At 38.9% G+C, this 72,089-nt stretch overlaps 2 protein-coding genes, 1 long non-coding RNA gene and 1 pseudogene across 3 annotated transcripts; 2 read left to right on the top strand and 2 right to left on the bottom strand.

The window, feature by feature from the left end:
* Positions 1–13,961: 13,961 nt before the first annotated feature.
* LOC150019749 (uncharacterized) lies at positions 13,962–40,318 on the top strand. Its single transcript, XR_016509077.1, has 3 exons — positions 13,962–14,033; positions 39,383–39,441; positions 39,897–40,318. It is a non-coding gene; the product is annotated as an uncharacterized LOC150019749 (long non-coding RNA).
* On the top strand, positions 20,257–20,951 carry LOC150019751 (fatty acid-binding protein, heart). Its single transcript, XM_090268054.1, has one exon. The coding sequence runs from the start codon at positions 20,323–20,325 to the stop codon at positions 20,722–20,724; it is 402 nt and encodes a 133-aa protein (XP_090124180.1). The 5' UTR covers positions 20,257–20,322; the 3' UTR covers positions 20,725–20,951.
* LOC150019750 (small ribosomal subunit protein eS17) lies at positions 21,753–22,245 on the bottom strand. The gene has a single exon (XM_090268053.1). It carries the CDS (start codon positions 22,211–22,213, stop codon positions 21,806–21,808), a length of 408 nt encoding a protein of 135 aa, XP_090124179.1. The 5' UTR covers positions 22,214–22,245; the 3' UTR covers positions 21,753–21,805.
* A 2,674-nt stretch (positions 40,319–42,992) lies between the features above and the next one.
* On the bottom strand, positions 42,993–43,703 carry LOC150019748 (large ribosomal subunit protein uL15 pseudogene; annotated as a pseudogene).
* Positions 43,704–72,089: the final 28,386 nt, after the last annotated feature.

Raw genomic sequence — 72,089 nt, 5'->3', positions numbered from 1 at the left:
AAATGTTACCAAAAAAATAACACAATTTAAGCACTGTCCTACAAGCAGCTTTTAAAAGTACTGTATTTTTTGCACTGTAAGACATACCTGACCATAAGACACACCTAAGTTTAGAGGAGAAAAACAAGAAAGAAAAAAAAAATTCTGGACCAAATGGTGTACTAAAATATTTAATAAGATATAAGAGAATAATATTTCAACCATGTAAAGTGAACAGCAGTCAACAGCAGTATTAAGAACCATCATCACTGTCATTAACAAATGAGAGACTTTAAGGTTCAAGTACTCTCCTAATTTTCTGGGAACCCCAAGAACTCATCATCGCTAATGTTAGAATTTATGAAGCTCAGTTGCTCACAATCACTGATATCACTTTCTTCGCCATCTTCACACTAACCAGACGCCCTCAGATTCAACAGTAAAGTGGGATATTTAAGCGTCCCCAGGGGTTTCGCGTGGGCCCACCGCTTCCTCTTCTAACAGCTGTCGCCACTGCTGACAGGTCAGGTAATAAACGTCTGTGATGCAGCATTCACTCCATAAGACGCACAGACATTTTCCTGGGGGGGGGGGGGAGTGTGTCTTATGTAGCGAAAAATATGGTAATTGTTTAAAATTAACAATCTCTAAACAGACCTCTGCTAAAAAAATTAAAGTTAATGAGCACAACAAAAAAGTTAAGAGTCATTCCAATAAAAGAAATTACTCCACCAAACAATTCTGTAAATTGTACACTTAACAAGACAATATAGGCCATTATAGGGCACTTAAAAGTGTTTTTTCTTAATACATGATCCTTGTTTTCTAAGACTAAAAAGATATAAAAGGCATATATTTAGGTCTACCAAAGTAATGGATAATATAGTGATTAATATGATAAACTATTCTGGCCATAAAGTAATAGAAAAAATAGAACAGAAAGGATACAGAAAATAATTGGCTAACTAGAAAGCAGCAGAGAATACAATCAGGTATAAACTGGTAAAGGAAACTCAAAACCAAGATGTAAATCTAAAACAAAAATGAGAGAACAGCCAATGAAGTATTTGAAGAAATAAGTATATTACAATAAAAATAACATATCCAGGAGGTATTTTAGGAAGATTTGTGTCATGAAGTCTTTCTTAGTCAGAAGTGGGTGAATATAGATTTTTCTTGGATTATTGCAAGAATGGACAAAAAGTTCCAACTTAAAAAGGAAAAACTATGACCTTGGAATTGGCAATGGATTTTTTGTTTTTGTTTTTAACTGTATTTTTTTCATTACCATTTATCCCTCCTATACCCTCTTTCACATCCACCCATCTCCCCCCAACCCAGCCACAATCACCACACTGTAGTTTTCTTTTTTCGCTCAAGCCCTTCACCCACTAAACCCCACCTCCAAAGCTGTCAGCCTTCTATCTATGAGTCTGTCTCTATTTTGTTCATTAGATTCCACAGGAGTGAAATACGTATTTGTCTTTCTCTCACTGGCTTATTTCACTTAGCATAATATTCCCCAAGTATATCAAGCTGTCACAAAGGGTAAAATACTATTCTTTTTTACAGCTGAATAGTATTCCACTGGGTAAATATAGTTTTATCCACTCATCTACTGATGGACGCTTGGGCTGCTTCCAGATCTTGGCCATTGTAAATAAGGCTGCAATGAATATAGGGATATTTATGTTCTTTTGAATTAGTGTGTTGGATTTCTTCAGATAAATTCCAAGAAGTGGAATCGCTGGGTAATAAGGCAGTTATGTTTTTTTATTTTTTGTGGTATCTCCATATTGATTTCCACAGTGACTGCACCAATCTACATTCCTATCAACAGTGCAAAAGGGTTCCCCTTTCTCCACATCCTAGTCAGTACTTGTTGTCTGTTGATTTATTGATGATGGCCATTCTAACCAGTGTGAGGTGATAACTCATTGTGGTTTTAATTTGTCATTACATATTTTGAGCATATTTTCATATAACTATTGGCCATATGTATGTTCTCTTTGGAGAAGCATCTATCCAGGTCCTTTGCCCATGCTTTAATTGGATTGGTTGTTTGTTTGGGTGTTGAGTTTTATAAGTTTTTTATAAATTTTGGATATTAACCCCGTATCAGTGAATATATTCTCCCATTCAGTGGGTTATCCTTTTAGTTTGTTGATGGTTTCCATTGCTGTGCAAAAACTTTTTAGTTTGATGTAGTCTCATTTTTTTCTTTTGTTTCCCTCACCTGAAGAGATATATCAAAAAAAATAATGCTACAGGCAATTTCTGAGATTTTACTGCCCATGTTTTCTTCTAGAATTTTTATGGTGTCAGGTATAATATTTAAGTCTTTAATCCGTTTTGAATTTATTCTTGTGTGTGGCGTAAGGTAATCTAGTTTCATTTTCTGCACATATCTGCCCCATTTTCCCAACATCATTTATTGAATAACTATCTTTAGTCCACTGTATGTACCTGCTTTCTGTCAAACAGTAATCGACTATACAGGCATGGGTTTATTTATCAGCTCTCTAGTCTGTCATTGATCTATCTGTCTGTTTTTATGGATTAGTATGGCCTTATAGCATAGTTTGATATTAGGTAGCATAATTCTTCCAACTTTGTTCCTCTTTCTCAAAATCACTTTTGCCTTTTGTGGTTTTATATAAGTTTTTGAAATAATTGATCTAGTCCTGTTAAATGCATCATTGGTAATCTGGATAGGCATTGCACTGAATCTATAGACTGCTTCGGGTAGTATGATATTTTAATGATGCTAATTCTTCCTACCCATGAACATGGTATGTGCTTCCACTATTTGTATATTCTTCAAGTTCTTTAGTGTCATATAATTTTCCAAATACAAGTCTTTCACATCCATGGTTAAATTTATTCCTTGGTATTTTACATTTTTTTGAAGCAACTGTGAATGGAACTGATTTCTTAATGTCCCTTTCTGATAGTTCATTATTGGCATATTAATGCAAATGATTCTGCATATTAATTTTATATCCTGATACTTTACTGGATTCATTTATCAGTTCTAGTAGTTTCTTGGTGGAATCTTTATGGTACTCTATGTACAGTATGAGGCCAACTGCAAATAATGACAGTTTTACTTCTTCCTTTCCAATTTGAATGCCTTTTCTTTTTTCTTGTCTCACTGCTATGGCTAGAACTTTCATTACTATGTTGAACAAGAGAGGTGAAAGCAGACTTGCCTGTCTTGTTTCCAATCTTAAGGTGAACACTTTTAATTTTTGCCTGCTGAGTATGATGCTGAAAGTGGGTTTTCATATATGGTTTTTATTATATTTAGGTATGTCCCCTCTACTCTCACTTTGCTGAGAGTTTATCATAGATGGGTGCTGGATTTTATCAAATGATTTTTCTGCATCTATTGATATGATCATGTAGTTTTTATCCTTCATTTTGTTTATATGGTGAATCACATTTACTGATTTGTGAATGTTGTACCAATCTTGCATCCCTGGAATAAATCCCACTGGATCATGGTACACTGTATGTTCTTTTTGATGTACTGCTGCTATTCAGTTTACTAATATTTTGTTGACCATTTTAGCATCTATGTTCATCAGGGACAGTGACCTATAATTTTCTTTCTTTGTAGTTTCTTTACCTGTCTTGGGAATTAGGATAATGCTGGCCTCACAAAATTAGCTTGGGAGTCTCCCCTCCTCTTGAATTATTTGGAATAGTCTTGCACCTCCACACTTCCTACCAGTCTTGATGTGGTTTATTTTGTTAAGTCCTTGATTATAAGACTTCTCTCCAGCTAGTGTTCAGCTGATTATTCAAGTTGATTTTTCTATAATTTAGTTGTAATTCCAGTTTGGTCCTGAGAGGAGGGTAGTGTAGCTTCTACCTAACCTGCCGCCATCTTTCCTCCGAAGAGGCAATAAATTTTTAGATATACCAACCAATGAAAGATAATACAGTAGTCCCTCACTATATTGCAGTTCACTTATCAAGGCCTCGCTGTATCGTGGGATTTAAAAAATATATTTTATTTAATCATTTATCATGGATTTTTCACTATATCGCGGGATTTTGCGGTACTGTATACGTATGTTGTTAAAGTTACGCAGGTTTAAGAGTGTAGAGTAAATGTAAGGTTCCTACTTCGCAGTGGGGGGGGGATGCGGAATGTAATACCCACGATAAGTGAGAGAATACTGTATTTAGTAGAAATTTATCAAAATTTAAAACTTCTGCTCTGTGAAAGACACTGCTAAGAGAATGAAAGCAGAAACCATAGAAAGAGAAAATATTTGCACAAGACATCTGATAAAGGACTTGTACCCAAAATATACAAAGAACTCTTAAAATTTAACAAAATGAAGTGATATTTTTACATGGAAAAAGGATCTGAGAAGACACATCATAAAAGAAAACATGGGAAATAACCACATGCAAAACTTGCAGTGAAAATTTATAGATAAGCAAGGGGAGAAGGCTAGAGTGATCCACACAGTAATGGATTAGACTTGGAGACATCAAGATGAACTCAATGAATTCATTTTTAGTTCACCACAGGAACAGGAGATTACATTTTGAAAATTACAGATAAGTGTCTATATACTGCTTAGTATATGCGTTTCCTTACTGTCAGCAAGAGCCACACCTAGCACCCAGATTTGGTTTCTAATACCATTCTCCAAATAAAGAAACCAAGGCTCTTTGGTGAAATGGCTGAATCTAGAACTGGGGTAAGAAATATACAACATGAGCCTAAAGCATATTGTAGTGCCATATTGACCCTCCCACGTCCTTCATCAGTATTTGAATTACAGTACTTGATTTAAATGCTTATTATTAGACAACTTTCTTTTTTCTTTTTAATCCTTACCCAAGGATATATTTATTGATTTTAGGAAGAGAGGAAGGGAGAGCGAGGGGTGAAAGAGAAAGGGAGAAATATCAATGTGACAGAAAAACACCTATTGGCCATCTCCTGCACTGGGGATCGAACCCAAAACCTTTTGGTGTATGGGATGATGCTCCCACCAACTGAGCCACCAGGGCTTGACAATTGTCTTAACTTTATCTCAAATTAAAAGTGATAGCATGCATATTTGATATCAGATTAACATATTTTAATTATGTTATCCTACATTTAAACAATTTAAATAAATTCACCTTTTTTTGTTGTTATTTACTTCTAAACACCACATTCATGGAGAATTTCACAGTGCCTGTATTTCTCACCAAAACACGAATTACAATTATTTCAGAAGTACTAGGGTTCTCCATTATCAGTGGTTGTTAAACCTTCAAAATCACTGTAAAAATAATCTCTTAGGGATGAATACCTATTGCAGTAAAAAAAATATTGCAAACTCAGTACTTTAGTAAAGAGCCCTGATCAAGCTCCCTTTCAGACCAAAATAACAGTAAACACTAAACTGGGTTTAACCCCTTTGAGAGCCACTTGCATAGACTAAGAGTTTTAATATGATGATGTAGGACACAAAGAAGATAGCTTATGAGGTATAAAAAATAACCCTCAAAATCCATAAAATGTCTAAAGAACAGAAAGAATTTTTTTGTTGAGCAAAAAGGTTAACTTTCTTTTCCTTCAGATTCTATTTCATTAAAAACTACCATCTAATAGCTTCACAAGAATCTTTAAAACCACCCTTTTATGATCATCCTGCTTCTAGTTTTCAGCTTTCTCTTTACTTCCTTCTGAATGCACTCCAATCAATATTCTTCCTTCTATATCTCAACACTTGTTCCCATATTTCAATTTCTTAGTAAGAACCTTCTAAAATAATCAGTTTAAAAAACAGCAAGAGATTAACTTTTTTTTACAGTTCCTATAATTTTGATCTTGCCTCTGTGGCAACTCTGTAGTAACACCTTTATTTTCCTCTGGATAAGCACCCATGCCCAGTTTCAGTCCATGATGTTATACGAGGTGTTACATATTAATAAGAAAATCATAACCTTGGTCTTTATAAAGTTTAACAAGATTTCTAAACCTCTAATAATTTACTCTAGAAGAAAAACTTCACTCATGTCACAATTGCACAACTCTACTGGTTACCCAGGCATAACCGCCCCCAAACCCATTCAGATATTCCTCTGGAACTACACACAATGAAATGCCTAATTACATTCAACCACTTTCAAATGTTTACAAAATCCCATGCTTTAAAAAGAGCTAGAACCCACAAAACAAGGGCAAATACATCTACAAATGTGGTGATTATTAAGGTCTGGCCCTTGCAAAGTACTAGTGGGACATCAGAAACTTAATTTAAAAACATATATTCTTTATAATGCTTATATTATGCTAATCTTCTTCAAATTAACATTGAAATAAGAAGCATCACTGTAGGCAAAGGACTTGAATACACATTTTTCCAAGGAGGATATATAAATGGCCTATAAGTACATGAAAAGATACTCAACATGACAAGAATGAGGGAAATGCACAACAAAACTACATGAGAAACCACTTCATATCCAATAGGATGGCTACTCTAAAACAACAACAATAACAAACACACCAAATAACAAGTGTTGGTGAGAACAGAAAAAAACTGGAATTCTTATGCATTGCTGATGGGAATGTCAAACAGTGAAACCATTGGGGAAAACAGCACAGAATTTTTTCAAAACATTAAAAAAAAAAATGACCATGTGACCCAGCAATTCTGCTAGATATACATCTAAAAGAACTGAAAGCAGGGACTTGAACAGCCATGTTTACAGCAGCAATATTCACAGTAGCCAAAAGGGTTGAAACAAATCTAAGATCCACAGGAGGGTGAATAGCTAAAAAAAGGGGGGCGGGGGTATACACATATAATAAAATATTCTTGGCATATATATAATAATAAAGAGTCATTGGAGAATTATTTACACCTGTCTACAAAAAATTCACAGAAGTCACTAAAATCCTCATACAGTTTTTACTGTCTTCCTTCAATGCAAATACAGGGTGGAGCAAAAGTAGGTTTACAGTTGTTAATATGTGAAACACAGTTTATCCTAGTATTATTGATTAATTATTGTATTATTTTCCATATGAACAACTGTAAACCTACTTTTGCCCCATCCTATATTAAAAAGCAAATAAACACAAATAATGAACTACACTACCAATCACTCAGAGCTTTCTTTACTCTACTGAAGAAAAAGAAAACACTCCATGATTCTTAATTTTTATGCAAGTTTATTTTACAAAACATTAAAAACCCAATAATACAAATTAAAATCAAAACAAAGTATCACCACAAGCCAACTATAACAGATAAAGGTCTTTTTTAAAGATAATACAAAGTGCTAACAAGGATATCAACATGAAGAATACTCAAATATGTTAATGGAAATGCTAAGTAAATGGTACAGCCTGCTCAGCAGTTTCTTATAAACATATATTTTTTCCTTAGACTATCTACTGGGCCATGAAACAAATCTCAATACATTTTAACCTACAAAGTGTTTTCTCTGACAATTAAATTATACATTAATAAGAAGATAGCTTAAAACTCCCAAATATGTTGTTAGAATCTAAACAACACTTTTCTAAATAACTCAGTGGTCAAAGCAAAAATTAAACAGGAAATTTGAACTGAATGGAAATGAAAACATGAAATCTCAAGATTTGCTGGATGCAGTTAAATAGTGCTTAAATTTATAGCACTAAATGTCCATATTAGAAAAGAAAAAGGGTCTCAAACCAATGACATAAGCATCCACTCTAAGAAACTAAATAGACCAAAATAAACCCAAAGCAAGCAGCAGAAGGGACATGATAAAGATCAGAGAGAAGTCAATAAAAGAGAAAACAGTAAAACAATAGAGGAAATAAATGAAACCAGAAGCTGGTTCTTTGAGAAGGTAATACTGATAATCCTGTAGCCATACTGATAAAGAACAAATAAGGAAAAACACAAATTACCAATATTAGGAATAAGACAAAGGACAAAACTACAAATTAAGACATCAAAAGAAAGATAACATAATATTATGAGTTTTATGGAAATAAATTCAAAACTTAGATGAACTGGACAAATTTCTTAAAAGACATTACCAAAGCTTGCTTAAGAAACAGATACTCCAAATAAACCTGTACCTATTAAAAATATTGAATCTGTCTTTTAAAATCTTCCCAGAAAGAGAACTCCTGGCCCAGGTGGCTTCACTGGAGATTTTACCAGAAGTGTAAGGAAGATAATATATAGTCTATACAAACCTCTCAAAGAAAACTGAAAGACAGGAAAATCCCAATTAATTCTATGAGATCAGTGTTATCATAATGCCAAAAGCAAAAACATTATAAGAAAAACTACACCTCAATATCCCTCATGAACACATATCTCCTAAAAACAACTCATATCCAGAATATATAAAGAACTGTACGAGTCAATAACAACCCAATAAAAATGGACAAAAGATATAAACATTCAAAGAAGATAAACAGATAATCCCATAAAAAGCCCGAAATATTTAGTCATTAGGAAAGTGCAAATTAAAACCACACACAAAAAAACCTACATATCTACTAGAATGGCTACAATTTAAAAGACTGACAATACTACCGTTTTTGAGAATGTAGAGAAACTAGAACTCTCACTGCTGGTGGTAATGTAAAATAGTAAAAGCACTTCGGATAAAGGTTCTTGAATGTTTAAATATGGATCTGCTATATGATATAGGGATTCTACTCCTAGATATTTCCCCAAAAGAAATGAAAGCACATGACAACACAAAGACTTGTAGGTGAATGTTCAGAGCAGCTTTATTTGTAATAGCCCCAAATTGGGAACAACGCAAATGTCCATCAGAGGATATTGCAGAATATCCACACATGGGTCTATCACTCACTAATATAAAGAAACAAACTACTGATACACACAAAAAACTGGATGAATCTCAAAATAATTTTGCTGAGTGAAAAAAATCCAGACAAGATAGAGTGCACACTATAAAGATTCTATCTGCATAAAATTCTAGAAAATACAATCCATAGTGACGGAAAGCAGATCAAAAGTCACTAGGGAACAGGACAATGAATTACAAAGAAGCTAAAGAAAAATTTTCTTTTTAGGGAGAAGCGATAAATATGTTCATTATCTTAATAATGGTGATAATGATATGTACTTCACAGGTATATACGTATGTGAAAACTTATCAGATTGCACACTTAAGTATTATACATCAATTATACATCAATAAAGCTGTTAAACAAAACCCTAATAATGCAAATTAAAATTCCCAGATATCACAACCCCCTACTAGAATGGAGTGAAACATATATATTTGTATTAGGTAAGGATAACACCAAGTGGAACTCTCATTACTGGTGGGACTGGAGAATGACACAGCCACTTTGGAAAACATTTTGGCAACATTTCTTATAAAGTATAACATATTTATTATATGATCTAGCAAATTCTCTTCCAGGTATTTAGCCAAGAGAAAAAAAATAGTACATTCATGACTCCTTTATTCATAGGAGTAAGAAATTGAAAATTACCCAAAGGCCTATCATATGGTGAATGCCTAAACAAATTGTGATACATCCATCTGTAAAACAGGAAACAATACAAACCTCAAAAGATCCTTCTGAGAATATAAAGAGAAAATCTGAAAGAAAGTAAATTATGAAGCTTGATAGAGAGCACACTAACCACTGCTTATTCAAGGAAGCAAAGCTGTGACAGAGAAGTATTCACAAATCATAGTGTGTAGCTTTTTATGTCTGGTTTGTTTCACTCAGAATAATGCTTTTGAGACTTATCCATGTTGGTGTATGTAGTATCTGTATTCTTTATTGCTGAGTGTTAGTGTATTTTAGGGTATACATTATACCTCAATAAAATTGAATTTTTAAATAAACCACTAATATATAGCAAAAAACAGGTAATTTTCTGCAAACTTTGAAGATATCCCTCTAAATTCTCCTGTAGTAAAAGGAAAGAGCACAAACTTAGTGTCAGAGATCTGAAATTTATATCTAGAATTTGCCATTTATCAGCTCTCAGACCCTGAGCACCTCAACTTAATTGAAAAACCAAGGAAAGATGACAAACCTCAAAAAATCCTGTGAGAGTGAGAAGAGAAAAAGTACTTTATAAACTACACAGACTGATACAGAGTATCCACACTCATCACTGCTTACTCACAGAAGCAAAAGTTGTCAGAGTAGAAAAATACTCACAAGTTAACTAACTGATCGCTTATAAAATCACTCCCTCCTCAAATATCCCCATTTCTGCCTCTTGCTAGCTTTGTGACCTATGTCACTGAAACTCTCTGAGCTTCAGTTTTTTTTCCATTTGTGGAACAAAGCTTATTAATAAGACATTCCGCATACTGGGAGAATTAGAGTAGATATGTGTAAAGCACGTAGTATGCCTGGCACATGAAAAGTGCTTTATAAGTTTTAGCTCTTATTACAAAAATACTATAATTATTACCCTACCTGGTTTAATACTAGCCTTCATCCCGCCACCCAAGCTGCACTAGTGGAGGTCATGTTAGTGATCTAAATCACTGCTCCTCAAAATTTTTTTAATTTTAATTTTTTATTTTAGAGAGGGGAAGAGAGGGGGAAACAGAGGGAGAGAAACATCGATGTCAGAGAGACACATTGACTGGGTTGCCTTCTGTATGAACCCCAACCTAGGACTGGAACCACAACCCAAGCATGTGCCCTGACTGGCCTCAAAATTTTAGTGACCAATGGAATCAGCTGGAGAACTGCTTTAAACACACATACACACACTTTTAGTGACCACACATTTTTAGTGACCAATGGAATCAGCTGGAGAACTGCTTTAAACACACACACACACACACACACACACTACAGTTTTCCCCATATACGCTGTCTACAATTTCCCGTACTATCTTACATTAGTATGGTGTGTTTGTCATATTCAACGAACAATACTGATAATAATGTTGACCTGATTCAGATTAGTCTTTCACTAAAAAACTTTTTTGTGTTTTAGGATCCCATTCAGAATACCACATCTATGGTGTGTAGTCATATCCTGTAGCTTTCAAAACATAAGTTACTGAAACCCAGATATTTTAAAGGGAGTAGGTATGACATAGGGCCCCAAAATGTACATTTCTAATAAATTCCCAAAGGTTGCGGATGGGGCCAATCTAAAAATAGCATTTAAAATAACACTGAGTTAGATTCTAGGCTCAAGACCTGTGCTACTAGCCACTAGCCAAATGTGGCTGTTGAGTATCTGATCTGAGGCTAATCCAAACTGAGATGTGCTGTGAAGTACACATGCCATTTCAAAGACTTATTCTGAAAAAATATATAAAATACCTCATTAATAATTTCATATTGATTACACGATAAAATATAAAAATTTATTTCACTTGGGTTTTTTTTTCACTTTTTTACTTTTATCATGTAGCTACTTAAAACTTCAAAATTCCAGATGACTGGCATTTATTTCTACTGGACAACAGTGATCTGTGTTCTGGGCAGGGGAACAGCATGGGTATCACCTGGGGGCTTGTTAACATTCAAGTGATTCCCATGCACATTAAAGTCTGAGAAGCACTAGATTACCAACCGGGGAGGGGCAATTAGAGATGATTTGCAGTTCAGTACAAAGGAAAAGCTGTATCAACAGCAAACTGAAACTGCAGGATATTTATTAAGTCAATAAAGTCAATAAAAGTGATAGGAACTTGGGTGAATCACTGCAAAGCCATCCACAAACGAGGAAGTGGTACAATGAGACCTGTTAACAACTGAAGAAAAGACAAACCCAAAGATAGTAGCCCAATGGGTACCTCAAAAGAGCATAATTTGAAAAGCAGGAGTTGAAGTACAATAATTCAATGTGGTACCATCATGCCTTTTCACATCTGATTCACTCTACAAAATAGTGCTAATTTGCAATTTTTGCAACATATAATTAAAACTGTTGTAAGATAAAAGTTACAGCTTCACTTTTCTCTCCCACTACTTATAATAAAATTATAATGCCTGTTTTAGGCAGATTCACATTAAGCTTCTTTTCCTAATACCACTGTTCTCAGATAAGCAAAATATTAGTATATCATTTAATAATTTTACATATCACCATATTGTGTTTTAGTCATCTTAAATATTTTTATTAGCTTTTTATTCTCAGAAACGTCAACTAAATAACTTAAAGTACTTAAATTTGTAAAGCCTACTTCCTATGTGCCTTTTACAAAAAGCACTCAACAAATATTTTCTAATTAAGGAAGAAAAGCCAAATGATTTAACTAACTACAAATAATGCTGTTTTTCTACAGCATTTATATATGTTTGCTTGTGCATCACAACCGGTGTAGTAAGTAAAAAAATAAGTTACGTAAAATATTGACTATATACAAACACTAACATATCAAGATGTCATTAAGAATCAGTGAGTTAGCAGTCTTCTCCGACTCCTACGAGTGACCACGTACAAACTGGTATCTATCTACAAAGACTGGGGCATAAACACACACACACACACACACGCAAAATGTTACGTTTTTCCCAAAGAGAAACACCTCCAGAGCAGCAGAGCTACATGCAACCATGGGTCACACACATGTTCCCAGCCCATCTGGTTCTTGAGGGTTGCATGGCTCAGGGTCAAGTCTTCACAGCCTACTTTTAGTCCCTGCTCTGGGCTTCCTAATTCCTGCTCTGAAACTGTCCTAGGGCATTTCTGAAACAAAGAGAAAGAAAAATACTGACAACAGCCAGGCCAGAAAAGGTATAAGAAAGAAGACCCATTCTCTAATACACCCTCCTGAAGATCATGTAAGGAGTACTGGATAGAAACAAGTACATCTCCAGGCCACCATTTCCTGACTTTTAAGTATGAAAGAAGCATGCCTAGGGACTATGTATATACTTTTTAATAACCTTTCACTGTAACATTTGGTTTTCCAAGTTCTCACCTTTAGAAATGGATGGGAGAATCTGAACCAGAACCCAAGGGACTCCTCATTCAATGCTCTTCCACATTACCTCTCCTTACAGCAGTATGCATAAATGGTCGATAAAATCTACTTCCATATGTCATTATTACCCATAAAGCAATAGGACTGTTAACAGCCTATAACCATAATAAACACTTCACCTGGAATGACATTAGAACTTCCGTAAAGATATGCTTTAAACATTTTGCAAATGCATTTAAAACCGCTGCTGCATCCAGAAGGAAAACATCACACACTTCTTAAACTAAAGGTCGTGCCTATTTCTCTAATAATGACGGTGTGGACATTTCTTCTCAGAGGGTCTGCAGTAACAACACACACAGGGCAGCTGACTGTCTTGGAAAAACAATCAAGTACCCTACGATATGAGGAGGGCAGTACGCTTGTCAAGAGAATGGTTTTAATTCAAGGACTTTGAGGAGATTCCTCCCAGAAGAGTTGAAGAGCAAACATCTATTCAGCAGGGGTGGGATACCTCTAGACTGCAGAGATGAACGTGCCCAGTTTAAGGTCAACAGTCCAGGAGTGGAGACCTCAGGTGGGCTCCCTGGGTGGGAGGAGGTTTAAACACCCTACAGCAGGTAGGGGAGGGGCACACGCAACAGCAGGAGGCCAGGAAGGAGGGCGGCACCAGCCAGCCTTTAACACACACACACACCCCGACTCCCTCCTTCCTGGGGGCGGGGCGGGTGCTGCCCTCACACAGGAAGTCAGGAAACCCGGGGGGCAGAGGAACCACAACTTCCAGCCATTTAAGCCCTCTCACCCACATCAGCCCCTGAACGGGCAAAAGCCCCTCTACCCCCAGCCCATTCTAGCGTCCCGACCCCTCAGGCGGCGCTCTCGGCCTCACCTCGCGCGCACCTTGGCACCCCCAACTTGGCACGCCCTCGGAGGACTCAGCTCCGACCCCAGAGCGTCTTTGTGCAGCGCCCCACCAACCTGCCCTCGGTATGCTGGGCCCCACGACCACCACCTTACCGAATATCTGGCGACCTCTTCACCCAGCAAGGGCGCTGCGGAATGCTCAAGAGAGCCTGAAAGCGGCCGCGTCCCGACGGTCCCCGCAGGCTAGTCTCCGCGAGAGGGTAAGTTCCAGGGCACGTCGGAGCGCGCCGGCGCGGGGGCGGGCGCGGGGGCGGGGTGGCAACTCACGTGACTGTGGGGGCGGGGCTCCGAGCACGTGACGACTGGGGGCGGTGCGAGGTGAGTCCGCCTCGCTGTTCCTGGAGAGGGTGAGGGTGGGGTAGCCGAGGGAGTCTGAGGGAGTCCCGAGAACCTGGAGGATGAGGGAGCTGAAAACTAAGTGGGGGGTAAGCCCTTGGTAAACGTTCCTGGGGAAAATTAGAGAAGGGAGAAATGGAAACAAAGCGCTAGGATGGCTGGGATGGAGCCCCGTAAAGACATGGGGCGGTGGGCTCTACGCGCTTCCGTTGTCTGGCCTGCTGGGAGCTGCTGCTGAGCGAGGTCAGCCTCTCACGGGCACGAAATCCGCGAGAGACTCGGAAAAAGATCGGAGCAGAGTGCTGGGCCAGCTGTGCACACTGGAGGCGGAGAAGGCCTCTGGGGTCCCAGGAGCGTACGCTCCTCCTAGAGGCCGTTGCAAAGCATTATGACCACACACACTCAGCCGTTCACAGGGCCCGCTGTTTGCACAGTGTCAGTGGCCAGAGTCAGAGTCATTCCAATGTGCACCGTTTGGAGTGTGGCAGCCCAGAATCCAGAAGGCAGAAGCGTTAAAGGTTTTCATTGGTGCTCCTGTGGCAGAGTTCTGCTGGACTAAAAATCTGGAAAGAGATCTGGGCTCTCCCATTGTCACTTCAACCTTCTCGACCTCAGCTATTAAAGGAGCGTGTTGACGGAACTCGGTCTCCTAGTTCTAAAACTCAATGACTGAAAAACATATCTGATAAGTATTAGGACTTCAGAAAACACTCATTCAGTAACCAATTGTTGATTGTGGCTTTTCTGATGCCGGGATGAAATCTTAATCATGTGGGAGCTGCCAAGATGTGACTCAAGAGCAGCTCTGGAATGAGCTCTTTTCTGTTCTTCACTGCATACTTGAAGATGCCATTGTGTCTGGCTTCCTTATCGTAAGTTGAACTTCCAGTTGTTCTTTAAAGGCTGCAAACAATCCAGTAAGATATTGGCAACACTTTTAAGAACTGTAGTTTACCACCTTCTTATAAAATTAAATCTAATGGAGGGCTAAAGTTTTAAGATACTCTCCTTTTAGAAAGGAAAAACACTTAAAGCCTGAGACCATACTATCTCCAGCATTGTACTTGCTACCACTTTTCCTTTGCACTGATTCTTTTCTGTCTCCCTGTTTCTAACATGGTGCCTTTTCTATTCCCTTGTTCAGCATATTGAGCATTGCTGCTGTATGCTTCTGAAACTGTTTTTTATAGAATCTCTTGACCTCTTTCTAAAACCAAAACAAGGCAGACTGCAAAAAGGAAACTGCGCTGATGGGAATGTGCTGATAACCTTATCTTCCCTACTCTCCAAACCTGAATTGGACACCAGTGGTTTCAGCAACAGTTTACATATACGTGCTGATCTGCTTGTAACTCCACTTCCCATTTCACAACCTAATCTCAGATGATACCACAATGCCCACAGTATGCTGATCACTGCCAACAGCAGATGGAGTCAGATAAGGAGTTCTCACTCAAGTGTGTAGTTTGAAAAGGACCTGATGGGGAGCTATGAAATCACATGCAACATTGACTCATTAGTTTTTAAATAACTGTGGTAGCATATGCCTGGCTCCTTTGCTTGGGGTATCAACAGTTCATTTTCAGGATAATTATGTTTAATTGGCTTCTTATGAAGTAGCATAGAGTTCCAAAATGTATAATTCAAATGTAAGCTCCACAAAGGCAGAGATTTTGAGTTTCTTTTGGGTGTGTATGTGTGATGTTTGTATATCTCCCAAGTGCCTAAAAGCACTTGGCATTTAGTAATTGCACAGTAAATTTTTGTTGGATGTATCTTTTGAGTGAAAATGTAATCTGTAAATTGCTGAAAAAAGCTTGTGCTGCTTTCTTTCTAATTCTTTTAATAGGTAACCAACCCACTTTTCATTGTGCATTTCTAAATGAAAAAGCATAAAATTGTTTCTGGCATTACTGCTTTGGCTAGGCTATAGAGAAACAGGAATTTGATAGTATCTATCAAAATTTCAAATGCACATGTAATCTGAACCTTCTATTTCACTTTTAGGGACTTATTCCACAGATAGTGTTTCACACATGAGAAATGATAAGGTATTTCTTGTATTGCAGAAAGCAGCAAATGATTGGGAACAACCTAAATATCCATCAACAGAACCCTAGTTAAATTATGATATATCCGTATATTTGAATATGTGATATGTAGCTGTTAACAAAAAAGACAAAGTTCCTTATGTTTTCATATTAATATCTCCAAGACATTTTTGTTAAATGAAAAAAAAAAAAGCAGGAAAATGCTGCAGAATAATGTGTTGGCTTGTATATGCATTAAACTAACACTAACTGTTGAGGTATGAGAAATCGGCAGATGGAAGACATAGGAAAGATTTTTCACTGTTTTCATATTTAAACTTTTGATATTCAAACCATGAGAATGAGTTACAGTAGTCCCTCTCTATATTGCGGCTCACTTATCAGGGCCTCACTGTATCGCAGGATTTTTTAAAATATTATATTTAATTATTTATCGTGGATTTTTCACTATATCGCGGGATTTTGCGGTACTGTAGACATATGTAGTTAAAGTTACATAGGTTGAAGAGTGTAGAATAAATGTAAGGTTCCTACTTCGCGGGGGGGCGGGGAGACGTCTAGAACATAATACCTGTGATAAGTGAGGGAATACTGTACCTCTTCAAAAAGTTAAAAAAATGTTAAATTAATTTTTTTTCTGGTATCTTGTTATTTAAATATTCTGGCTTCATCTATTTTATTAAATTTGTCTGATCAGAATATCATGTTTGCCAGCACATATGAGGTCTGTCCAAAGAAAGTCCAGCCATTGTTAATATAATGAGAATGGCTTACATGACATTGATGTAACCTGGCAGCAAAGGAGAATGGACTGGAATGTACATGCATGAACATGATGATTTCACTGTATAAGTCAGTGGAGGCAGTAGATGCCATTGAGTGAGCGTGTGTGCTGTGCAGCCATCTCATTCAGAATGACTGAGCAAGTAGAGCAATGGATCTGCATCAAATTTTGTGTTAAGCTTGAACATTCATCCACGGAAACTATTCAGATGATTCAGAAGACTTTCAGGAATGATGCAATGAGTACAGGACAAATAAAAGTGTGACATAAATGCTTCAAAGAGTATCAAGAATCTGTTAAATGGGATCCAGATTCTGGAAGGCCTGCAACAAGCAGAACACCTGATAATGTTGAACATGTATGGGCAACAATTAACTAAGATCAATGACTGACAATGTGAGAACTAGAAGCTGATCTAGGGATTCCAAAAACTATGTCCAAGATTTTGGCATGCAACATGTTGTGGCAAAATTCATTCTATGGTTTCTGCTATCAGAGCAGAAGGAACGTCATGCTGCTGTTGCTAATGACTTAATTCAAACCACTACCAGTGAACCAGATTTCTTCAAGAAGGTCATAACTTTGAAGGGGACTGAGGCATCATTGTCCTATGCAACGTTTCTTGTATCTTGAATCTTCTTAAATAAATGGATACTTTCTGGACAGACCTTATGTTATCAGGTAAACTTTTCCAAAATTCAGTTATTTTTATTAAGTTCAAATTGAACAATATCTGTTCCTTACTGTAATAATTTAGGATCCAGGTACTACATTTGAGGCTTAGTGTAAATTGTATCAAATTATGTAAATTTCCAAAAGTACTCTATTTTGAATCCTCTGTTTTAAATAATAAAATTAGAATTTCCTGAACCATTTGTTTGTCTCCTAGTAAGGTCAAGAAAAATATACTTCAGCCCTGACTGGTGTGGCTCAGTGGGTTGGGCGTGTTTTCGCAAACCAAAAGGTCATGGATTTGATTACTGGTCAAGGCACATGCTTGAGTTGCAAGCCAGGCCCCCAGCTGGGGGCACATGAGAGGCAACAAGGCATGTGTTTCTGTGTGCATCTGTTCACTCACCTACTTTGTAATGTCACCTGGAGCTTTTTTTCCAAAATTTTATATCCAGGGCTGCCTAACACAAGAAAATTAGTAATTGGCCTTAAAGTTTAACTTATGTAAATCAGCCAGTCAATAATTCAGTTATATTTTAATTGCTAATTTGTTCTGCTTATAGTCTTTAAATTAAATATGCACTCATTTCAGTTTTATCTATAACTCAGACTTAGATATAGGCACTAAGGAAATGACCCTAAAATGAACAAAAAACAATAGTCAATAATTCATTATTTAGCCTATTTACATCATGAAAAACCATTAGTATTTGTCACAATTAGACAGTAGTGCAAAGTTTCCAGGTGAAACACAGGTAAGATAGAAATAATATTTCTTGATATAAAAATAAAGATACTTTCCTAACTTTGGGAACAAGGCAAGGTTATCTGTTTTCACCACTCTCAGTCAACATTGTACTGGCAGTTCTAGCAGGTAGCCGGCAGATAAAACTTGATGTTAATTTATGTAATTTAGGACAGCAGATAAAACGTCCAAACAAATCACATTATTAAAAACCCGTGATTGGTATATCATGGTGGGTTGGGAGGGTTGAATGAGAGAAAAGCACCTAGCCTAAAAACCTTGCATTTGGTAGGTGGTCGGTAAATATCAAGTTGAAGTTTTGTGAAGTTTTTTCAACTCTTAGTAAAAAAGTAATTTGTTATTAAGTAGTGGAAGGTAGACCTTTACAGATTTATAGAGGTAGGAGATGAAATATATACCTCTTTCTTAGCTTGGTTTCCTCCAGAAGCTGAATTTGAGGCAAAGATTAAAGTGCAAGAAGTTTAGTTGGGAGATGATGGGGCGAGGAAATAAGGAGGGAAGAAGGCAATTGCCAAAAGGTGCTTCGTCAAGCCACTGTGGGCAGTTGGAAGTTAATCCCACTAGGGAAATTCTGGAAGCAGGAAGAGAATAACCTCTCTTCTATTTTCAAAGTTGAGCAGCCCTAAGCTCAAATACTAACTTGACTTTGTGGGATTTTGAAAATATATATGTGCAGAATGGACCTGGCCATCATAATGATAGTTTCCTGAAGATCCTGTATGAGTTCCCCAGCTTCACAGTAACAGGAGCCTATAACTCTTTTAGGTGAGCATGTGAAATTTAGATGGTTTGCCAACTCAATCTAATAATTGTGTATAATATTGATTTGAGGAATCAATCCTAGAGTCTTTCTCTGTTTCATACTTAGGAAGAATTTTTGTTTTTGTGTGATCAGAATTATGTTAAAACTATTAGAAGATTAGAATGCCCATTGTCATCTTTATTGCTTCATAAAGTAGAACCTTGTCATTTCCCAATATCAATCCAAATGTGATGATATGACCACAAAATTATACATCATATCAACTACAAATCAGATATCTGCCAATAGAGACTATCCAAATAGCTAAGAACAAGAAGTAACAAAAGAAAAAGAAAGAAAGGAAAAAAGGAAGGAAGGAAGGAAGGAAAGGGTAGAAAAGAAAAAAAGAGGGATTTGGTGCTCATATGGAACCTATTTCTTCTAGGTACAGTTGCTTATATTTTTTCAAATATATTTGCTTAGAATCTGGAGACGTTTTCATTTTGGAGAGTTAAGATTCTAGATCTTTAATTCTCAGTTTCAACTGACTTCTTATTGAAGCATTATAATTCTCTCTTAACTACTCTACATTTTCTTGAGCTCCTGCTTGTGTTTAAAGCAAATAAGGATTCATTTTTAAAATAAGTATTATCTGAACAGTTCCATTTGTTTCCTTTAGCTTGTGTCTAAAGCAGCTAAGAAGGATGCATTTACAAAATAAGTATAATCTGAACAATTATATTTGTTTCCTCTAGCTTTGAGTCAATGATTTAGAAAGCAACTTTAAACATACTTCGGTACTCAGCAGCTTCAGAACTCATCAAACCCTGTACTACGAGAAAAAAATGTTCAGCACTCGATGCTTGCTTGGGACTTGCTGCACTTGCTGGTGCTTGTGTCAGTCACCATACCACCCCTCAAGAGAAAATGCTTTGTCGTTCCGTACCCGGTTTGGGCACTCATCATGAGTTCCAGGACAAATAACAAGTACCAGGGTACCACTCGTCATTTTTAAATGCCATTTTTTTCTTTTCTTCCCAATAGTCTTAAAAGTAATATGATCCTTGGCGGGTTCCCGGAGTCCTTTCTTGCCAGCTTTGTCGCTTCTTCGTTTCTTCCTTCTTAGTCCAGCCTCACCATGGTGGACGCCTTCGTAGGCACCTGGAAACTAGTGGACAGCAAGAATTTCGATGACTACATGAAGTCAATCGGTGTGGGTTTTGCTACCAGGCAGGTGGCCAACATGACCAAGCCTACCACAATCATCGAAGTAAATGGGGACACTATCACCATAAAAACCCAAAGCACCTTCAAGAATACTGAGGTCAGCTTCAAGCTGGGGGTGGAGTTTGACGAGACGACTGCAGATGACAGGAAGGTCAAGTCCACTGTGACGCTGGATGGAGGCAAACTCGTTCACGTGCAAAAATGGGATGGACAAGAAACAACACTTGTACGGGAGCTCGTTGACGGAAAACTCGTCCTGACACTCACCCACGGCAATGCAGTTAGTACTCGCACTTACGAGAAAGAGGTGTGACCTGTCCACTCCTTCACTGACTGCTCCTCTGCCAACTGGCTACCCTTGGACTCAGCACCAGATTGCCTCATTTTTTCCTCTGGCATTTTGTATAAATTCACCTCGGTTGGGGAAGTCCTTCTGGGGTCAGGTGCATCATCCTGGATCCAGTCCCAGTACCCATTGTGTTTGTTTTTTTAATTGCATCCAAACAGTGCTCTGAGGTCAATAAAGCAGAGCCAAGACCACCTAAAAAAAAAAAAAAAAAAAAAAAAAAGTAATATGATCCTTTAGTAAGAATCATTCTGAAAGCTCAATTTAGTGATGATAATGATGGAAACTGAAATGTTTAAAGGGAGAAACAAATGCCTCCTTCCTTCCAGAAATCTACAAAACAAACTGCTACTAAGGGAATTAGAGGAAACACATACAATGTATATATCCAAACTGTAATTTGCAGTGAAATAAATCAAAGCAAATTAAAGATCAATAAATTAACCTGTAAAAATAGATAGACTGCTTCTAATTTTTTTTCTATATCCTGTCTTGCTCTTTCTTCAATCTTCTATTTATACTGTTCTATTTCACTGTATTCTACCATATTCATTTCCGTATGTCTTTTGAGGTATACTAACTACTTGTTTCAGATTCTTTTTGTCATTCCCTAGTTTTTAACATTTCTTTTGTATTGTTTTCATAGGTAATAACTCCTGTTGAAGAAATTTATTGTTTTCATCTAAATGTAGACATTTTGAAGATGTAGTTTCCAGTTTTGCTGTAAGATCATCATTCTGCATGAATAAAATAATACATTTAGTTACGAAGGAAGTAGTGAGTCTAAATAACACCAGTATCAAATTTTGAAATAAATTCAGTTGCAATAAAGTGTTTTCTGTACTGTAGTAGAGACTTAGAATATGAAACTTTGAATTACTCCAAATTAAAAACCAAATTAAAACCACCAGGAGTCACAAAAATATATACTTAATGTCACTGTCTTTGCCATACAATGTCTGCACTTGGTTTTATACTTTTTTTTTTTTTTTTTTTTTTTTTTGGCCTTCGATGGTTTATTGATAATATTACAGCACAACAGGAGGATTCAAACAGCTCCACGTGGTGTTTTGAAATTCATCCCAACGGTAGGCTGAGTGACCTGCAGGTTGGACAGACTGCCGAAGTCCAAGAGCTTCAGCATCTCCTTAGTGTCAGGATCAACTTCAATGATCTCCTGATCCAGGGCTGAGACCTCCGGCACGTAATTATCTCTCCTCTCTCTCTCCTCCTCCTGCAGCTTGATGGAGATGCCTCTCACGGGGCCCCTCTGAATCCGCTTCATCAGGTGCGTGACGTAGCCCGCTATCTTGTTTCGGAGCTTCTTGCTGGGGATAATGGCGATCTCCTCGCACACGCGTTTGTTGGTGTGGAAGTCATTGCCCAGGCGCGTGTAGTACTTCTCGATGATGACCCGGGCCGCCTTCTTCACGGTCTTGGTGCGAACGCGGCCCATGTCGGCGGGTCCCTGGTGAAAGAGGAAACAGGAAGCACCTATACTTTTTTTTTTATGACTGTTTTCATGTCTTCCTCCACAAAATGACTGTAAGTCATCTCTTAGTAGAAAGTCTCTTACCTCTTCCCCAATATTAACTCCATAATTTTAAGAGAATATCATACAGTAGTCCCTCTCTATATCATGGTTCACGTATTGCAGCCTCACTGTATCGCAGGATTTTTAAAAATATTATATTTAATTATTGCGGATTTTTCGCTATATTATGAGATTTTGCGGTACTGTATACGTATGTTGTTAAAGTTATGTAGGTTTAAGAGTGTAGAATATGTTTAAGAACTTTAGTGTTTATAAAAGTGTGGAAAAGGTTAATAAGGGAGTGGGGAGGGTTAATAAGGGACTGGGAACAGTTTATAAGTGTGTGGGAAGGGTTTATAAAGCCTTAAAATATATATAAATACTAAAATAAATGTAATGTTCCTACTTTGCGGATTTTCACCTATCACGGTGGGTGGGGTGGGGTCTAGAACGTAATACCCACGATAAGTGAGGAATACCGTATTCAGGTATTAAGGCCTGAGTCAATAAATACCTCCTATAATAACACTTTCAAAATAATACTCTAATTAATGAATATTACACATACATATTCTATTGCCACAAGCCTTTTACTGAACTACAAATACTTGATTCTAATTTGAATTACATTCCAAGAAGTTAAGGCCAAATCACATCTTCCACTGTAAAAGTTTAGTGAGATGAGCTATACATTTTTTAGAACAACAACAACAAAAGTTTATTCAGTAGTGCTATCTTGTAATTCTTCGGTACTTCCCACAAAATATGAAAACATACTAAACGATAACAACAAAAACTTGATGGAAATTCAGTCATACCGATGTGGGAAAAACTCCTTTGGATATAATGATTATTTGGTAACATAAGGTGAGTGATACAGAGTTTTTAAAACATGTCTACAAATTCTTTGGCACTCCTCCCATGAAACAGGTGCTTGCCTTTAGTAAGTAACTGTTCCCCATAAATAGAATACGGTGGAACTGCCATGTGACTTCCATGTCTGGGTGATACAGCTTCCATCTGACTTTCTCCAGGGAAGCTCACCCTGAGAGCCCAGCCACATTGTCAGGAATGAAGCCACCCAGGCCACAGAGTCAGTCCTCATATAGGTGTTCCAGCTGGGATTGTTCCAGCTAACGTCCCAGCCGAAAGCCTGCTCCAACTGACAAGCATGTGAATGAACAAGTCCTTAGCTGATTCTAGTTCCCAGCTTCACATCATCCCAGCTGGATGGCATGTGGAAAAGAAACGAGCTGGCCTCACTGAGCCTGGCCCAACTGCAGATTTGTGAACAAAACAATGCTGTGTTGAGCCACTAGGTTTGGAAGTGGCTTATTAAGCAGCAATAAATAACTAGCACAGACACTGATATTAAAAACAGAGTGCTGCCACTAAAAAAAAAAAGAAAGAAAGAAACACATGCAGGAGTGCCTTTGAAACAAGAGGCAAGTAAAACCTGAAATAATGTGGAGAAGCATGAAAATGGAAACCAAAGGGGTCTCCCAGAGATGGTTAGTGGAGGCCTGGTGGCCCCTGAAGAGGCTGACAGCAAGGACTTCCAGGCAAGTGACCAAACGGACCCTGAAACCTGGACAAAAGGGGGCTCCTACTATAAAGGAACTGAAAGTAAAATGGATGAGAAAGATAAGCTAAAAAAGACAATTATAACAGAACCAAGACTTATTGGTTTCAAATATCTGTTTCCCATTTATAGTTTCCCCCACACGTCCAACTGTCAAGTAATGCTAAAATAAAGAAAAGGCTTCTGGGCTAAGATCAAATCCAGGGGGCTTCCAGGAAAACATGGTCTAAGGATGAAGTCAAGACATGGAAAACCATTTAGACCTCAGAAAGATGAAAGGTGGTGCCTTGAATTTCTTTCAGGATCTTCAAAATATAAGAATTTTAAAGGCACTGTTCTACAGTAGGTCCAGGAAGTACTAGGTGAATATCTTATCTCTAAACAATTTGTTAGGTTGGCTTTTGTAATGGCATGAACCGGAAACTCAAAGTTTCTAACAGAATTGTAGAAGCAGAAACCCTGCTTGCTAGCTTGGGCTAAAGGAGACTGAGACAGGACACCATAAAGAGGCCTGTGGATCTTAGATGTTCAACAGGGAGAAAACAGGCTAAGAAAAGAGCTGCAAGCCCAGGTCATTTATTATGAAAAGGACAGAACAAAGAGCTCAGAGGGAACAGCCAAGGGCCATGGAGAAGCAGTCCATGGTTAGGACTAAGTTTTCCTTTCCTCCCTCAGTGAGGAAATAGAGAACATTATGAAATCATTTTAAATCCCACTAGTAAATAAAGAAAAAAATGTATTGTCCTTTGGCACTATTAAATATGTACAATTTCTCCTCTACCTTACTTCAAGCTTGTTTGTATGAAAAGGTACGTTCATCTCATCTTTATAACACAATGTTTCTCCATAGCATACAAATTGGCTTTAAGTTCCTGACATTTCAAATTGAGAGATTTTTTAAAAGAAAAGTTAACAGTCCAGATTTAATCTTTTCTTTCCTAGGCAGTGAAGTCAATTGATGAGTCTATGAATTATGAGTTAACCATAATGAAGTAAATGACTAAATCAGTAGAGCCTGTTCCCAGGATTGAATAGAAATGGGAGTGAAGTGGGAATCACTGGGTTAGAGACTAAAGGTTTGAAGGGAGAAAAAAAGGAATGAACATTATCTCTGTAAGACCACTTTCCCATCATGTCAGAGTCAGCAAAACATAAGCTGGTCACAGGCTTTATCAAAAGACAAAAAGTCTCCACAAAAAGAGAATTAAGGATGTTTCATCCACCTCACTGATTTTTTATTATTACATAAAACAACTGGTAATATGCAAGATGACCATGAAAGAGTTCTCATAAAATTTGATTCAGTACTGGAATAAGAACAGACATATAATCAATGAATTAGAAAGGAGAATTTAAAAATCAGCACTCACATTTATGGCCAAGAACTTTTGGACAAGGATATCAAATAATTAGATCAGATATAAAAGTCTTTTTAACAAATGATACTGGGACAAAAAGATGTCCACATGCAAAAGAATAAAACAATTGCTACCTCATACCATGTATAAAATTTAACTTAAAATGTAAAACCTAAAACTGCAAAACTCTTAAAAGAAAGCATAAATGTATAACTTGATGACTGGGTTTGGATATTTTTCTTAGATGTGAAACCAAAAGACAAAAATAGATTAACTGGACTTCATCACAATCAAAAACTTCTGTGCTTTAAAGGATACCATCAAGAAAGTGAAAAGGTGAGCTACCGAGTGGGAGAAATATTTGAAAATCCCCTATCTAATAAGGAATTGATACTAGGATATATATACGAAAAATTCCTACAATTCATTAATAAAAACATAACCCAATTAAAATGGGCAAAGGAATCAAATACTTCTTCAAATAAGATATACATATAGATAATAAATATGTGAAAAGATGGTCAACTTCATTACTCATTAGGAAATTGCAAATCAAAACCACAATAATGTGTCACTTCATACCCACTAGAATGCCTGTAATCAAAAAACAGGTAATGACAAATATTGGCAAGAATGTGGATAAATTGAAATCCTTATATACTGCAAATGAAAATGTGAAATTGTGCAGCCACTTCAGAAAACAATCTGGCAGTTCGTCAAAAGAATAAAGATATGTTTAATCAGTTCCATTTATAAATATATTCTCAAGAGAATGAAAACATGTCCACATAAAAACTTACATATGAATGTTCATAGCAGCATAACTAACAACCCCAAAATGTGGAAATTATCCAAAGGTCTATCAAATGATGAATAGATTTAAAAATGTAGTTTCTCCATACAATGTAATTTTGTGCAGCACTAAACAGAAATGAAGTACTGAGGTGGCTGCTAAAGGGCACAGGGTTACTCTTAGGGTGATGAAAATATTCTAAAAATAATTATGATGATGGCTGTGTAACTCTTTGAATATAAAAAAGCCGCTGAATTGTACCCTTTAAATGAGTGAACAGTATGGTATGTTCATTATATTTCAATAAAACTGTTACCAAAAAAAATTTTTTTTTTATTTAGTACTACTGCTGGGGTCCTATAATGATATGCTTTTTGCCAGGGCTCAAGACATAGGAGAGTTAAGAGTATATCCTTTTTATAGAAAAACAACAAAGAAAAAAGCTTTTTCACTGATATCAACTCTATAAAATTAATAGAAAAAAATCTATATTTCACTGCTGAAGGCATTGAATGGCATATATTTCCCCAAATTAGGTGAAAAAAATTACCTTATATTTTAACATTAATCTGAATATCCATTTCAGTTTTGTTTGGCTTTAAATTTCTAGGAAAACTAAGCTTTCCATTTTCATATTCATTTAACTCCCTGTTTTGTCATTTTTAAGAGTCCTTTAAATCTGTAGAAATGTACAAAATGAGTAAGTCAAATTCTTTAAGAGTAAAATTTATTTTTTATTCCAGAGAGAGATGAGGGGGGAGAGAGAGCGAGAGAGAGGGAATCAATTTGTATTTTGGTTTAAATAAAGGAAAATGACAGTTAAATCTTAATTAATGGCAGAAATTATCTAAAATATTAGTCTTAGTGATCTCTTTTTCTAATTCATCATTTTTCTTCATTTCTTGACACAAGCTATACATGTATTCAAGAGATTGTCTTAACTCAATATATTTCTTTCATTGTTTCTTTTCATCCTGACTTTGAAAGACATTCTTAAAGAAAATTATTTTTAAATAATTTTAAGAAAGAATTCTTTCTTCTTTCTTAAAAATATTATTTTTCATGAGCTCATGAATAATATGTGTAGACAGGTTTATAAACCTGATTCCAATAAGGACAGGTTTCAAAAATAATGACTTCTTACTTCAGCTTAAATTGCAGTAACATAGATGAACATAGATGCTGAAATCATCAACAAAACTTTAGCAAACCAGATCTAGCAATACATTAAGAAGATCAAATGCCATGATCAAATAGAATTTACTTTGGAGATTCAAGGTTGGTATAGTATCAGAGAATCAATAAACATGATAGATCATATAAACAAAATGAAGGATAAAAAACATGATCATTGCAATAGATGTGGAAAAAGCATTTGATAAAATCCAGCATCCATTTACAATAAAAAATCTTAGCAAAGTGGGAATAGAGGGAACATATATCAATGCCATAGAGGCCACATATGACAAACCAAAAGCCAACATCATACTCAATGGGTAAGACTAAAGGCGTTTCTTTAATATCAGGAAGACAGGGATGTCCACTTTCACTACTCTTATTTAACATAGTACTGGAAGTCCTAGCCATGGCAATCAGACAAGAGAAAGAAATAAAAGGTATTCAAATTGGAAAGGAAGAAGTAAAACTGTCGTTATTCATAGATGATGTGATATTGTACATAGAAAACCCTGAAGACTCCACAAAAAATCTACTAAAGCTAATAAATGAATTTGGCAAAGTAGCAGGATACAAAGTTAATATTCAAAAATCAGTGGCATTTCTATACACAGTAATGAACTATCAGAAAGAGAAACTGAGAGAACAATCCCAATTACTGTTGTAACAAAAAAAGTATGTTACCTGGGAATAAATTTTAAAAGGAGATAAAAGACCTTTACTTGGAAAGCTATAGGACATTGAAGAAAGAATTTGAGGAAGATACAAATTTGTGGAAGTATATATTATGTTCATGGATTGGAAGAATTAACATTAAAATGTCTGTACTACCCAAAGCAATCTATAGATTCAACACAATTCCTATTAAAATACCAATGGCATATTTCACAGATCCAAAACAAATATTCCAAAAAATTTATATAGAACTAAAAAAGACTTAGAATAGCCTCAGTAATCTTGAGAAAGAAAAACAAAGTTAGAAGGATCACAATACCTAATATCACACTATACTACAAGGCCATTTTTAAAAATTCATTTTTAGATAGAGGGGAAGGGAGGGATAAAAAGAGGGAGAGAAACATTGATGTGTGAGAAAAACATCAATTGGTTGCCCCTTGCACAGCCCCAACTGGGGACCTGGCCCACAACCCAGACGTGTACCCTGACCAGGAATCGAACTGGTGACCTTTTGATGTGTGTTTCACAGGATGACACCCAACCCATTGAGCCACACAAGTCAGAACTACAAGGTCATTTTAATCAAAACAGCCTAGTACTGGTGTAAGAAGAGGCATATAGATCAATGGAACAGAACAGAGAGCCTAGAAGTGAACCCATGCCTACATGGTTGATTAATATTTGACAGAGGAGCAAAATCATACAATGGAGTAAAGACTGTCTCTTCGAGATTAGCCAAAGAACTAATAAGCATACATGCAAAGCCCATGGTAACAGACAACAATGTGGTGAAGGCTGGAATGGGGCTTGCTGGAGCGGGTGAGGGGAGGAAATGGGGGATATCTGTAATAGTGTCAATAAATAAATAAATAAAAGACTGTCTTCAATAAATGATTTTGGGAAAATTGGACAGCTACATGCAAAGAAAAAGAAATTAAACTAGATCACCAACTTACAACACACAGAAGAATAAACTCAAAATAGATTAAAGACTTAAATGTAAGTCACAAAACCATAAAACTTCTAGAAGAAAACATAGGCAGTAAAATCTCAGACATCTCTCATAGCAATATTTTTGGTGATATGTCTCCAAATGCAAAGAAAATAAAGGGAAAAAATAAACAAATGGGACTTCATCAAATTAAAAAGCTTCTTCACAACTAAAGAAACCATTATTAAATAAAAAAGGAGCCCACTGTATAGGAGGACATGTTCGCCAATGATACATCTGACAAGGGGTTAATTTCCAAAATATATAAAAACTATATACAGCTCAACACTAGGAAGACAAATAATCCAATTTAAAAAATAGCAAATGACCTGAATAGATACTTCTCCAAGAGGACATACAGATGGCCAATAGACATATGAAAAAAAATGCTCAACATCACTAGTAATCAGAGAAATGGAAATAAAACCAAAATAAGACATTACCTTACACTTGCCAGAATGGCTACCATCAATAAATCAACAAACAAGTGCTGGTGAGGATATGGAGAAAAGGAACCCTAGTGCACTGTTGGGAATGCAGGCTGGTGCAGCCACTATGGAAAACAGTATACAGTTTCCTCAAAACATTAAAAGGGAACTACCTTTTGACCAAGGCTGTGAACCATGGTCACTAGTGCCATGCCTGGGGCCACTGAGCAAGGTACAGGGTATGCAGAGACCAGATGTTGCTTGTCTGAAACATTTTTTAAAAGTCCGAATCATGAGGCAAGAGACCTACAATGAACATTACTCTATCCAGCAAAGCTATCATTTAGAATGAAAGGGCAGTTAAAGTGCTTCCCAGACAAGGTCGTCGTCGGCAGCCGTCCGTCTCGAGAGATGATGGTGTAGCTTCTTAAGAGTCTATCTGCACTGCCGAGAATGGCTGTGCAGTCCGACTCGGGAGTGACACGGTATCTGTCTCCTCCCGTGTTGAATCGACATCTTGCGATGATGCTGGAGTGTCCTCTCCAGTGAAGCTGAAGCTACAGAGCCTGGGCAGGGTGATATGGAGGGTCTGCTGTTGCCCATGCAGCAGACCCCCCCTCTCTTCGCAGCTGAAGGGTCCAAGGGAAAGACGGAGTCAATACAGCTTGGCTTCAGGTGCGCCGCAGGAGCTGCCGGTGTTGACTACAACATCAAACCGCCTTAGGGACTCCGGCTCCGGATTTTCTGTCGGGGTTTACTCCCTTAGCCTTTCCCCTGAAGAGGTATGCCGCAAGGCAGTGGAGGTTTTTTGGAGTCAGAGTTTTCCTTCTCTGATGTGCCCTGACTGGAAGATGGAACCAGCGACACTTAGCTCGCAGGCCGACGCTCAATCCACTGAGCCAAACCAGCCAGGGGGCCAGACAAGGTAAAACTAAAGGAATACATCATCACCAAGCCATTATTACATGAAATGTTAAAGGGACTTATTTAAGAAAAAGATCAAAACTATAAATATTAAAATAACAACAAACTCACAACTATCAACAACTGAATCTAAAAAATAAAAACAAAACAAACTAAGCAAATGACCAGAATAGAAACAGAATCATAGGTATGGGGAGTATTTGGAGGGGTATCAGCAGGGAGGGAGAAGGGGGAAAAAGGGGCTAATGGTTCAGGGATTAAGAAGCATAATTAGTAGATACAAAATAGGGGGATGTTAAGAATAGTAGAGGAAAGGGTACAGCCAAAGAACTTATATGCATGACCCATGGACATGAACTAAGTAGGGTTAGGATGGCTGGAGAGAAGGGTGGAACAAAGGGAAAAGAAATTGGGTCAACTGTAGCAGCATAATCAATAAAATACACTTTTAAAAAAGCAATACACATAGGTGAAACTCCATTCACTCAGTAAATATTTGTGTAGTACTGTATACTAGACCCTTGTCTAGGCACTGAGGCTATGGCAGTGAATACACAAAAATCCTAGTCATGAGAGTGAAGTAAATGCACAATAACAATAAACTCAATATGCAAAATATACAGCATGTTAGAGGACCAAAATTAAAGCAGAGAAATAAAATTTTGATGTATTGTAGGAGGAGAGCGGGAGCTACACAAAATATTAGGCTGGTTAAGAAAGTTTTTTTGCCCTGATTGATGTGGCTTAGTGGGTTGGGTGTTGTCCCACAAACCGAAAGGTCACCAGCTAAATTCTCAGTCAGAGCATATGTGTAGGTTGCAGGCCGGTTCCCCAGATGGGCTGTGTGAGAGGCAACTGATCAATGTTTTTCTCCCTCTTTTTCTCCATCCCTTCCCCTCTCTCTACAAATAAATAACATCTTAGAAAAAAAGAAAGTGGCTTTTAAGTAAATAACTAAAAGAATGGAAAGAGTGTGTCATCAGGATATCTGAGGGAAATGGATTCCAGATCGAATTGATAGCAAGTACAGATGTATGCCTGGAGCATTTAGGAATAGTGAGGAATTCAGTGTGGCTGGAACAGAGTGAAAGGAATGGAAAATAGAAGTTCAAGTCACAGAGGGAGACAGAGATCTGAGATGAACAGATTATGTAAGGCCTTCTAGTTATTAGGAAGAATTTGGCATGTACTTTGAGTGAAATGGGCAGAGGAATGACATAATCTGACTTATTATTTAACAGGTCCACTGTGTTTAAATTGATGGATAGAGTAGAATTAATGCAAAAAAAGGAAAAAAGAGCAAGGAGGGAGGGAGGAAGAAAGTAAAAAAGAAAAGGAAAGAAAGAAAGGAATAAAATCAATTAGTTTTCTATTACACTAATCTAGACAGCAGATGATAGTGGCTTGAGTCTGGGAAATGTGAGTGATTGGCTTCTGGATATATTTTGAAGGTAACCTGACAAGATTTGCTGACAGATTAGATGTGAGGTGTAAGAGAAGATGATGCCAAGTTTTTGTCAGAACAATTGGAAGAATTGTCATTAACTCAAACAGGGCAGGTATGAGAAAGAATATCATTAGTTCAATTTTGGACATTTTAAGTCTACAATACCCAGTAACTATTACAAAAGAGACATCGAGTAGGCAGTTTAATAAAAAGATCTGGAATTAAGGAGAGAGATCTGGGTTGGAAATGTAAATTTGAAGATCATTAGCATATACAAGGTAGTAAAAGTCATGAGAAAAAGATCAAGGACTGAATCCTGGGATATGTGAACGTATAAAAGGTGGGATGAGGAGAAGCAAACAAAACAGATTGAAAGGAATTAACTAGATAGCCAGGGGGAAAACCAAGTAAGTGTATTTTCCCCCTGGAAACTAAGTCCTGAAAGCCAAATGAAAAAAGTATTTTGGAAAGTGTTTTGTGTTGGGTCAAATATTGCTGATAGATTGTGTCAAATGAAGTCTTAAGTAATTATGTCTAGATTTATTAAAGTGAAAACAGTGGTAACCTTGAAAAATCAATTTTGAAGAAGAGGTGGGACTGAAAATTACTAGAGTGTGTTCAAGAGTGCATGGGAGGGAAATCAGAATTAGAGAGTACAGATGGATTTTTTTTTAAAATACATTATTTTATTTTATTGTTGTTCAATTACAGATAGTTCTTTTAAGGTCGTTGTAGCTCAATGGCATGATCGTGGATGATCTACTTTTCTTTTTGTTTAGCTATAGTTTTCAATCCTTTCATAATGATTATGAAGTATTTTTGTAATACTTAAAAAGTTTTTAAAATTACATACCTGTGGCACTAAATGGTTTAAAAAATGCCAGACCAGTTATTAAATAATAAATTCACAAAATTATACAACTAAAAGAGCCCATGAAAAATTTCTAGATATATAATATTATATAACCTGATTATCATTTCTTCTCATGCTTACAAAGACCACAGAAGGATTTCTTGCTTGATTAAAATCATCCAACTCTAGAATATATTACAGTACTCAAATATACAAAATAATTAGTCATGTTAAAATTCTGTAACAATAATAAAGGAGGAAACATATACATAATATTACTTTATAAACTGAATTTTTGTAAATTGTATAATATGAAGTCACTGTTGAAAAATTTGGTGTGCTGCATACTGAAATATATTCTCTTTAAAAAGAAAGGATAAAGATACCTTTAGAAAAAGATTCCCTCTATTAGCATCACCTTGGCTTACAGTGCAGCAGTTAGCAAACAACTGCCAGCAGGCCAAATCCAGCCCATTGCATGTTTTTCTAAATAAAGTTTTATTGGAACACAGTCACACCCATTAACTTACCTATTGTCTATGACATTTCAGAGACTCGATAGTCCACAAAGCCTAAAATATTGACTATCTGGCCTTTTACAGAAACGGTCTATCAACCTCTGATTTAGCAGATTGATCCCTTGATGTGTTTTAATTTTTTATGTAATACACTCAAATATTTATATAAGATTTGGAACAAATTGCCTTGTGAAATCCCTCAGCTTTCAGATTAACTTGAGGATTCAATATTTGAGCACTCATATACTAGGAACATAATACAAAAATCTAGTAACTAGCAATTTTGATGGTAACAAAGTAGAGTGCCAATGAAGCATATAACTTCCTTTTGTAACTCCACAGATATTAAAAGTATTCTAACAAAATTTGCTTCAGACATGACATCAAAGGAAATGCTTTAAATACACTTCAAATTTGAAATAATCAGTATACTGTAGACCAGACCTAATCTCATTTTTCCCAGTATTTGCATACTACATTATTTTATGGGTATAACGATTTACTTACTTATTGATAGGTATTTAGACTACCTCAAACTTTGGTATGCAATACTGTAATAAATGTCCTTAACATATGTATGTATAAATGTAACATATTTATACAATGAGGTCTGTCCATTAAATATCCAACCATGCACTATATGAGGTCTGTCCAGAAAGTGTCCAGCCATGTACTATGAAAAAGGAATATTTATTGAAGAAGATACAAGAAATATTGTACATAGGACAATGACACTTCAGTCCCCTTAAATTAGGCACCTTGGGATCTCACACAGTTCTCCTAATTGCCATCAGCTGCCCTGTTGTATTTTCCTGAATCTCATCAACAGTCTGAAATCTCTTCCCTTTCAAAGGTGATTTTAGTTATGGGGAAAAAACAGAAGTCCCAGGGCACCAGATCTGCGCTCTAGGGGGACTGAGTCACCTGGGTGATTCGATGTTTCACCAAAAAACCCTGAACAAGGCATGATGCACGAGTGGGCACATTGTCGTGACGAAGCTGTCAATCAACAGTTGCCCATAGTTGTGACCTTCTGAATCATCTGAATAGTTTCCATAGAGGAATGTTCAAGCGTAACACAAAATCTGATGCAGATTTGTTGCTCTGCTCACTCAGTCATTTTGAATGTGACAGCCACGCAGTACACATGCTCACTCAACAGCATCTACCAGCCCCACTGGCTAGTACAATGAAGTTGCCATTGTTCACACATACGCATTCCAGTCCACTCTTCTCGGCTGTCAGGTTACATCGATGTCATGCAAATCATTCTCATTATATTAACAATGGTTGGACTTGTTCTGGACAGGCCTCGTATAAATATCCTATATATGTGTATTATATATTCTTAACATCTATGTCATGTTATACATATATAATACATATAATTACCTACTGTGTGTTTTTTATACTTAGTAATATATAATAAATGTTCTTAGAAGGTGTGTGTATGTTTATATACCATGTTTTCCTGTAGGATCTAGTTCTGGAAGTGAAGTTGTTAGAATAAAGGAATGACACGTTTGAAACTTTGAAACACATTTGTAAATTACCCTTCAAAAAAGATGTACCAATGTTATCTCAGTGGATGACAATGCCTTTTTCCTCCCATTTGCCAAACCTAGTTGTTATTTTTTTTTTAATTTTTAATATATGTTTATTGATTTTAGAGAGAGGAAGGAAGAGTGAGAAAAGCAGAAATATTGATTGGATGCCTCCCATACAGACCTCTACCAGGGATGAAAGTGCAACCCAAGTACGTGCCCTGACTGGTAATTGAACTTCCAACATCTTCGTGTATAGGACGATGCTCCAGCCAACTGAGCCATACTGGCCAGGGCAGGTTGTCATTTTTAAACAAAACACTTATCATTATAACTTCAAAAAATGGTATCTTATTGTTTGTTAATTTGCATTTTTCTGCTTACCAGACGAACATCCCTAGTGAAAATATAAAATTTGTTAATCATGAATATTAGCTCAAATTAGAATTTGAGTTATAGGAAAATAACAATTACTTATGGTTAAATATGGCTTACCTATCAGCATATTCTTTCTCCATAATGGGAAATTGCTGGTTACCAGTTTGTTCACTCTTCCTTTGTTAAATTATTCCATCGCTGTCATCATCAACAGCAGCATTATATATGTTTTGTTACTTCCACTCACGAGTTTTATGCTGCTTTTTTTCTTCAACCTTTGATGAAAATTTTATTTTAAGGGTAATTATTATTACTTCACTCATCAAAAAAAAACTTGTATTTTTATTAATTTTATCACTTGACTCTTAGTTTGCCATGAGTTCAATCAATAAAAATATTTTTGTATTTAATTTTATCATTACAGGTTGTAAATTCTGCTTTATATCTGTTTCAGTAAAGAAGCACAATTTTCCAAGATTTCAGAACGGGCTTTCTTAATTCTGTGTTCTTATTCACACCCACTCTTTGCTACATAATATCCCCCCTCCATTTGTCTAGCAGAGACAGAGAAATGAGAAGACAAAGACAAAATTTGTCCTCTTCTCTTTCCCACCTGAATTTTGCATTACACAGCTAAAGTTAGAGGATGTGACATGGTGCTTCAGTAACAAATAAGCAGCCTTTTCCTCTTTCTGCACTAAGCTATTCTTCTCCCCATTGACTTTTACAGTTTTTTTGTTTTTTTTTAAGATACTGTTGGTACCCCTGACCCGTGTGGCTCAGTGAATTGGGCGTCCTTCTGCAAACGAAACAGTGGCCAGTTAAATTCCTGGGTTTCAGGCCTGGTCCCTGGCTGGGGTGCGTGTGGTTGGGGTGCATGTGTGAGGCAACCCATCCGTGGATGTTTCTCTCCCTCTCTTTCTCCCTCTCTTCCCCTCCGTCTAAAAATAAAAGAAATTTAAAAAAAAATCCTGAGGGTATCAAAAAAGTGATGGTATTCATAAAATATATGAACCATAGGAGCAGAGTGAAACTGATGTATAGTTAATGTAAAATTCTGGATAGTCAGTAATGTTCCCCAAATTTCACATTCAGTAACCATAAGATTTTCTAGCTAGAGGGTATAGAAGTAATAATCTATGTTAGCCCCATATTTACTGATAATGGCAACAAAGCCAAGCTTAAATGATCTGTCCAAAGCTTGCCAGGGGTGGGAGAGCTGGAGCACGGGTTGCTCACCACCTACAAATCAACTGACGAGACCTGCGAAAGACCAGGTGCTGCGGGGCAGCTGGGGGATGCGGCTGGAGTACGAGGAGGTTGGGGGAGCAGGCGCACGGGTCGGGGGGCTGCCACTGGTTGCTCACCACTGGACGGAGGAGGGGGAGGAGGAGATCTGCTGGTGACCTGGCACATTGGCGGGGGAAGGCAGAGTTCAGAGCGAAGGGAGGCAGGGTTGGGGCGGGCCTCTTACCGGTGGACAAACGGACCCCAAAATATGCATGAAAGAAAAAAAGCTGCATTAAGTTTTCTCCCGAGGAAAACTATCTCATTTTACCTCTGGAAATTTCAAAACTACCATCTGGTAGTCCACCCTATTTTTCCACCAGATGGCAAAATATCCATAATGAGTGAGTAGGATGAATGGAATATACACAGGGCGTGAACATTTACAGGGTTGTGAGCTCTCAATGTAGTAATGTAGGGAAAACGATGAGTCCTAGGAGAAGATGATAAATAAGGGGTTGCTAATTCTGCAAGCTGGGAGCTAACAACCTCTTTAATTTATCAGTATAAAATTTAAGAATAAAACAAGTTTGCCCCATTATTTGACATTTTTTGTTTTCAGAATCATATGTTAAAGAACAGCTCAGAGTGGAGAAGCTGTTGACATTCAAGTAGAATTAATCAAATTCAGTACCAAGCAGACATTGTATGGTCCTAACACAAGTCACGAATTCAGAGAGCATTTTAAGAAAAAAGAGGAGGAAAGGAATCAGCAGGAACTGTGCGCATGAAACCTGGAGGCCATTTCTCTTCTTCTCCATGATGACTTCTTTTCTGTTTTTAAAGTATATTTTATTGATTATGTTGTTACAGTACTCCCAATTTTTTCCACTTTGCTCTCCTCTGCCCAGTAGCACCCTTTCCTCTAGCAATCCCACCCCCTTAGTTCATGTTCATGGGTCGTGCATATAAGTTCCTCGGCTTCACCCTTTCCTATATTATTCTTAACTTCTCCCTGTCTATTTTGAACCCACCGATTATGCTTCTTAACCCTGCACCATATCCCCATTTCTCCCGCCTCCCCCCTCCCAGCTGATAACCCTCCAAATGATCCCCAGACCTATGATTCTGTTCCTATTCTGGTTTGCTTAGTGGATTTTGTTTTTATTTTTTAGATTCAGTTGTTGATAGTTGTGAGTTTGTTGCCATTTTAGTGTAATAATGGCTTGGTGATGATGAACTCTTTTAGCTTTACCTTGTTTGGGAAGCACTTCATCTGCCCTTCCATTCTAAATGATAGCTTAGCTGCATAGAGTAATCTGGTTGCAGGTTGCCTTTCATCACATTGAATACTGCTTGCTAGTCCCTTCCTGCCTGTAAAGTGTCCTCTGAAATATCAGCTGATAGTCCTATAGGCACCCCCCTGCAGACAACTCTCCGCCTCTCTCTTGCTGCCCCCAGGACTCTATCTTTATCTTTCACCTTTGGCATCTCAATAATGATGCATTCTGGTGTCGTCCCCTTTGGGTCCAGTTCACCCAGGACCCTCCATGCTTCTCGGACCTGTATGTCCATCTCCTTCTCAAAATTTGGGAAGTTTTCTTCATTTTTTTCAATTCTTGCTTCCTCATTCTGCACTGGTTGACTTTTTTTTCTTCCTTATGTTCCAAATCATTGATTTGAACCCCGGTTTCCTTCCCTTCACTATTGGTTTTGTGTGGGTTTTCCTTTGTTTCACTTAGCATAGCCTTCACTTCTTAAGTGTTTGCCTTACTCAAGCATATCTGTCAAGCCTGTGAGCATCATTATCACCAGTGTTTTGAATTCTGCAACTGTTAGGTTGTCTGTCTTCTCATCTGTTAGGTTGGCTATCTCCTCGTTGCTTAGTTCTCCCACTGGAACCTTGATCCATTCCCCTTTTGGGGCCATACTTCTCGGTCTCCTCATTCTGACAGGCTCCTGTGTTTGTTTGCCTCTGCATCACAGGTAGAGCTGTCTCTCCTGTTACATTGTAAGGGGCAGGGCCTTAGGGATTCATCAGTACAGGGCTACCCGTTTCACCACGTTGTGGCGCTGTATGTGGGGGAGGGGTCTGAGAGGGAATAATGCCACTTGCCCAGCACTTGCCTCTTTTCCAGGCACCTCTCCTACTTTCAAACAGACTGGTGCCCCTCTAGCTGCTGCCTGGCTGTCGTTCCCAGAGTGGGTGGGTCTATGAATGTTCTAGGACTGTGGAGGCCCTTTAAACAAGCAGACTCTGCTCAGAGACTGGCAGTTTCTGCCTCCATCCCAACCCCCACTGGTCTGCACAGTCAGAAACAATGAGACTTGATTTTCCCCGGTGCTGGGACCATGAGCTACGAAGTCTGGTGAAGAGCTGGGAATGCTCCCCAGGTGTCCCTTCTGACTTTTTAAAACATGTGACTGCACTTTCTGCCAGCCTGCCACCGCCACCGCTGCTGTCGCCACCACACCACATCCTCCCCGCCCAGCCTCCTCACCTCCTACCTGTCAAGATGAGTATTTCTTCTTTATATCTTTGTTTGCTGGACTTCCATGCAGTTTAATTTTCTGGAACTTCTGGTTGTTTCTAGTTTTGAGGTAGATGCAGCATGTCTGTCCACGCCTCCATCTTGGCTGGAAGTCCTCCACGATGACTTCTTGAGGGATCCTGGAAACACCTCTTTGCTGGCCTTTCAAAATCTGTTTAATTGAGTATACCTAATTGGTTTTGATTTTAGGTGTTATCATACAAATCCTATGCTATCTCATGCAAATCATCCACTGTGCTGTATTCCAAAATTACTGTACAATTCTATTCCTTGACAGGTCTTATGAGAAAGAACTTTTTCCCCCACAAAATATCCATCATTTTCTCCTCTGGGTTTGTTTTGTTTTTCCTAAGTACTAGATAATCCTCTGATAGTGTTCCTTGTGAAGATTAAATAGTACAAACTTCCACCATTTTTATTTTTGTCATTTTTCTTTCTTCTTGAAAAATAATGTGGTCGATCACTCAATTAAATTTCAAAAAGAAGTTCCAGCTTGTGAGATGGAGATTCAAATTTTAAATAAACTGGAAAGAATCTAAACAGAGTTGTTTATTATGGCATATTCTTTCAAAACTTCTAAAGAAGCTATTAAAAACATTTTCTTTGGTTTTGGTAAATAGATTAATTATCTTTTTAATATAGGTGAAGATAATATGTAAAACAGAAAGACAAAGACAACACTGATAAGAGACGAAATTCAGGTAATTCAGTTTTTCCTTTAGACAATATTTTTAAAAGGAGGCTATAGTGAAAAAAGTTGTTTTGTCTTCTCTACATTTTTTTCTTTATTATAAAAGTCTTAAGTAATCAATATAAATATATTGAAAATACAGAAAAGTAAAGAGTTACCAATCTAAAGACAACTATTAACATTTTAGAAAACTTTTCTCCAAAGGTTTTTTTCCTAAAAAATGTTTGTGTTCATGGTTGTTTTGTGGTTTTTATAACCTGATTTCTTACATTACATGATAACATGTATTTTCCTTTATGATTAGAAATATTTAAAAAATAATTTTAACTGCTTCACAATGTTTTGGCAAGGATGAGCCATACTTTAACATTATGTTGGACATGTATTCAGTTTCTCCTTTTTGGTGTGAAATAGCCCTGTGATGAACATGTTGATTTGTATTACTGCCAATTTTCTTTTTAACAGAGCTGAATGGGTTTACAGTGCTACAAGCAACATGCCAGAAAGCAGCTTTCACACTGATGCCGTTGCTGAGTATTATCACAAAAAACAAAGAACCAAATACTTTGCTAAATGGCCTCTCATTAGAGTTTTAATTTGCATATATTTGATTACTAGTGAAATGAAACCTTTTCTTACCCTTTGTTAAACAGCTGAATTTCCTCTTTTGTGAACTGCTTACTTCTGTCATTTGTCTGTTCATTTCTTGGGGTCTTAGTTATCCTTATTTACCAAGAGGACTAACAAATACAGCCCAGAGAAAGACCTTCTGTATGCAGAGCTGTGGAATTCCTCCCTTTTTAGTCATTCCAGACAACATGAAGGGGCAACCAAGAGGAGTAGGAAAGCTAAGTGACATATTTCTTTCTGCTGAACAAGTGAAATAAAAGTTCATGTTACCATGTAACACGGCATGCTGTTCCTTTATTCAAACCAGTACTTATTTTGCTACTGCATTCAGTACATTTTGACCACTTTTCAAACAACATGTTATATATAATATAATACCAGGAATACATCCCAGCATGAGCCACTGTGAAGCCATGGTAGTTCCACAAAATGTTGCCATTCTGTAGTCATCTCTTAAAATGATTCAATTAGATGTGATTTAATTTAATTTAACTTGGCATGCCATCTTCTATTCTGTAGATCCTTCTTGAAAGTCTGGCACTTTCATGTATAATTTTTCTTATGGATACAAGAGCAAATATCAGAAGGAGACTTAAACACAGTCTCCCTGGTGGATGAGCTAACCTATCTTCTCTCTGCGCTGGTGATTATCCAGACTCAGGCTCAAATAACTGGCAAGGTCAGGGCTTGACACCAGTAGGACTCAGTGATTCTGCCTTTGTTCCATTTGGTCAAATAAGGAAACTCCCTATTTTTCTGTGTTTGAAAAATGGGATATGGTAGTTACGCTACTTAGCCAAGGGATATTTTAAAGATTATGTAATAAGAAAAAACATTTTGAGGTTGGAAAGGAAGAGCATTAAGTACCATTATATTGTAGTAAATGTTATTTTAAAATACAAGTCAAAATCCAAGTGACTTCCTGTGTCAAAAATCTTAAGGTCATAAAGAGAATCAAGGACTATTGGGAATGAATAGAATCTTACAATTATCCAAGCCAACCCTCTCACCTGACAGAGGGAGAAACTGAAGCTCTGAGAGATGTCATCCAAGATGACACTTCTACAACATGATACTGCTAATTAATGACAGAGCAAGAATGCTAGTCTGGGAGTCCTGAATTCTTGCTTCCTCCCTCCCCACATCCAGTGGGTAGAAAGTTACTAAGCACCGTCAAGTAAGAATTCAATTTTATTTCCTTATCACCTTTAATAGAAACTGTTTCCAATGCTCCCTTTATTCTTTGAGTTAAAATTTTGTTCATAGAATAATTATGTTAAATAGGTGCAAGTATGTACATAAAGCTGTCTAATAAAAGAATGAATTTAAATGTAAAACATTATATGTCTAAAAGTTTAAGAAGTAAGCATCAGAGAGCAGGTTTTAATCAAACTGAAAGCTTATACCACCTGCAGCACCGTATCTTTCTCTACCAGGCCGTGCAGTGCTACAAACACACTGGAGAACAAAGGTCAGTGAATGAAGTGGAACCAGTTTGACAGAGAGTGTGCAAACTAATTTCAACAGATTGATTAATATGAGAAGTAAATGTGTTAGCCACTAAGAAAGAGGGCTTTGCAATCTTTGTGATTTTAGAGAGCTCACCCTTCTTTTCAACTAAGCAAAAGTGTGTCAACTTTCTGCAGACATCCTGTGGATTGCATTAAGAAATTTAATATCAATACCTCAGAGAACCTTCTTTACCAAAGACTGGGAAAACAAGCAGCAAGTTGGTTTATTTGTAATGCTATTGGAAATTGTATTAGTAGATACTTTCAAATGATCAAGAGTTCAAACAGGAAATTATAAACAGTGCTAGTGAAGCTGAGACTAACCTTGCCTAATCAAGGGAGAGGGTTTTTCTCTCCTCCAATATTTTTTAACTATGAAAGAACTTTTGCTTTCTTTCATATATTTTCACGCAACCTCAGTAGGATTTAATATATATTTAGATAGACAAAATTCTCTTTTATTTTACACACACGCACTACACATGAAACAGTAAGAAAGAGTTAAACAGGAAAAAATGCTAAGAAAGTTTTACATGGCAAGAGCTTTTCTGGTGAGTTTTCAAAGTAGCTGTATTATTTGCCTATATTTATTCCTTTTATTAAAATAAATCTTTGAACCTAGCACACTGTGGATACTTCCTGTTTCAGATCATTAGGCAGTTCATTCTGATTTTACAGATTTGACATGATATGCAAGGCAGAGGAGCTTAAACCACAACTCTGGATTTGAATTCAGTAGTCTTGACAATTTTAGATTCTCTGTGATATTACACCAGAAATGAAGACAAAAACGATCTCATTTTAGTCATTACTTTCAATCTGTTCTCTCACTTGCAAACAAAACTGGTAAGGAAGCAAAAAAGAAGTGTTTTACTTTTTTCATTGACCTTGCATCCAAAAGATGAAAGTGAAGAATATGTTATAAATTGCCTAAAAGACAAAAAGAAGAGAAATGAAGGTTGCACAATAACACAAAGTAAAACTCTGTCTCAAAATCAGTGAAAATAGACTTTTTAATGATGCCAACACCTTACTTTTGTGGAAACCGTCACAGATCACATAGTGGCTGCATTTTGTGTCTCATATAATGATATCTCTACAATGCTGAGTGAGAGCATTGGTATTTTCCTGACTCACACAACAAAAGCATGCTGCTTAATGACTCATTCTCCTTGCTTCCTGGTGGGCCTGGCTGTTCCAAGACACTAAATAGGCATACATTATGGTTGCCGTGACAACTACGTAAATGTTATCATGCTAATATCAACAGCTGTAGTACAGTGTTTCCTGAAAGTTGAATTGTTTCCTTCCAAAGTCTCAATAATTTTAATCCTTGAAGTTCTTCAACAACTACACAAAGTTGATTTAAGAATTGCTAATGTCTTTCTTTTCCTTTTTTTTTTTTTTTTTTTTTAACAGCTATTATTTTCACTTTATAAATGAAAAGTTCAAGTTAGGTAATAGACCAAGGCCTCTTAAGTGTTGGTGCTATCTCTTGCACACTCTTTCTCAGGGGGATTGGCAGAGGAGCCCCCAGTCTTTATACCTTAAACTCCTAAGCTTGTTAGGCAGGTTTCTGACACAGGTAGAGGTGCCAAAGAACCTACACTCAGACCAGAAGACAAAAGCACTTGTGAAAATTTAATGAACTCCCCTCCATGTGGCTTCAAGCTACCAGCACACAGGCCCCACCAACACTTTTAATCTTCTCTTCGGCTCTTCTGCTGAAGAATTTGGCCTTCACAATGACAGGCTGCTTTGGGAGCTTTCCCTTCCCCAGAACTTTGTAGTAGCCCGATCGCACCACATCAATGATGGGAGCGACTCCGGTCTTGCTTTTCGCAGCATTTACCCGTGTCTGCCCACTGACCAAGGTCCACAGTTTGTCAAGGTTGACAGTGGGGCAGAAGCTCTGGTTCCTCTTTAAGTGGAAATGCCTCATACCAACTTTCCCAAAGTAGCCTGGGTGATATTTGTCGAAGTTGATCCTGTGATGATGCAAGCCACCAGCATTACCTCGGCCTCCCGGGTGCTTCCTTTGCTTGCCGATACGGCCATGGCCGTGGCTCACGTGGCCCCTAAGTTTCCAGGTCTTCCTCAGTCTGGATGGCATGTTGATGGCCGAAATGCAAGAGGGAGGTCTCTTTTCTTAACTATAGAGATTGCCATAGTAAGCTACAACTCATCTTTTTATTTAAAATTTATTCCTTCTAGTAACTGGTGATTGACATACGATGTTGCTTATTGTATTTTTAGGAAATAAAATGAAAAATATCAAAGTAGAAATAACAAAGAACCATTTAATCAACTTCATTAAAGTTATAGAAACTCAAATTTAAGGAGACAAATTTGAATACCTTAAGCATTAGCCAGCATTTTGTGATTAACAGCTAGTTTTACGTGGGTGGTGTTTATGCGAACTATGACACAGAAGGACTTGCCTGTAGAGGGTTTGTATCTGGTGGGAAGGTGTTCTCTCCCTCTCCTCTCTCTCCAGTAATCAGATCCAGTGAGAGCTGAGAGGCAGCAGCAGAGGTTCCTAGTAAACCTGTATTTTTATTTTAAAATCTCACTTTGGGGAGGTTTATAATATCTTTCAGGAGGATTATGTGAAACTTCAACTACCAAGGAGCACTTAGAGCCATTAAAATGAACATCATAAAAAATTCAATGACCTTGAGGGTTCTTGAAATGACTTTACTGTTTTTGTAACTGGGTTCAAGCATCTGTTGCTGTTTTTTATATAGTGCCTTTCATCTTTCATTTTGCTTGCCCTCAAGATGTTGGTTATTATTCTTGTCCTGAGGTGTTCTTTGGAATCCTTCTCACCTCAAGTAGGCATTGAAAAATTACCAAAGGCTTATATTATTTCTAAACTGCTCCTGCTTAGGAAACAAGTTAACTACATGTACCAGTTGGATCATATCAGTACAGTAAATGGTCCATTTAGATGAATTGAATGGAAGCAGATTTAACAATGGGACTATTCACAGGGGTGTGGACAGGGATAGGATGGTGGGCACTCAAGATGTGTAGAGTCAGAAGCCATTCCCACTCCTAGGCATCTAGGTAGATCACAGAAGACCAACGTTCCAGACCGTGGAGGGAGCAGGAACCATGAAAGAAGAGCTATGGATGTGAGCAGCTACCTTTCCACCAGAACCTAGGCAAGGCAGGGAGTGGAGGGGAATAAATAGCCCAACCTATCTCTCTTTCCATCTTTTTCTTTGGTTGTCAGTGCCTCACAACCAAAAGCTCCACAGCAAGGGAGCCTGGTTTTTATGCAACTTCCAAGGGGTTAGCCCCCAGGGCATGGAACAGAAGAGAAGGGTAGAAAACTGGATCTGGGTCTGGTGTTTGGGCAAATGGAGAAGAACCAGACAACTCACCAGAACTTTAAACTGAGTCAAAGTTTTTGGGAAAAAAAAAGTGCTTGAAAAAGAAAAAAAGCTAGAAAGTCATTGGCAAATAAGCTAAACAAGAAAGTAAAACCACAGAATGAGAGAAAATAAATTTACCTCATTAATTGGTTTCTAAAGCATCATTTTTCTCAAGCCAGGCTCATGAGATAAGTAGGAAGTGGAAGCTCACTAAGTAGTGTCATTTTGGAAAATGATGTAAGTAAATGAACTTATCTTTTAAATGTTTGTCCAGGACAGTTTCATCTCTCCCCATTTCTGGATTTACATGACTATTTTTTCTCTTGATATTTTCATATTGTTAACCTGATCTACTGGTCTTTAAGCTAAGTGTTTATGAAGATTTCTAATTTGGACCAAAGATATTATTATATAAGTGTTTGCCAGAATTCCATTAAGTGGAAATATTAATGAGTTTAACTACTTTTTGGAAGATAACAACTTAAACCCAAAGGGCTAAGTACTGGGCACATTCTGGGCATTTGGTGAATTTACTTTCTTGATTGTGATCTTTGTTATTATCACCAGGGGGCGTCTTGAGACAAACTATCCTTTATAGTTTTTCTATACATAAGACATACATGTTAAATAGAGAAAGAGTAACATAAAGATGAAGGGCAGCATAATTGACAAAGTGGCTAAAAATAGTAAGGTGGTCTGTCTGAGGGGGTGTGAAAGACAGAAAGGGCAGATTCCCCTCCAGTGCCTTGGTAACAAAGTTATAATTGCCTCTGGAGCTGTTCTGGTTCATTCTGATCACCAGCTAGGCTACCTTGTTCTCCCTTAGAGGTTGTTGCTCTAAATCATGCCTCAGGTGCCAAGTGGTTAAAATCTCCAAGGTAATGAGTGTATTGCACAAGGGTGGTGAAAACAAACGCTTAACAATGTCTTTGAGGGATTTTTTAAAATCTCTAAACTGGTTTACTAAATATGTCCAAGGGTATCCTCAAGATCTTGTAAGTACAGCCCTTTCAGAAGGCAGCAAGTATTACCTGGTAAGCCGTGTACATCACTGAGAGCCATTTCTTTCCCCTCCCTGCCTTGAATTATTCATTTGTTAGGAACCCCCACCCCCCACCCTGAAACATATGTACTACCTTAGAACAATTTACAACCTGTACTTGTATATAGTAGGTCTGCTCTGACACATTTTCAGTGTTAAAATGCTGTTTAATGGGAAATTCCATTTTCTATTGTGGCAACTTTAAAAAAATGCAACTCACTTAGGGAAAAATGAAATACTAAGCATTTGTTTTTTACAGTTTTTACAGGACTAACGAGAGGCTAGCTGAGGTCAGCACTGAACTCCTGCAGAAACAGCAGAACAGATCTTTATTCAGCCTTGTTAATACAAAGCCAGTCCTAGTGACACCTTGTGTTAGAAATTTTGATAAGTTTTTACTCAATAGAAATTCTACTTGGAGAGAAAATTTGGTGATATCATTCTCAAGGCCACAGACTTCAACTTACTTGACTAACATTAGTTATATTATCTTTTTTTCTTGGGTTTCAGATTTCTCATACAATTCTTGTGTTTAATTCAATGAATTTCTGAGTTGCTTAATTAGCTAATGCTCTAAAGTCTAAATTATTTGTACCAATATAGAAAGGAGACAGAAATTTTACAATCTTTTTAGAGTCCCTGGATTCCTCACTTTCAAGAGATACCTATCATAACTTTACTCAATAAATGTGACACATTTTAAGTTTCTTGAATGGCTGCATTTAATTTAGATTTTAGACATTAAATGTTATTGCCTACTGACCAATGGTATACTTGGAGATGCGTGGGTTCACTTTCTCATGGATTTTCATTTGGGGATGTTTCATAACAATTTAAAAGTTTTGCTTCATCCTGATTTTTCACCCATAAGCATAAGTGAATGATTGACATCCAAACACTTAACCATATAAGGATGTTTGTTATTTAAATGAAACTGAGATAAATCCTTTTTTATGAATAAATAAACTTATAACACTAAAAGGATTAATCTCCCTTTTTAAGTGCAAATTTTTGTAATCTTTTTTTTAATGTGTTTTATTGATTACAGTGTTACATTTGTTCCAATTTCCCTTCCCTCTGCTCCCCTCTACCCGGTGGCCCCCCTCCCTCCCCTTGTCCCCCCCTTTTAGTCCATGTCCATTGGTTGTGCATATAGTTCTTCTCCACCTCTCTCTGTCTATTCCATTCCCTCCTACGATGTTTCTTAATTCCTATACCATCTCCCTCCCTCTCCCCCTTCCCCTTCCTGCTGACCTCCCCCCAATATGCACCCCATACCTATAGTTCTTTTCCACTCTCATTGCCTTTTAGTTTGCCTTTGTTTCAATTCCCTAGCTTCTGTTGTTGTTTCTTGTGATGCAGTTTTCATTTTAGTGTTCATAGCTTTGATCCTCCTTTTTCTAAACCAGTCCTTTTAACATCTCATATAACAGTGGTTTGGATCTAATGAACTCTTTCAGTTTTATTTTGTCCTGGAAACACTTTCTCTGCCCTTCTATTCTGAATGACAGCTTTGTTAGATAAAGTATTCGTGGTTGTAGGTTTTGGATTTTCATTACTTTGAATATTTCTTGCCAGTCCCTTCTTGCCTGCAGGGTCTCCCTTGAGAAGTCAGCTGATAGTCTAATTGGGACCCCTTTGTACATGATTCTTTTCTTCTCTCTTGCTGCTTTTAAGATTCTCTCTTTATCTTTAACTCTTGACATTTTGATTATAATGTGTCTTGGAGTGGTTCTCTCTGGGTCCAGTTGTTTTGGAACTCTCTGTGCTTCCTGTACCTGTAAGTTTATTTCCTTTCCCAAGTTTGGGAAGTTCTGCTTTATTATATTTTCACTTAATTTTTCAATTTCTAGTTCTTATTCTTCACCCTCTGGTAATCCGATCATCCATATGTTGGAGCTCTTATAGCTGGCCCAGAGGTTTCTGATCCTCTCATCATTTTCCTTGCTTCCCTTTTTTTCTCTCTGCACTGGTTGACTGTTTGTTCCTTCTCTATGTTCTGGTTTGTTGATTTGAACTCTGGATTTTATTTCCTCACCATCTGTCTCGTATGTGGTTTTGTGCCTTTCAGTATGAGTGTTTTTCAATTCTTTCTCATCTTTTTCCAGATCCTTTGTTAATTCTGTAAACCACCTGATAACAATGGCCCTGAACTGAGCCTCCACAGGTTTCATATTTGTTCATCTGTCAGGTTCTTCATCTGTTGCCTGGTGAGCTGCGCCACCGGGATTTCTATAGTTGTCTGCCTCATTTTGACAGATGTGTTTTGTTTTCTTGGGCCGGCTATAGGGGGCAGTGCCTGTGTACTCGTCACAACCCAGCAACTGGCGGCGATCCGCAACCTTTTTTGCTGCGCTGTGGCCCTTTGTGGTCACTACCCGGTAACCGGCGGCGGACCAGCAACCTATTTCGCAGCGCTGTGGCGCTTTGTGTGGGGGCGGGGGTCCAAGATCGATTCACACAGTTATTCCGCTAGGAGACCGGGATCCGTCCTCCCACCCTCTGGGCCTCACCATTCGGCGATGTGGTGGTTGCTTTTCCCAGGGTGGGGTCGGGAGCTGCTGGGGTTCGACTGCAGCTGGGATTGTTCTCCTTGCCGCTGTCCCTGGTGCTACCGCAAACAGCACCGCCTACTTTTGCTCTTACCTGCCCAAAGGGTGCCGCTGGTTTATAACTTTGTACGTTGGGCTTCCGTGTAGTTTTATTTTCTGGAATTTCTAGTTATCTTTTGTTTTGAAGTAGTTGTATTCCTCTCTAGTTGTAGAGGGAGACCAAGCAAGTCCGTCTAAGCCTCCATCTTGGCCGGAAGTAAATTTTTGTAATCTTAAGTGAAAAAATATTTAGTTGCTTTTTCACTTACAGCATTATTTCCATTTTTACACAATGTCTTGCAGAGAAATTGTACATTTTCCAAATAGTTAAATTAAGCAAATATTTGAATTTTATTTTTTTAATTTATATTTTTAGTATTTGAATTTTTAAAATGAAGTTCATTTATGTCTGTATATCTTGCCAGCGCTTGAATGGTTGATGAATAAGATGGCAATGATAGGAAGTCTTGAGATAGCAACTAGCGTTCATTGTGTATTATTGTCATTAAAATATCTATTCTTCATCTTACTTATTGAGTTCTTTAGCTCTAGAATTTCAATTTGTTTCTTTTCTTACAGTTTTCATCTCTTTGGTAAAGTACTCCTTCTGTTCATTAATTTTATTTCTGAGATCATTGAACTGCCTTTGGGGTTTTCTTTTCCCTTTTTTTCCTTTTTGTTGTTGTTACTGCCTTTTTGTACTGTTGTTCTTTTATAGTTGTCCTGATTTTTCCCCTGTTGCTCTCCCCAGTCCCACCCACCCACGCTCCCAGAGTCAATCCTCACCCTGTTGTCCATGTCCATGGGTCATTTTTACAAGTTCCTTGACTAAACCCTTCCACTTCTTTCTTTCTTTCTTTCTTTCTTTCTTTCTTTCTTTCTTTCTTTCTTTCTTTCTTTCTTTCTTTCTTTTTTTAATGTTTTATTGATTATGCTGTTATAGTTGTCCCAATTTCTTTTCCCTCTGCTCCCCTCCACCCAGCAACCCTCTCCCTCCAGTTGTCCCCCTCTTTGAGTCCATGTCCATTGGTTGTGCATATAGTTCTTCTCAACTTCTTCCTGTCCATTCCATTCCCTCCTACTACGTTTCTTAATTCCTGCACCATCTCCTTCCCTTTCCCCCTTCCCTCTCCCTTCTGACCTCCCCACAATATGTTCCCCATACCTATAGTTCTTTTTCCACTCTCGTTGACTATTTAGTTTGCCTTTGTTTCAATTCCCTAGCTTCTGTTGTTGGTTGTTGTGATATAGTTTTCATTTTAATGTTCATAGTTTTGATCCTCCTTCTTCTAAACAAGTCCCTTTAACATCTCATATAATAGTGGTTTGGAGCTAATGAATTCCTTCAGTTTTACTTTGTCCTGGAAGCACTTTCTTTGTCCTTCTGAATGACAGTTTCGCTGGACAGAGTATTCATGGCTATACGTTTTTGATTTTCATTACTTTGAATATTTCTTGCCAGTCCCTTCTTGCCTGCAGGGTCTCCCTTGAGAAATCAGCTGATAGTCTAATTGGGACCCCTTTGTACATGATTCTTTTCTTCTCTCTTGCTGCTTTTAAGATTCTCTCTTTATCATTAATTTTTCACAATTTTATTATAGTGTGTCTTGGTGTGGTTCTCCCTGGGTCCAGTTTTTCTGGAACTCTCTGTGCTTCCTGGACCTGTAAGTTTATTTCCTTCCCCAAGTTTGGGAAGTTCTGCTTCATTATTTTTTCACATAATTTTTAAATTTCTAGTTTTTCTGGCAATCCTATTATTCGAATGTTTGATCGCTTATAGCTGTCCCAGAACTTTCTGATCCTCTCCTCACTTTCCTTTTCGTTTCCTCTTTCTACACTGGTTGATCGTTTGTTCCTTCCCTATGTTCCAGCTTGTTGATTCGATCTCTGGATTTTATTTCCTCACCTCTTGTCTCGTATGTGTTTTCATTTGTTTCAGTATGAGTAGCTTTCATTCCTTCCCTGTCTTGTTCCAAATCTTTTGTTAATTCTGTAAGCCACCTTATAACTATAGCTCTGAACTGAGCCTCAGAAAGGTTTTCTATTTGTTGGTCTGTCAGGTCCCGCATCTGCTTCCTGGTGAGCTGCATCACTGGGATTTCAATTGTTGTCTGCTTCATTCTGACAGACTTGTGTTTAGCTTTTCTTCCTGGGCAGGCTATAGGGGGTGGAGTCCCGTGCACTCGTCACTACCCGGCGACCGGCGGCGATCATTTTTGCCACACTGTGGCGCTTTGTGTGGAGGTGTGGGTCCAAGATGGATTCCTGCCGTTACTCTCCACTGAGAGACTGGAATCCTTCCCCTCGCCCTCTGGGCCTCACCGTCCGAGGCAATGGGGGGGCTGCCTTCCCCAGCATTGGGGTCGTGAGCTGCCGGAAGTTGACTGCAGCCGGGATTGCTCCCCTGGTAGTTCTCGCTGTCCCGCTGCTATGCCTGCTGCTACCACAGACAGGACCACCATTTTTCGCCCCTCCTTCCCATCCAGATGAGCACCGCTGGTTTATAACTTCATAGGTTGGGCTTGCATGTAGTTTTATTTTTCTGGAATTTCTGGTTATCTTTTGTTTTAAGGTATATTCCTTTTTAGTTGTAGAGGGAGACCGAGCATGTCAGTCTAAGTTTCCAACTTGGCCAGAAGTCCACTTCCACTTCTTTCTCCCCTTCCCCCACTCCCCTCAGATCATTTTCAGTCTGTTCCTTGTTTCCATGACTCTGGTTCTATTTTGCTCTTTGTTGTTGTTGTTGTTGTTGTTGTTGTTGTTCACTAGGTTCCTCTTATAGGTGAGATCATATGGTATTAGTCCTTTGCCACCTGGCTTATTTCACTTTGCATAATACTTTCCAGTTCCATCCATGTTGTCACAAAAGGTAGGAGTTCCTTCTTTCTTTCTGCTGCATGGCATTCCATATACCACAGTTTTTTGATCCACTCATTTCCTGATGGGCACTTAGGCTGTTTCCAGCACTTGGCTATTGTAAATAATGCTACTATGAATATAGGGGTGCATAGGTTCTTTTGAACCGGTGTTTCAGGATTCTTCTATTGTGTTGTTCAAAAAAATCCATTTAGTTTTTTCCATAAAATAAAAGACACATTTTTTATTTTCACCAATAACTTTATTAATTTGGAAATTTTGAGTATGTCGGCTAGCTATCTCCCGCATGGTATAACATTGATTGTTCTCAATTAATATCTCAATTTAATCATTATCATCTTCAAGTGGTCTGCCCTTCTGTGGAGCATCATCCAGCAGGAAATCTCCAGCACTTAACTTCACAAACCACTGTTGACATGTTCGATCAGTCATAGCACCTTGTCCATATATTGCACAAGTCCTTTTTTTTTGCTTTTCAGTTGAGTTTTTACCTTTCTTGAAATAATAAAGCATAGTATGCAGAAAATGTGAATTTTCTTCCATCTTCAAAATTAAAATGACCACACAAAAATTCACCAATTTTGATAAGTTTTTTTTAAAAAATGCACACTGAGGGACTTCCGGCCAAGATGGAGGCTTAGACGGACACGCTAGGTCTCCCTCTACAACTATAGAGGAATACAACTACTTCAAAACAAAGGATAACTAGAAATTCCAGAAAATAAAACTACACGGAAGTCCAACATATGAAGTTATAAACCAGCGGTGCCATTTGGGCAGGTAAGAGTTAAAGTGGGCAGTGCTGTTTGCGGTCGCACCCGGAGCCGCGGGCGGCGAGGAATCCGGGCTGCGCAAGCCCCTGGCGGTGCGCGACCCCGGCAAGGAGTCCCGGCGGCCAAGCCCCTGGCGGTGCGCGACTCCGGAGCTGGGGAGAGCGGCCGCCGCATCGCCTTGAACAGTGAGGCCCAGGGGGGCGGGAGGACGGATCCCGGTCTCATAGCTGAATAATTGTGTGAATCCATCTTGGACCCCCGCCCCCAAAGAAAGCACCACAGAGCTGCGAAATAGGTCGCGGACAGGCAGGCGCCGGCTGGTCGTTGATTTGTGACGCGTACACAGGCACTGCCCCCGACAGCCAGCCCAAGAAAACAAAACGCATCTGTCAAAATGAGGCAGGCAACTTTAGAAATACCGGTAACACAACTCACCAGGCAGCCGATAGAGAACCTGACAGATGAACAGATAAGAAACCTGTCAGAGGCTCAGTTCTGGGCCATTGTTATCAGGTGGCTTACAGAATTCACAAAAGAGCAGGAAAAAGATATGAAAGAAGCGAAAAACTTTCATAACGAAAGGAACAAAACAGCATACGAGACAGAAGGAAAGGAAATAAAATCCAGAGTTCATTTCAACAAACTGGAATATGGAGAAGGAACAAGCAGTCAACCAATGCAGCGAGAGGAAATGGGAAGCAACAATGAAAGGATCAGAAACCTCTGGGACAGCTATAAAAGGCCCAACATAAGAATCATTGGTTTGCCAGAGAATGAGGAAGATGAACTAGAACTTGAAAAATTGAGTGAAAATATAATAAAGGAGAACTTCCCAGACTTGGGGAAGGGAATAGACCTGCAGGTCCAGGAAGCAAGGAGAGTTCCCAAGAGACTGGACCCAGGGAGAACCACTCCAAGACACATTATAATCAAAATGTCAAAAATTAAAGATAAAGAGAGAATCTTAAAAGCAGCAAGAGAGAAGAAAAGAATTATGTACAAAGGGGTCCCAATTAGACTATCAGCTGACTTCTCAAGGGAAACCCTACAGGCAAGAAGAGACTGGCAAGAAATATTCAAAGTAATGAAAATCCAAAACCTACAACCACGAATACTCTATCCAGCGAAATTGTCATTCAGAATAGAAGGACAGAGAAAGTGTTTCCAGGACAAAATAAAACTGAAAGAGTTCATTAGATCCAAACCACTGTTATATGAGATGTTAAAGGGACTGGTTTAAAAAAAAAAAAACAGAAGCTAGGGAGATGAAACAAAGGCAAACTAAATAGGCAACGAGAGTGGAAGAGGAACTGTGGGTACGGGAAGCATATTGGGGGGAGGTCAACAGGGAGGGGGAATGGGGAAAGGGAGGGAGATGATATAGGAATTGGGGATCAAGGTAGGAGGGAATAGAATAGACGGAGAGAGGTTGGGAGGAACTGTATGCACAACTAATGGACATAATCTAAAAGGGGGGGACAACTGGAGGGAGGGGGGCCACCGGGTGGAGGGGAGCAGAGGGAAGGGAAATTGGCACAAATGTAATAATTTAATCAATAAAACACATTAAATCTGAAAAAAAAAATGCACACTGATATGATAGCTGTCACAATGCAATCTAACAAAATTGGTTTGAATGAAGTTAAAGACAGCTAATCACTACTAGAGCCATGTTACAGAAAAAATACCCAAAAATGTTTTGACCAACCCAATATCTTGAGTTTCCTTATGACTGTTATTTTGAATTCTCCATAATTTACATCACAGGTTTTTGTTACTTTGAGTTTCTATCTGAAAAATTGTCCTTTTCTTTCTGTGTCATGGTGGTCCAGACTGCTCAATGGGTTGTTCCTCTGCTGGTGCATTTGAAGTAGTGAACACTTTTCTTATTTAGGAATGTTTTGCTTTTCACAGTTCAGCAGGTTGATAATTAGAGCTCTTTCTTTTGTTTTCCAGTAGATTGTGCTATGGTAGTGTTTTTGTTTTCTCTTACCTTTGCTACTTACGTTTGCGGGGGAGAGCAGGGAGGGTTAGTCCAGGTGTTAGGGGTTAGCATTGGACATCTTTATGTGGGAGTGGTGGCCTGGGTGACCAGAATGGTAGGTGGCAGTGCTGTATCCAGTTGCCTGGGTCTTGGGGAACCACCACCATAGCCAAAGGATGTGACTAGTTGAGTGGGGGAAGTTTGTGAGCCACAGAGGTGCTGCCTCACTCCCTGTGGTCACTGGCAGCACTGTGCTATGGCCTGGTGGCTGCATATTCAGAGAAATAATTGAGTACAGCCACAAAATAAAGGAAGAAGTGAAGGCTATACAAAGTTAAATAAAGAAAAGTATACAGGGAACCAACAGTGATGGGAAGGAAGCTGGGATTCAAATAAACAATTTGGAACAAAAAGAAGAAATAAACATTCACCCATAACAGGAAGAAAAAAACAAGAATTGAAAAAAAAGTGGAGAGACTTCCGGCCAAGATGGAGGTGTAGGTAGACATGTTTGGCCACCCTCTACAATCATAAGAAAAAATACAACTACCTCAAAACTAAAAATAACCAGAACTACCAGAAAACTGAAACTGCATGGAAGTCCAACAAACAAACATATAAAGAAGTAGTACTCATACAGACAAGTAGGAGGGGCAGAGCCAGGTGGAGCAGATGCGGTGTGATGGCTGTGATGGTGGCAGTGGGAGCAAGGAAGTGACTGTGGCCAGCTGTCAGAAAGAGTAGGCATACATTATAAAAGTCAGGAGGGATACCTGGGGAGCAATCCCAGCCCCAGACCATACCGCACAGCTCATGGTTCCAGCACTGGGTAAAATAAAGCCTCATTGCTTCTAACTGTGAAAACCAGTGGGGGTTGGGGTGGAGGAATAAAGTACTGGTATCTCAGCAGAGTCCACTTATCTAGAGGCCACCACGGTCATAGAATGTCTGCATACCCACCCGCTCTGGAAACCACAAACAGGGCAACAGCTAGAGGGGTGCCAGTCCCATATGGGAATTGGAAGATATGTCTGAAAAAGGAGTTAGTGCTGAGCAAGTGACATTGTTCCCTCTCATACCCCTCCTCCACATACAGTGCCACAATACGGTGAAACGGGTCACCCCACACTGATGAATACCTAAGGGTCTGCCCCTTACAATGTAGCAGGTGCAACAACTCTACTTAAGACACAGAGGCAAACACAGGAGGCTATCAACTTGAGAAGACAGAGTAATATAGCCCAAAAGAGAAAAGGATCAAGGTTCCAGTAGGAGAACTAAGCAACGAGGATACAACCAACCTAACATATGAAGAGTTCAAAATACTGATGATAATGATGCTCATAGACTTGATAGACATGCTTAAATACAGCAAACGTGTAAGGGAAGAAGTGAAGGCCATACCAAGTGAAACAAAGGAAAACTCACACAAAACCAATGGTGAAGGGAAGGAAGCCAGGGTACAAATCAATGATTTGGAACATAAGAAAGAAATAAACAGTCAACCAGTACAGAATGAAGAAACAAGAATTGAAAAAAATGAGGAGAGGCTTAAGAACCTCTGGGACACCTTTATATGTGCCAACATTCGAATCATAGGGGTACCAGAAGGAGAAGAAGAGCAAAAAATTTAAAAAATTATGTGAAGAAGTAAGAAAAACTTCCCTAATTTGGGGAAGGAAATGAACAAATGGGTCCAGGAAGCACAGAGAGTACCAAACAAGCTAGACCCAAAGAGGAACACACCAAGACACATCATAAGTAAAATGCCAAAGGTTCAAGATAAAGAGAGAATCTTAAAAGCAGCAAGAGAAAAGCAGAGAGTCACCTACAAAGAGGTTCCTATAAGACTATCAGCTGATTCTCAAAAGAAACTTTGCAGGTAAGAAGGGGCAGGCAAGAAGTGTTCAAAGTGATGAACAGCAAGGACCTACAATGAAGATTACTCTATCCAGCAAAGCTATCATTTAGAATGGAAAGGCAGATGAAGTGCTTCCCAGGCAAGGTAAAGCTAAAGGAGTTCATCATCACCAAGCCATTATTATATGAAATGTTAAAGGGACTTATTTAAGAAAAAGATGATCAAAACTATGAACATTAGAATGACAACAAACTCACAACTATCAACAACTGAATCTAAAAATCAAAAACAAAAGCAAACTAAGCAAACAACCAGAACGAGAAGAGAATCATAGGTCTGGGGATCATTTGGAGGGGTATCAGCTGGGAGGGGGAAGGGGGAGAAATGGGGAAATGGTACAGAGATTAAGAAGCATAATTGGTTGGTACAAAATAGACAGGGGAATGTTAAGAATAGTACAGGAAAAGGTGAAGCCAAAGAAGTTACATGTATGACACACGGACATGAACTAAGGGGGGGGAGAATTACTAGAAGGAAAGGGGGTACTGGATTGAGGGGGAAAAGGGAAAAATTGGGACAATGTAACAGTATAATCAATAAAATGTACTTTAAAAATAAATAAAAAATAAAAATATTTCTGCTTAATATCTTGTAGTGTGGAGATACAACTGTTTATTTAAGCACTCCCCTACTGGCTGACAAGTATTTCCAATTTCTCACTATTATAATCAACATAACTCTGAAAATGCTTGTACATCCCTTTCAATGTGCATGGGCAATTATTTCTCGAAAGCAAGTTCTGAGAAATAAAACCTGGGCTAAGGTGAAGTGCTTTTTTGTTTTTTATTTTAACATATACTATCAAAGACCCAGACCTTTTTCTGTGTGCAGATTTCCATGTATCATATTTATAATGGGAGGCCCTGGAAGACTAGACACTAAAGCAATATTTTTTAAAAAGGGACTTCTAACATTTCAAGAAATGTTCTATCTCTAGAAATTGAAACTCTAACTTAGGGTCCTCTGTTTCATTGCAAAGTGGATGTGAACCTCAGGCCACCAACTCAGATGTGCAAAACATGTCCTCATATTCATAACTGTTTCAGTTCTATATCAAGTCCCTGTCTCCCTGACACCTGAACTGAAGTCAGTCAAATTAAGGGATCTGCATTTTGTCCCTGTGATACTTAGTTGATGTGGGGACCCCTTTCAGCCCCCAGGGCTGGTTGCTGGTTTGTGGTGGACAGAGTAGAGAGGGGTGCTGAGGGGAGGGGGCAGAGTGGGTGTGGTTCTCTCCTGCTGTCATTGACTTTCACAGGCCCCTGGGGGATGCCCGCCCTCCCATCCGGGCCTTGTAGGGCTGTGCCCGTCTCTGCCCCGTGACCTCGTCACCAGGCCTGGCTTGTCCTCAGCTACTGTGAACCTCTTTCTGGCAGAGAGCAGGTTTGGCCACTTCCTCGCCAGGTCATTGAGTGGGGACTCTCAAGGACTCTTCCCCGCCCCGAGCTGTGCTTTCACCAAGCTCCTGCACTTAGCTGGGGAGCCCTGGGAGCTTTCTCCTAAGCAAGGAGGGACAGGAGCTCTCCTCTCAGTTCCCCAAGCATACCTATGGTTTCTAGAAACCCTCACCTCCACCTGGTCCTGGACTAGGGTGGGAAGTGGGGAGTGAGACCCATATGTAGGGGGAACACACATCGGCTCCGGTTGGCCTGGGACAGCCCCGGTTTGGGCCTGTGGTCCCAGTGAAATTATTCACAGCAGTCCCTTTCACTTTCAAAACGGTCCCGGTTTGGACATTAAGCTCTGTGGTCCTCCCCAAAGAGTATCTCATTTACCTGTTCCCTTTCCATCACTTCCCTCTCCTGCCTTCCAACCTAGAGAATCTGTGTCTCACTTCAGCGTGGAAAACCTGACTTTCAGCGTCACATCATATTCTTTCAAATCTAGTGTTTATGGCATCAAATTAATGCTGTGGCTCTTTCAAGACCAGGCTCTTGATACCAAAAAGCCCAGGTGTTTGAACCTCCTGAAAGCATTTCCTCTGCCTCTCTCGTGTAATGACCCTTCCCTGAAATGTACAATGGATATGGCAGTCTACTTTGGTAAAGGGCCTGGAGTCAGCTCCACTGCAGGGGACTGGGTGGGCTGCTGGCCAAGGACCATAAGGGTGACTTTAACCAACCAGAGACCAGATGCTCACCTTGATCATCAGCACCCCACCAAGGCGCAGGAGTTAAACACAACCCTGGGGAGAGGGAGATTCTGAATTCAGTGAGATTACTCTGAATTAACAGGAATGAGGTTTCTCCAACCCAGTGGAATCAGCATACAAAATAGAAACTAAGTAGACTTATTTAAAAATGTTAGAAGTTATATATATGTGTGTGTGTGTGTGTGTGTGTGTGTGTGTGTGTGTGTGTGTGTATGTGTGTGTGTGTGTGTGTGTGTGTGTGTGTGTGTATATATATATATATGCATATCTTTGGCCCTGGCTGGTTTAGCTCAGTGGATTGAGCGTCGGCCTGCGAGCTAAGTGTCGCTGGTTCGATCTTCCAGTCAGGGTACATCAGAGAAGGAAAACTCTGACTCCAAAAAACCTCCGCTGCCTTGCGGCATACCTCTTCAGGGGAAAGGCTAAGGGAGTAAACCCCGACAGAAAATCCGGAGCTGGAGTCCCTAAGGCGGTTTGACGTTGTAGTCAACACCGGCAACTCCTGCGGCGCACCTGAAGCCAAGCTGTATTGACTCCGTCTTTCCCTTGGACCCTTCAGCTGCGAAGAGAGGGGGGGTCTGCTGCATGGGCAACAGCAGACCCTCCATATCACCCTGCCCAGGCTCTGTAGCTTCAGCGTCATCGCAAGATGTCGATTCAACACGGGAGGAGACAGATACCATGTCACTCCCGAGTCGGACTGCACAGCCATTCTCGGCGGTGCAGATAGACTCTTAAGAAGCTACACCATCGTCTCTCGAGACGGACGGCTGCCGACGATATGCATATCTGAGCTGTGGCTCAAGACTTACTGACCCTGATACATACAGGGATTCGTGTGGGATTTATAATATTTATTAGAGTCATAATGATGATAATCCAGTCTGTGCTCCACATCCATGGGTTTCATGTCCAGGGATTCAACCAACTGCAAATTGAAAATAGCAGGAAGAAAGGTACATTGTTCTGACATGTACTATGTAGTTAGGCCTAGGATGGCTATGTCTGTACTGAATGTGTACAGAGTTTTTGGTCATTATTCCCTATATAATGCAGTATAACAGCTATTTACATTGTATGAGGCATTATTAGTAATCTAATAGAGATTATTTAAAGCATATGGGAGGATGTGTGTACATTATATGCAAATACTACACCATTTATATAAGGGACTTGAGCATCCACAGATTTTGGTATCCCAGGGGGGTCTTGGAACCAGTCCCCAATGAACACTGAGGGACAACTGTCATATTTCTTGACTGTTTACTGTGCACCAAGTCCTGTTCTATGAGCCTTACATGTTTTTATGTTATAGATACTATAAGCTGCCCCATTTACAAAAGAAAACTGAGTCACAGAGAGATTAATTAATTGTCTTAGGTCAAAGTACACACCTGCTCTATAGACCCTATGGTGGAATTTGGGGCAGGTCACTCCAGGGCATGAGAGAACCACTGTGCAGAGATGAGGCAAACTTCTCAGAAATTGGTGATTTAGAAGTAGTAGTGAGCCAAAATGGGACTGCATTTGAAAGAAAAATGCAATAGCTTCTGAATCTATGTCGAATAGCCAGCAAAAGGAAGGAATTTAGGGATAAGAAGAGGAGAATATAAAAGCTCGCTCTTCTATCAATTCCTAAGTGACCCCAACTTTGTCCTGGAAAGAGACAAGTTTTGTAGCTTGTAGGTCAGAGCACCACCTCCTGGACTCCAGCTATAAGCACCAGGTAGAGGTCCCTAAGCTGCCGGTGGACTGGCATCCCCTCAATCTGCCAGGAAATCCTGAGGCCACTGCAGACAAGCCGGCACAGGAAGAAGATTCCAGTTTCCAAGACCCACGAGGCAACGCACCTGGACAAAGACCACACATACATTATTTATTTTAAAATTTCAAAAGAATGTTTTCACCTTCATCTAACATCAAGATTTATGAAATTCTTATCTTTTCGTACTGTAATGCTTCTATGTGCCTTCATTCTGAACCTGGGGTATATGAGAATAAATTTTACTTCTCCTGATTTCCTTTCTTTTCATTTAAGTGTTCAGGGGAAGTTACCATCTAGTGGCAACAAGCATGCAAACTCCTATCATTAGAATAAGAAACACGGTGGTATTCTCTGCCTTCCCCAGTACATTTTGTGAGTATCTACTTTTTTAAAACTGGTCTCTAGCAGGTTGTGATATGAGTGAATCCTGGTTGCAAAAAATGTAACCTATCACAAACTAAAATTTTATAGAAATAACTTGGAAATATCAGGGATCAATCAAATGAGTGTTCAAAATGATATATACCCCCTTTCTAAGTTCTTGAGTTAGGAATCATTGTTGCCACTCAGGTCCTGTGTGAACTTCGACAAATTCAGGTTCCACTTCTATTTCCTCTCTTGTTTGCCCTCTGCTGGAAGAACAGGAATCATTAGAACTACTTTCTCTGACCCTGTGAGGTTTTTCTTGTTTGTTTTTGTTCTAGAAAATCAAAATTCAAGTTGAACTTCCTAATTCTAAAAATGTTAAAAGAAGCAATGTGAGTTTTAATTAGATTAGTTTGAATTACTGTGTTTAGAGATAAGGCATAGAGGTGAAAGAAAACCACCTTGACCTCTTTTTATATAGGTCTTACTGTTCACTTCTTCAAGTTTGAATATTCTCAGGTGTATATATGTAGTTACACCATAAATTTAAGGAGTGAATGTACAGGAATACATATAGGTTTTGTAACACTGCCAACCTGGAACCCAGAGCTGAAATCATCCTGAAAGACTGAAAAAAGAAAATAAAACGCCACAGAAATGGACACCTTCTGCTTATTACCAGACCCATTAATGAAACAAAATGTAGACAAATGCTTTCAGAGTCTTAGAAGGCTCTATTTTACTTCCAAGTTCTATGCATTATCTACTACAGGAAATCCTCAAAGCTCAGGGGCATTATAACAACAATTTATTTAAGAGCCAATTGCCTCAAGCATCTGGTTTTCCTGGGAGGTGTACAAGGACAGCAAAGCACAAGTAAGGGAGGTGAGAGTCCCTGTCACTAACCTGCTCTTCACAGATACCGTTCCTCTTTGTCTGGCTTCCTTTTGCTCTTATTCTGGTAACAGCACCACCATACCTTTGAGAAGCTGCCCTTTCTCCTCCACATGACCTAGACTTGGCTGCTTCTTCTCTGGGATTTTACATGTTAACGCTGGGAGAGAGCAGCTATCTCCTTCTAGGGTCACAAACTTGGGGTTTTAGAAGCCTGAACTGTCCATGATGCTCTCCTCCTGGTATAGCAGACATGGAGAGATAGTAGGTGGAACTGAAATATATTTGGAAGTAGAACCTGCTGAAGGGTTTAAGTGGAGGCAAGAGATTGGCAAATGAAGCGAGTCAAGAATAATTTCTCCACTTTTAATTTTGGTTCCTGCCTGAATGTGTTGTCATTGTAGGTAGAGAATGAAGGATAGGATTGGAGATGGAAGCAGAACTTTGAGGTGACAAGCAGTAGGTCTGTTTGGACATAAGGATTTAGAGAGAACCATGAGATAGCCAAGTGGAGATGTTCCGTATGCAGTTGGATATGTGAGATTGGAACTAGGGGGAGAAAGAGGATAGTAGTCAACTAAGTCAGAAGCACTGAGAACTAGAGAAATTTCATATCACAGATGTAGTCGTTGGGAATGTCTTTATGTTCCATTTTAAAAAAAGAAGTTTTGCTGATCATAAAATAATACATGGTCAGACAGTTTTTTTCTTTCATCACTTTGAATATGCTATCCACAGAATTCTGACTTCCATTATTTTTGATAAGTCAGCTGTTAATCAAAACTTTGGTCATCTTTGGTGATAGGTTGTTTATCCCTTGTTTTTCGTTTTTTGTTTTTAAGATACTTTTCTTAGCCTTGTATTTTAATAGTCAGACTATGATATATTTAGGTGTAAATGTCCTTGTGTTTTTTCTGCTCAGTTTTTTTTTAGTTTCTTGGATCTGTACATTAATATTTTTCATCAAATTTGAGAAATTTTTGACAAATATTTCTTCCAGTATACTTATCTGTCCTTTATTTTCTCTCTTCTCCTTATGGAACTGTCCTTACACATGTGTTGACACACTTGATGTTGATCATGTCTCTAAGGCTTTGTATTATTTTTCATTATTTTCTCCTCTTCAGATTGAATAAGTTTTGTTGATTCTTCAAGGTCACTGAATTCTTCTACCATCTGAAATCAACTGAATTTTTTATGTTAGGTCACTTTATTTTTCAGAACTGAGTTCTTTTTTTAACATATCAATTTTTTTTATTTTGCAGATGTCTCCATTTTAAATATTTTATTGATTATACAATTACAGTTATCCTCATTTTTTCCCCACTGTCCCCCTTCCTCACAGCACCCCCCCCCACTGCCTCAGGCAATCTCCCCACCATTGTTCCTGTCCATGGGTCATGGCGTATAGTTATTTGGCTACTCCATTTCCTATACTGTACTTTACATCCCCATGGCTATCCTGTAACTGCCTATCTGTACTTCTTAATCCCCTCACCTCTTCATCCATTTCCCCACAGACCCCCTCCCATCTGGCTGTCATCAAAATGCTCTCTGCATCTGTGATTCTGTCCCTGTTCTCCTTGTTTGCTTAGTTTTTTTTTTTTTTGATTCAATTGTTGATAGATTTGTATTTACTGACATTTTATTGTTCATAGTTTCGATCTTTTTCTTAAATAAAAGTCCCTTTAATATTTTATATAGGCCCTGGCTGCTGTGGCTCAGTGGATTGAGCGTCGGCCTGCGAGCCAACTGTCGCTGGTTCGATTCCCAGTCAGGTACATGACTAGGTTGCACGTCTGGTCCCCAGTTGGGGGCGTGAGTGAGAGGCAACCACACATTGAAAAAAAAGAAAAAGAAAAAGAAAAAGAAATTTTATATAGTAATGGTTTGGTGGTGATGAAATCCTTTAGCTTTTTCTCTCTGGGAAGCTCTTTATCTGTTCTTCACTTGTAAATGATATCTTTGCTGGGTAGAGCAGTCTTGGCTGTAGGTCCCTGCTTTTCATGGTTTGGAATATTTCTCACCAATTCCTTCTAGCCTGCAAAGTTTCTTTTGAGAAATTACCTGACAGTCTTATGGGAATTCTTCTGTAAGTAACTAACTTCTTTCCTCTTTCTGCTTTTAAGATTCTTTTTTTATCTTTAACTTTTGTCATTTTAATTATGACGTGTCTTGAAGTGGACTTTGGTACTCTCTGTGCCTCCTGGACTTGCATGTGTATTTCCTTCACCAAATAAGGGAAGTTTTCTTTCATTATTTTTCAAATACATTTCCAATTTCTTGCTCTTTCTTTTTTCCTTCTGGCACCCCTATGATGCAAATGTTGGAATGCTTGAGCTGCTTCAAAGACTGCTTACACTATACTTGTTTTTTTTGTTTTGTTTTGTTTTTAATTCTCTTTTCTTCTTCTTGTTCTGATTGGTTGTTTTTTGCTTTCTTATGTTCCAAATCATTGATTTGACACTCAGCTTCTCCACTCTGCTGTTGTTTCCCTGTAAATTGTTCTTTTCAATTAGTGAATCCTTCGTTTCTGACTAGATCTTTTTTATCCTGTTGAGGTCCTCACTAAGTTCTGTGAGCATCCTTATAATCACTGTTTTGAACTCTGCATCTAATGGATTGCTTATCCTCATTTCGTTTAGCTCTTTTTCTGGAGTTTTTATCTGTTCTTTCATTTCGGCAATATTTCTTTGTCTCCTTGTTTTGGCAGCCTCCCTGTGTTTGTTTTTATGGATTAAGTAGAGCTGCTTTGATTCTGTGTCTGGTATCATGGCTTATGTCCTATAGTGCCTGGTGGCACAGCCTCCCCTATCACCCAGGCTGGGGACTTGAGGTGTGACCTTCATATGGGCTGAGTACACCATCCTCTTGTAGTTGAGCCTTGCTTGCTTTTAGCAGGTCAATGGGAGGGATTTACGCAGTTCAGTCAGCTGCAAGGACTAGCTATGACCACTGACCACCAACATCCACATTCTGTGGAGGATCAGCTATGCAGGGACAAGGAGGTGGTGCTCTGACATGGTCTGTAACTGTCTACGGGGTGCAATGGCCCTGGGGTTTCCAGGGTGTGCAGGCCAAGGTCAGCTCCAACCTGCGTTTTGCCTGGGGCCACCCTGCCTGAGCTATAAATCAATATGAGGTGGCTGCTACTTGTGCTGGGCTTAGAGATTCCCAGGGGAAGAAAAGCTATGAATCTAAGCTGGCTGCTACTCATGCCAGCCCTGGAGGTCACTGAGGCCAGCTATTGCTTGTTTGATAGGATTTTAGGAAGTTGTGAAGTATAAGCCATGACCAGTCACTCATTTGGAAAAGCAGCTTGGGTGAGTCCGTAAATTGGGTGGGGAGCAGTCTCTGGGCATCTCCAAGGTGGGTCACACAGTGTTAGCCAGGTTGTTGGAGTCTCAGATATGGCACCAGCTTGCTGGCTGTGGTGGGAGGGCTGAGAAAAGGGACAGTGGCCTATGCTCACCTGATGCAAGACACTTCAGTTTTTCTCTGTATGCCACTGGTGCCTTTCAAGCTGCTACCCGAATGCTGTATCTGACAGGAAATGAGTCTGAGTAGATGAGTCCCTGTGTGGGTTCTTTAAGAGGAACTACTTGACGCTCTAGAAGTTTCTTCCACTGACTCAATCCCCGCTGGTTTTTGCAGCCAGAAGTTGTGGGGACTTATTTCCTGACACTGGAATCCTGAGCTGGGGGCCTGGTGTGGGACTGGGACTCCTTGCTCCTTAGATATCCCTTCTGAATTTTTATCCATTACACATGGGTGAGGGATCAGCCCATTTCGTGTCTGTGCCCCTCCTACCTGTCTGGTGGATGTAGTTTCTTTAATTCTTTAGTTGTCAGACTTCCATTCAACTCGATTTCTGATAGTTCTGAGTAATGGTTATTCTATATTTAATTGTAATTTTGATGTGGTTGTGTGAAGAGGCGAGCCATGTCTGCCTATGCTGCTATCTTGACTGGAAGTCCTAAGCATCAAATTCTCATTTGGTCTTTTATACACTCTATATCTTAATTAAGGTTCTTCATTGCATTATTTTCATCATTGTTTTTATTCTTAAAGGCTTTTTTTTTTTAATGTATTGTTTTGAGAGAGAGAGGGGGGAAGGGAGAGAGAAACATGGGTTTATTCCCTTTTTTTATACATTCACTGGTTGATTCTTGTTTGTGCCCTGACCTAGGATTGAACCTGCAACCTTGCTGTATTAGTACAATGCTCTAATTGAGCTCTCTCTCCAGGGCAGTTTTCTTTAATTGTTTAAACATGACTTCCATTAGTTCTTTGAACATGTTCATTATAGGTGCTTTTAAGTCTGATAAATCCAACATCTGGAGGAGATAACAGTTTCTATTTTCTTAGTAAGGGTCACCCTCTCTTGTTTCTTTGCTTTGTAATTTTGTTGAATTTCAGCTTATGTCACAAATAAGAAGTGTGATTTACTCTGTAGAGGGTTCTTGCTTTGTTTTATAACTTGCCTCCAGTAAATCTGTGAAGTCTGTCCCTACTAGAGTATGCAGACACTTATGTCATTTAAAAAATGTTTAGATCTTGTTTCCCACGGTTTGCTGCTGTGTAAGCATAGCTTAGCATTTAGCCAAAGATTGGACCAAGGTTGTGTTCAAACCCCCTCAGTCAGATCTTCCATTCTGCTGATGGATCTTTGTGTCGGCTGGAAAGCACATTCAATGTTCAGGTCATTTCAGATCAGCCCTGGTTTTGTACATCCCAAAGAACGAGTGAATCAGTTGCAGAAAAGTGCTTGATATGTTTCCTAGAAACTCATACAAGGAAGAAACATTAATGACAGCCTTTGAACAGGAATTAGAAAATGTTTGCTAAGGGATTTGCTATGGCATTCATCTCTTAGTTGTTTTTATCATAAAATAAATATCACTCTACACATTATTAATTCCATTAGTGTAACTTAAATGATCATGCAGGAAAGCTAAACCAGGCCTTAGATAGGCAGGAGAGTTCTAAGCAACAACTTTCTCTTCTGCTGTGGAGCTGAAATTAGTTTCCCATTCCCAGTCTGGGAATGGGAAGTCTTAACTTTCAATTGCTTGTAAGGCACTTGATATCCAGATGGTATCTGACTAGGGAACACAGAAGTTCAGAGTTGGCCTAACATATACTCCTTAAGTTTCTTTGATCTGTAGAAAAACACTAGGGTCAACCAAATCTCTACGACTGACGTGGAGTCCTAGAGTGTGGTTCCTACTTCTCTGCAGCCTGTTAAATCTTTGATACTCATAGGCTGCATCAGGAAATGTCAGAGTCTTCTCTTCAGATGTCGCTACAGAGAGCCTTTACAGGTCTGAGGAGACAAGTAGGGTTCAATAGATACTTTTTGAATTGGGCTGCTGTAAGAAGCAAGTGCTTGGTGATCATAGTTGAAACCGTTCACACACACCAAATCCATTTGGTCTAGCTAAGCTGAGTAGGACTGAGAAATTTTTGTTCTTTCTGTTCATTGTTCTCTTACCAATGAAGGAGCCAGTCCCTCAGCAGGGACCCCAGCACTTCTGCAGCAATCCTCCTAACAGTCCAGGCACTAAGCTGAGTTGTTGATTCCAAACAATTTTGCAAATTATTCAACCAGTAAAGAACAAACTGGCAATAAAGGACCTCAGAAGAATAAGTACCTAAATTACTATCCGCATTTGTCTTTCTGTAAAATATGGTTGCCAAATTTTTTAATTTTGTGTAGTGTTGGTTTCTGTCGCTTTTCATTTTGGGGCTCTTAAAATTATTAGCAAATGTACAATGTTAGAAACCTGATGAGTTCTGGGTTAGCTGGGGTTTTGGATGACCTGTTGTTGTGGGCCTGCTCCTGCTTGCTTTGCCCGCAATACCAAGTATAGTCCAATTGGCATTACTGGGTCAAGAACTACATTAAAAGGAGTTTCTGTATACATTCATGTAATTATATCAGTTTCTATGGCGTATGGAGTCAACATAGTTTGACTTCCTAAGAAATGGAATAAAGATGAAAAGACAGGATTTGCTAATAGAGAAAGATGGAAGCAAGGGGAAATTAATATTTAGATTTTAAGTTCGTAAATTTTAAGGAATATGGAATGTGTGGAGCACAAGAGGCTTCATAATGATGAAGATAAGATTGTACAAGCTTAGTAAGTAAATTACTGAAAAATCTGGCTAATGGAATTTGAAGAAAAATTAGCTATGTGTTTATTTTTTAATGCAATTATCTTACATAAAAACAGCTCCTCTTGCTTGCATTTTACTAATTTTTTTCATCTGCATCATACCATTCCTCAGTATTACATCTTTCTGGTGAAATTTTTACCATCCAGTTTGCCTTTCCTAAGAACCTGTCATAAACTGTCAACTCCTCCAGTTACAAAATTATAGCTCAAAAAAGTTCAGTCTGGTTGCCAAATACACTGATATCAAAACAGTAATAATGGATAAATTATAATGGAGCATACATACCATTATAATAAAAATGAAAATTTTCTGATATATCTAGAAGTTGGTGGGATTTACTTATGGCAAAAATTACCAAAAGCTAATGAGGAACATGTAGTAAGGCTTAAATAAATTGAGAGACATAACATGTACCTAGATATACTGATTCAAGAGATTGTCAGTTAAAATTAATTCTCAAGCTAAGTAAAATAACTTTTTAAAACTTGGAATACTAATTAAAAATTCATTTCAGGTAATATTGAAATAAATATTGCCAAGAGAATCTGAAAAAAATAATAAGGAGGGGGAATTTGGAACTGCAATATTAAAATACATTTTATGAATAAATTAAAATAATGGAGTATTGACACAAGAAGAAGCAGATCATTCAAAGGACAAGAACAGAAAACCCAGAAATAAACATAACCTGAGAATTTAATGCACAGTAAAGTGACCTTTAAAACTAGGTGAGGAATGACCTGTGACATATCAACAGTCATTCTTTAAAGGTTCTTAAATGATACACCAAGCTCCAAAAGAAATGTTGGATTAATTAAAAAGTTAATTGGGAATAAAAGTAAAGAAAACAGAAATGTAAGGCTGGGATAAGGGAAGATTTAGGCATGCAGAAATGTGCTTTCATTTTATCTAGAGAAGGTGCATTTGTTTCTCATAAATTTGCACTTAATATACACATATTGCCACAATCTCTAAAACCATGAAAAGCCTACTATTCTTGCACCCACCAAATTCCTTGGAGATTGGCAGGGGCCCAGAGCAATGTGGAAGAGGAATAAATTGAGGGACAAGAAGATAATACAGATTTGTTTTTCCTTCTTTCATTTATTTATTTTCTTAAGTATATTTTATTGATTATGTTGTTACAGTAGTTCCAATATTTTTCCCCCTTTGCTCCCCTCTGCCCAGTACCCCCCTTCCCTCCAGCAATCTCACCCCCCTTAGTTCATGTCCATGGGTCGTGTATATAAGTTCCTCGGCTTCACCCTTTCCTATATTATTCTTAATTTCCCCCTGTCTATTTTGTACCAACTGATTATGCTTCTTAACCCTGTACCATATCCCCATTTCTCCCCCCTCCTCCCTCCCAGCTGATAACCCTCCAAATGATCCCCAGACCTCTGATTCTGTTCTTATTCTGGTTTGCTTAGTTGGATTTTGTTTTTATTTTTTAGATTCAGTTGTTGAGAGTTGTGAGTTTGTTGCCATTTTAGTGTTCATAGTTTTGATTTTCCTTTTCTTAAGTAAGTCCCTTTGACATTTCATATAATAATGGCTTGGCGATGATGAACTCTTCTAGCTTTACCTTGTTTGGGAAGCACTTCATCTGCCCTTCCATTCTAAATGATAGCTTTGCTGGATAGAGTAATCCTGGTTGCAGGTTGCCTTTCATCACGTTGAATATTGCTTGCCAGTCCCTTCCTGCCTGCAACGTGTCCTCTGAGAAATCAGTTGATAGTCTTATAGGCACAGCCCCTGTAGGTAACTCTCCACCTTTTTCTTGCTGCCCCCAGGACTCTATCTTTATCTTTCACCTTTGGCATCTCAATAATGATGCATTCTGGCGTGGTCCCCTTTGGTTCCAGCTTGCCCAGGACCCTCCGTGCTTCTCGGACCTGTATGTCCATCTCCTTCACAAAATTTGGAAAGTTTTCTTCATTTTTTTCAATTCTTGCTTCCTCATTCTGCACTGGTTGACTGTTTTTTTCTTCCTTATGTTCCAAATCATTGATTTGAACTCCCATTTCCTTCCCTTCACCATTGGTTTTGTGTGGATTTTCCTTCGTTTCACTTAGTATAGCCTTCACTTCTTCTCTTATGTGTTTGCCTTACTCAAGCATATCTGTAAAGCCTGTGAGCATCTTTATCACCAGTGTTTGAATTCTGCATCTGTTAGGTTGGCTATCTCCTCATTGTTTAGTTCTCTGACTGGAACCTTGATCCGTTCCCCCTTTTGGGCCATACTTTTCTGTCTCCTCACTCTGACAGGCTCCTATGTTTGTTTGCCTCCACGTTCCAAGTAGAGCTGTCACTCCTGTTATGTTGTAATGGGCGGAGCCTTAGGGATTTGTCACATTTCACCGCGTGACCTGTTTCACCACATTGTGGTGCTGTATGTGGGGGAGGGGTCCGAGAGGGAACAATGCCGCCTGCCCAGCACTTGCCCCTTTTCCAGGCACCTCTCCCACTTCCACACTGGACTGATGCCATTCTAGTTGCTGCCCTGGCTGTCTTTCCCAGAGTGGGAGGGTCTATGAATGTTCTAGGACTGTGGGGGCTGAGACCAGCAATTTCTGCTTCCACCCCAACTCCCACTGGTCTACACAGTCAGAAGCAATGAGGCTTGATTTTCCCCAGTGCTGGGACCGTGAGCTGCGAGGTCCGGTGAGGAGCTGGGAATGCTCCGAAAGTGTCTCCTGACTTTTTAAAATGTGTGACTGCACTTTCTGCTGGCCCGCTGCTGCTGCCGCTTCTGCTGCCACTGCTGCCACCACCACACCGCATCCTCTTCACCCGAGCTCTGCCCCTCCTACCTGTCTTGATGAGTAGTTCTTCTTTATATCTTTGTTTGCTGGAATTCCATGCAGTTTGATTTTCTGGAACTTCTGGTTGTCTCTGATTTTGAGGTAGTTGTATTCCTTCTTCATTGTGGAGGGAGACACAGCATGTCTGTCTATGCCTTCATCTTGGCCAGAAGTCTCCAAGAAGTCCCAGATTTTTTTTTAGGGAACTTTTCTGGGGAAGGAGGCCTTTAGCACCCTAAATTCCCACGCCACTATATCCCCAGACGTAAGCAAAGACAGCCTTTCCACTGGGGCGAATCTAACTTGGAGATTTATTGAAACACTGCCAACTTCCATCAACATTTGAACAGAACCCATGCTAATCACAAGCAATCGCAGAGTTTCTAAAACATCTGGACCTTCTACATTCACTCTGGGTACCCTTGGATGCAGGGCGTTTGTGCGCCTGCTCAGTAACTTGGGCTTCGAGGCGCGCATGCGGTTTATTTTTGGGGGCGGGGCATTGCTTGCTTAAGACTCAGGGCTAAAACATTCTAAGCCGCTCTCTAGGGCCATAGTGTTTGTCTCCAGAGGTGGAGAAACACTTAGCGGAAGTGAGGCTTCTTGAAGCTCTTAGGATGGAGAAACTTCATGGCTGTTGGGCGGGCTTGTCCACCAGCAGCACCGTGGGATGTAAGAGATGTAAAAGTGTCACCTCGTAGCACGAGTACCACATCCAAGACAAAGGTCTGGGAAAGATCCACAAAGCTGCCCTGGATGGCAACATCAGAAAAGTGAAGCAGGTTCTGTTTCTGCGGATTAGTGGCGTGGATAACAGAGACAAGAAGTACAGGTAATAGGGACTGCGAGGCCAGCAGCTAGGGCCAGGGGTTGACCAGAAGAAGGTGGTGTGGACATGGGAGAAGCGCTCCCCTGCCAGGGCTCAGCCAGGTGGAGCTCAGCCCTCCTGTCACTGAGGGCGCTGGGCTGTCTTCCCTCCCGTGGCTGTGCAGCACTTCAGTGGTGGAGACCTTAGGTGGGGTCTTGCGCTCAGGCCGACTTTAGGAGCAGCAAAACAAAAATTTAAGGACCCATTCATAATTCCTCTCAGGAACACGTATATGAAGCGTTTTATATTGGATGTTAACATGTTGTGGGAAACTGGGTTCTTCTCAGCCATGCTGTAAAGAATTAAAGCCCAGCAAGCTGATTAGTTTATGGGCAGAGTTTATTCGTGACAGGTTTTCAAGGAAGAGAATGGGCTTTGCCAGAGGTGGGGAGAAAGGCAGGGGTAAAGGGCAAAGCAAGGCCTAGGGTCCTTTGTCCTGAGGCCTTTTATAGTTGGTGGGATGGGGTGAGGGAGTCACACATTCCTTGGGGGGTAAAGGTGGTGCCAGCTCCTCCCCCGCCCCGCAACACGACCACCTAAACATGGTCTTCGTGGAGACCAGATTCTTATTTTACTCCAGACCACCTTTTGTCATCCTTTGTAAAACAGATAGGTGATCAGAGGCAGTTAATCAAAGTTAGGGCAGTTAACTGAAGTTATTTATGGGCTTTTTCTTTGAGCACTGTGGACCCCCTGGTAAAACAGCTAGTGATCAGAGGCAGGCAATTAATCAAAGTTATTTTATGGGCTTTTTCTCTGAGTGCTGTGGACCCTCTCCCACCTCCCTCCTCCTGCGTTTTCTAACCTCTGCTAACAATGCTATACTATAGAAAAATGCATAAGAGAAATAATTACCATAATAGATCAACATCTGGGCTAAATACTCCTGGAATAAAATCCAATATCCATTTTACTCTGAT

The sequence above is a fragment of the Furipterus horrens genome, unplaced genomic scaffold (genome assembly GCF_987537825.1).
Source record: "Furipterus horrens unplaced genomic scaffold, mFurHor1.1.pri manual_scaffold_2, whole genome shotgun sequence".
Classification (NCBI taxonomy): domain Eukaryota; kingdom Metazoa; phylum Chordata; class Mammalia; order Chiroptera; family Furipteridae; genus Furipterus; species Furipterus horrens.
Note: the sequence above shows the minus strand (reverse complement) of the source record. Positions and strands in the feature narration are given on the sequence as shown.

What these genes read in the sequence shown, in the direction of transcription:
- LOC150019750 (XM_090268053.1), bottom strand. Translation starts at nt 22,213, where the DNA reads ATGGGCCGCGTTCGCACCAAGACCGTGAAGAAGGCGGCCCGGGTCATC.
- LOC150019751 (XM_090268054.1), top strand. Translation starts at nt 20,323, where the DNA reads ATGGTGGACGCCTTCGTAGGCACCTGGAAACTAGTGGACAGCAAGAAT.